Source organism: Henckelia pumila, chromosome 3 (assembly GCF_033568475.1).
Source record: "Henckelia pumila isolate YLH828 chromosome 3, ASM3356847v2, whole genome shotgun sequence".
Taxonomy (NCBI): Eukaryota; Viridiplantae; Streptophyta; class Magnoliopsida; order Lamiales; family Gesneriaceae; genus Henckelia; species Henckelia pumila.
Window position 1 is genome coordinate 157542439 of NC_133122.1, and position 72089 is coordinate 157614527.

General features: G+C 37.9%; 3 protein-coding genes and 1 long non-coding RNA gene across 6 annotated transcripts; 2 read left to right on the top strand and 2 right to left on the bottom strand.

Moving 5' to 3' along the window:
• Nucleotides 1-2557: 2557 nt before the first annotated feature.
• Nucleotides 2558-4181, bottom strand: LOC140892055 (3-ketoacyl-CoA synthase 12-like). The gene has a single exon (XM_073300804.1). It carries the CDS (start codon nt 4139-4141, stop codon nt 2735-2737), a length of 1407 nt encoding a protein of 468 aa, XP_073156905.1. The 5' UTR covers nt 4142-4181; the 3' UTR covers nt 2558-2734.
• Nucleotides 4182-5504: 1323 nt separating this feature from the next.
• Nucleotides 5505-16324, top strand: LOC140891951 (uncharacterized). Of its 3 annotated transcripts, XR_012152664.1 has the most exons (4): nt 5505-5902; nt 14226-14341; nt 14455-14501; nt 15446-16324. It is a non-coding gene; the product is annotated as an uncharacterized lncRNA (long non-coding RNA). The 3 variants fall into 3 exon arrangements; XR_012152663.1 differs by lacking the exon at nt 14226-14341; XR_012152665.1 differs by lacking the exon at nt 15446-16324 and having other exon boundaries at nt 14455-14708.
• Nucleotides 16325-21560: 5236 nt separating this feature from the next.
• Nucleotides 21561-27561, bottom strand: LOC140889823 (uncharacterized). Its single transcript, XM_073297552.1, has 8 exons — nt 27522-27561; nt 25015-25066; nt 24275-24359; nt 23493-24199; nt 23023-23360; nt 22765-22890; nt 22364-22651; nt 21561-21862 (listed from the first exon to the last, which is right to left on the bottom strand). Exons 1-8 carry the CDS (start codon nt 27559-27561, stop codon nt 21561-21563), a joined length of 1938 nt encoding a protein of 645 aa, XP_073153653.1.
• A 28749-nt stretch (nt 27562-56310) lies between these two features.
• LOC140889824 (uncharacterized) lies at nt 56311-59851 on the top strand. Its single transcript, XM_073297553.1, has 6 exons — nt 56311-57259; nt 57649-57920; nt 58047-58261; nt 58337-58538; nt 58820-59395; nt 59513-59851. The coding sequence occupies exons 1-6, from the start codon at nt 56311-56313 to the stop codon at nt 59849-59851; spliced, it is 2553 nt and encodes an 850-aa protein (XP_073153654.1).
• The last annotated feature ends 12238 nt before the right edge of the window (nt 59852-72089 follow it).

The window sequence follows — 72089 nt, forward strand, 5'->3', positions numbered from 1 at the left end:
TGGCCTATATGATAGAGAAATTAATCACCGACTTCGAGCCGCTTTGTTTGAACATATATGGGTACACTACGTTAATAATTGATTATTTTTATATTTTATTTATGAATTGTTTATAATGATTTTTTAGTGTATTCTTTTTTTATTAAAGTTCTAAATAAAATTTTGATAATGTTTTTGTTTTAATATTTTTTAATTTATTAAAATTTATTAAATTATTAAAAAATTAATATATATGGTCAATTAATTATATTAATTAAAAAATTACAATAAATATATATCTAGTTAAATATGTGAAAATTATAAATAAAAGTAATAAATTAAAATGAAAGAATGCATGTATGATGAGACAGTGAGGCTCTCAAAAGTTGTATTTTTTAATTTATAATTGGGGCTGGGAAGTTTAAAGTCCCAGAGTTTTAAATTTTGTGCAAATTGCTCAAAAATTCCCAATGCAAACATGTTTTGCTCTGCACTTTCTAGTCACTTTTTTGTACCACATTTTTTATTAATTTGTATTACATCTTGTATGGTTTTGTACCACATCTTGTATTGTTTTGTACTGCATTTTATGACTAAAGACCCTAAAACAAAACATGTTTGCATTTTGGGATTTTTGAGCAAATTGACCTTAATTTTTGACATAGAAATAGACATGACAAAAATGAAACGATTTTATAGGCTCTCAAAAGTTGAAACGATTTATACATCGCGTGCCCCAACATTTCATTAATTGATGATGACTTTTTCTTTTCTGATGCTTCTGCTGAAATATGTTCAGACATTAAAGAGGTTGATCCGAGCCCATACCTTTAAATATTCTTGCCGTATATCAAATTTAGGAAGATTTAGATACGGGTCAATTTTTTTTTTTTTTTTTTTAAAAAAGAAAGAAATTTGACTCAGGCACTCAGCCATGTTAATGAAAGATAAGGGCCCTCGTCTTTAAGAGGATGTTTAAATTGATGAAGTAAGTAAATTCTTGATTATATATAGGTCAGGAGTTCGATTTCCCATGCCAACACCTTCTTGAACTAGTCTGTCACACATGACTTGCCTAGTGTGGTTTACCTGACTAACGTAGTTTGCAGTCTATTACGTTAGTCCCGGGGTTTACCCAAAGCACATCGAAAGGTAGCGGCTGCGGGTTCCCACGTCACAAAAAAAAGAAAGATAAGCCCCCTCAAATTTATCTTTTTTTCTAATTAACGATTCTCATTTAATACTTTACACGGTATTTTCAAAATTACAAAATCATTTCACGTACACTGATGTAAAGATATCTCAATTGGGATAGTTTTGTAACTCCAAAGTCAAAGATAACGTATAGCCGAATGAACAACTAAATGTATATATAATATTTTTTTGTTTCTACACACCGAATAATTATAAATAAATTGACCAGTATTGAAATATAACTTTCTCAATTTTGTTGGTTTGTTTGGTTTTTGTATTTCTTTTATGTTTAAAGATTATTTTGGAAAGTTTTTTTTTTTTCAAAAATTCCCTACAATATAGGGTAAAAAAGCCAAAATAATTTATTTAAACCCTTATAAGAATGAACATTTAAACGTATTCTAAAACACCAAAAAAAATCATTAGCTTATCAAATGATCCATCAAGCTACGAAAAAATGATAACAAAATACATGGCTACATGGACATAGTCAAGTTGACAAGGTTTGAGGTGACGTGAGAATAAATTCTCCAGCGTTGCAGGTTCGATTCTCGTGTGGAGCATATTTCCTGCTGAAAAATTATGGGGTATGCTTTGGGGATTGGCCATGTTGCTCCCTCCCTCAGGTCCCTGTCGCTCGTGCACATCCTTCGATTTAACTCTCGCATGAGCCAATGAACATCTGACTCATGTGGACGGGTTCCCCTTCGTGAACAACTCTTTTGAAATCATAACAAAGAGGGTGTTTGAGATATCTTATAAGATCTTTAAATTTGTTTGACAATTTTTTTGTCAAACAGCTCATAAACGGTCAAAATAAACTGTTTGAAAGGTTATAATCTATTTTTAAATAAGTATTGTCGCCCCAACTTTTTTTTTTTTTAAAAAAATCCTTTTTTGATATTTTAATTCTACATATTATCCCTATATATTTTATTAAATTCTCACTACGCCCTCTGTCCATTTTTTGTATATAATTCATCAATTTTTTTTAAATTTAAATTAAAAATAAATTTATTTTTTAATATATGTTTAACATTTATGATAAATTTAAAACTATTTTTGTATGGATATTAACATTCATAGTATTATACATTTAATTTTGACAATAAAAAATTTTTATAATACCAAACATACCAACATCTTTAAGTTGTTAAAATTAAGTTTATACAATTCCAAACACTTTAACATCTTAAAAAAAATTTATAATACCAAACACATCAACATCTTTAAGTTGTTAAAATTAAGTTTATACAATTCCAAACACTTTAACATCTTATTTTTAAAATAAAACTTGACAACTTATAACATTCTAAAACAACTTTTAAGCTCAATCAGCTTATAAACGGTTTTTAATGAGCTTCACCAAACACACTCAAAATACATAACACTCATCCACAGTCTATTTTAAGTCAAACAATACATAATTTTTCTTGTACTTTTCACCCAAACGACAGAACATTGATGATAGACAGCTGAAAAACACACTGATATGTAAGAAATCATTAATAATCTTGACTTTTACACACAAAAAAAAAAAAAAAACAAAACAAAAACAAAATCACTCTGGTATCTGATAATCCTTGAGCGAGACTGTATCAGCATCTGCATTTCGAAGCCATCCGAACTTCTCCAAGAAAGGATTGTTCAAGATCTTTGTGGGGTAATTGTGAATAAAATTTTCCCACACATTCTCCCCTTGCAAATCTCTCATGACTTCCCAGAGGCAGCTGTTGCATTTGAACCCTGCACCGAAACTCACCATGAAAACCCTGTCACCTTTCTTCAACCTCTTCTTAGCGTCCATGTAAGCTAGAACATACCACAAGCTACTCGCCGACGTGTTCCCGAACCGATGCAGCGTCATCCTTGCCGGCTCCACGTCAAACTCACTCAGATTCAGACTCTGTCCAATGGCGTCGATTACAGCTTTCCCTCCCGTGTGTAAGCAGAAATGCTCCACCCCCGTCTTGAAGTTGATCTGCGGCCTCGCGGTCGACGCGGATTTGCTCCATTTTTGTTGGATTTTGGCGGCATATTGCAGCAAAGTGAAGCGAATGAGCTCCCGGAGGGGCAAGATTTTGGGAGCTATGTATTGTAAGTTGTCTACGAATGCCCGAGTGGCGGCGGAAGGGAGATTCTTGCCCAAGTAGAAGCCTTTGAACCCTTTATCATCTTCTTTTTGGACACAGCAGTTGTAGGATTCGTCGTTTCCTCCATGATGGGTTCTCACTAAAGATTTGAGCTTGAACATGGCCTTGTGCTTCAATGACGCCTTGTTCGTCAAAATCATGGCACACCCCCCTGTTCTAAACAGACAATTTGTTAGAATCATGGACCTCTCATTTCCGCTGTACCAATTCGAGCTCAAAGACTCGGAGGCTAAAACCAGGGCAACGGTATCTTTCCGGGTTTTGAAAATGTTTTCGACGACATTCACGGACACCAAGCTGGCACTGCATCCCATCCCAGAAAGATTATAAACCTTGATGTCTTCTCTCATGTTGTAATGATTTATAACCCTGGAAGATAAAGATGGGACAGTGGCGAACATGGATATGTTTAATACGAGGACGTCGATTTCTGAAGGAGAGACGTTCGTTCTCTTTATGAGCTTGTCGATACTGTCGTGGAAAAACTCATCCGCTTCCACAATCCCGTCGCGTACAGTGGGACACGTCTCCCGGCCTTCGAAAACCATCCTCGGAGCATAAGTCTCCTCACCGATGCCAGAGTTTACGATGGCTTTCAGGAGGAACTTGTACTCGTCGAGGCCGAGGTGTTCGTTTCTCATGATCACCTCCCCGGAGAATTTCGTGCTCAGCTTCCTCTCATCTGTGGGCATGTAACACTCGTAGTCCAAAATGTAGCAGTTTTGGTGATGAAGTTTTTTGTCGAGATTTTTGTATAGCATGTAAAAGAGAGGCAGCAGAGGGAGAGAGCAGAACAAAATGTGAACAAGATCCATATTAACTGCGACAAGTTAATTAGTTGATTGGAGAGAAATATGAGAATGGGCAATGTGTGTATATATATATATGCTTTTGGAGCGGTAATGCTACATGTAACAAAGGATTACGCCATGGATTACACAATGTATTTGAAATTACATTATTATCCTACATGCATTTTTTAAAGATTTTTTCCAAATAAAATAAAGAGATAATCATGTAATTTCAAGTTCACTGTGTAACCAAATGTGTAATCCTGTTTACATGTAGCATTAACCCTTGCAGCAAATGAAAGCAATTATGCATAATGCAGCATAAACTTAATATTACGTATGCTTGGCCAATTTGTGCTGTCTGTGGGAAGTTGCTTCGTTAATGTCTACATTCAATAAATATTTCCAACCCATATCCTGATTTCTCATTGATTGCGGTTAGTGTTTTGTCAGAAAGCGAATTAGTAGGTCGAAATCAAGATTCATGTCGTGCACCAATCTCTACAATGATAAGATATCCTTTACTTTGGACATAAATTAAATATTATTTATGATTTTGTTTTTGAATTTCATCAAAAAATTATCGTATCAATTGAAATATCCTTCCATGTTATGGGAAAATTCGACCCTACAATTGTGGTATTGCCCCAACTGTAGGGTGAAAGGTCCAGATTTGATTTATTTTCATGTGAGTTTCACATTTTTTGTGAACCCCACATAAAAATAATTATGTGTGCAAATCTGAACCCTTTCCCTACAGTTGGGGCAATACCATAACTGCAGGGTCGAAGATCCCCATGTTATGATGTTTATTTAGATCTTCTAATATGAATATTTGGTTGCATTCTCAACAACTCATTTATATGCTTACTTTGATGATGATTCATGATATACAAGAACCATAATAATATATAATTCATATATTTTATTTTTCGAAAGATTACATTTTTGGTCCAACATATTTACATATTTGAGGTTATGATTATTTATCTAGTCGAATTTTAGTTTTAGTCATATACGTTTGAATTTTTTATAATTTTAGTTTTTTTTTATTTGAAAATATCGACTTAACACTACACACATCAAAATCATTTGATGTTTTATCAATGTCATGTCCTAGAAACAACTACAATTGCACCAAAAAAAATACTGCGGATTAAGATTGAAATTTGGAAAAGGTCACAAAAGATAAATATAAAAGACCCAAAATATTGCAATTTTCAAAGGCCCGAGTTTCGAAAATTTTATAAGGTACCTTCTGAGGGATGAGTCGGCTTCAGGGTACTACCTTGAGCCAGTTATCGATCGACACGTGGCAATAAACTTTTTAAATTGTTTATTTGTAAAAAGTCTGCTGATTCTTTGGTTTGACTCTTCGTATCTCCGATCATGGTTAACCATGGTTTCGAAACCATTCATTTTAGATCTGAGAATCTTCATCCTCTCATTCTTTTATCATTTTCCTGAAAAAAATTACAACGAAGAACAAAACGATTTCAGCGGTTTTTATTTTTTTCACCAATCCACTCTAGTTTAAAAAGAAGTCGGTAGAAAAAGCTTATCGAAAGAGGGCTCCATCGTTAGTTGGGTGTCTCACGTGCAAATCGAAGAGGTGCAGATTTATTTCAAGGGATCCATCATTAGTCGATATTATTCTAATCCTATTGTTCACTCTGTGAAAAAAAGATTTGCCTCTTGATAGTATAAGTTTCAAAGACGAAAGAGGTGAAGATTTTCTGCAGATCGCGAGGTGCGGATCGGTTTCAAGGTCTTCATTGTTAGTCGGTATTTTTCTAACCTTATCGATGCATTTTTCTTTGGGGGTGGGGTGGTTAACTGATTTTTGAACTTGTTTCAATATTAACTTTGGGTTAATTTGTCGAATGAATTAGTGATTAATTTGATAATGGAGTTGACGCAAGTTTCAAATAAACAGCTGAATTTATGATGAGACAAAAAGTTAACCCATATTTTAGGTAAATGTGTTTTAAAAAACACGATGCTTTGTGAGTGTTCAAATCAGAAATCTGACGGAAGATTAATCTTACAAAACAAGGAAAACCGTTCATAGAAAACAGTTCATAGATTTCCAAAAGACAATTTAATTCTAAATGAAGAAATAATTCTGTTTTCTTGCTTAAAATCCGAACTAATATTTTCTAAACATTGATAAAATTAATTTAAAGAGTTTAAGGTCCTTAGCAGCAACAAATTCAATCAATTACTAAGAAATTCAGTAATTCATGCCCCAAACTCAAGCTATTAGTACAAATGACCCAAATATGCAGATGATTTGAGCCTTTGCGGTATTAATTGCGTGTGAAACTTCAAAAATAAAATAAAATTATTGAAATTTATTAATTTTCACTCCAATAACCAAAATTTCCCTCGAACAACTTTTGTTGTACTAAAAGAAGATAAATACCTAAATACTTGCATTAATAGATGAAATGATAAAATTAACTCTACCATTTTAAAAAAATGCAAGGTTTAAAAGTCGAACACAAAGTCCAATGCTTAAAAATGATAAGTCAGATATTATGATTTCATCAACTACCAAAGAAGACATGTTGTGACAAGAATTTGAACCACCACCAGCGATAAACCAACAATAACTGCAGAAAATCAATCATGTGACAAAAAATTGAACAACTAGATGTAAACCAATAATAAACTGCAGAAAATAAAACAAAATGCGACTAACGAACAAAAAATAAAACAAATTGAAGAATCTTATTATTTTTCCAAAGTGACTCGTTGCTTGCTTCAGTCTTTTCGTCGGTGGGTTTGGTCAGTCGATGGATTTCGGTGGTTGAGACCGTAGGCTTTCTGGCGCTTGAATGGGCGTATTCTGCATGTGGGGGTTGAGAAAATTCTAAGAAGTCAATGAAATATATATATATATATATATATATATATATATATATATATATATATAAAGAGGTAAATATATAAATTTGTCTTTGTAGGGAGTCAAAAAACAAGTGTTGGAAAAGTTAGTGAATGAATAATCGGAGGGAAATAAGTTTGTCCAAATTTTTGGAGAAATTGTTGAATTAATTGGAGGAAAAAGTCTTGTCCCACGTTGAAAGAATTCCAATGTGTTTGTATACTTAAATAATTCAACTTTGGATTATGGGATTGATCCCTTAGGGCACCGATGTTTTGTAAAGGGGCAAGACGCTAATTGATGCAACTAACACACGCGCACGGCCGGCGCGGTGAGGTGAGGTCTTATGATCCTATTATTTTTTTTTGGATAAAATTGAGTTAAAATGCGCAGCCCTCACCTACTGCATAAAAGTGGCCGCCCGAGCGGTCAAATATTACCGCTCGAGCGCAACACTATATTCTGCGGACAAAAGGTTGGCCAAGAGTGTCCGCCCGAGTGGTAGAATTTTACCGCTCGGGCGCAGCAACAAAAGTGCGAGACAGAAGGGTTGGCGGCCCGAGCGGTAAAAAGTTACCACTCGAGCGTGTCGTCTGTGCTCCGAAAAGTTGCATTTTTTTGGGCTTTTTCTGTCATTGATTGCATCCTTAGGCCATAAGATGTGTATTTAGACATCATGGTATATATATAACTGATCATATATGCAGAAATAAGTATGTTAACAATCTGATAACTATTTCTGCAAAATCTCTCCTCCTTCTCACAAAAAAAAAAGTTGACACATATTTTCTTTCGACGAAGAACGAGATATTTGTTGTATCTTATAGACGATTGCCGCCAACGCCAACGTTGAGCACTGTTAACGGGCAATTTCGTTTTACGGATAGAAAGATTTTCTCGCCTCGACTTGTTTGTTGGTGGTGTTGCTGTTATTGGTGTTGTGGTTCAGAATTCGGGTCCTTAATTTATGATATTTTTGGTTTCCAGGTAGAGTGGTGTTGTGAGTTTAATATCGGATAGATCGAGCCAAACAATGGACGTCAAATTGTTGGCTTTGGATTTCCTTGCTCTTACGCCCTGCCCCACAGGCCTATCCCGAAGAGGTATGCCTGTTTTACATGTCGAGTCTCTGGGAATCGTGGTGACCCGGGAGCACAAACCAGGGAAGTTCCTGAAATTCACCATCGATGATGGCACTGGTTGTATCCCCTGTGTCCTCTGGCTCAATCAACTCGTCTCTCCTTACTTCTCCAGGCGCGATCCATCAGTTGTTCGATTTAATGCCGATATGGCAGCCAAACTTACCTCGCAGATTCACCTGGGTGCTGTCGCAAGGGTCCGCGGGAAAGTGAAGGCCTACAGGGGCACGCTCCAAATAACTGTTTCCCATGTTGTTTTGGAAGCAGACCCGAATGCACAAGTGCTGCACTGGTTGGATTGTGTGAGGTTGGGGAGAAATTGTTACGACAAGTTTCCCAACAACAGAGACAAGGGTAAAAAATCATGTTGATCAATTTGAAACTTTACACTGATCTTTCTGGGTACGTACAAAAACAAATTCAGGGTTGATCTCTGATGATTATTGTGTATGATGATCTGGTGAATATATGTAGTTGTTTTGGGTTCATCCTTTATCTACTCCATCGTTTTTTCTTGAGTGGGAAGGGGTTTGTCCGAGACTTCGATCTCATAATCAACTATAATTCATCGACTCTAGTCTATGACCATATATCATTTTCATCTTTAATTTCTGCAGTTTTTTTTGGTTATATCAATCTGTTCGAAGATATGCCCTGTCCTACCATATTTTATTTATATTTACCGAGGGATTCATGAATTAGATTTGGTGTGCACATGAAATTTATGTAATAAATTATATATTATTACAAAAAATATAATATACATAATTTTAAAAATTCATTACACTGTACTATTGAAAAAATATGAGACAATTGTTTTTTTTGGGTTATTTATTTTTTCAGATTTTGATTTTTGTCCGCTAACTTTGTCTTTTTTTTTTTTGCAATTATAGTGTTTTTTTTCGATTTGACGTTACCATGAAAACAATGTAGTGTTGATGTGTCGTTGATTTGTATAATGTCATATCAACAATTTCAATGAAAAAAAACTAGAATTGACAAAAATAAAAAATTGTACGACTAAAACTGAAATTTGATAAAAATAGATGATCAGCATCGTAAAATGACAATTTACACGACCAAAAATGCAGTTTTCCAAAAAAAAAAAAATTGAACTTTAGTGGATCAAGTTATAAACTTACATAATAAAAAAAATATTTGGAGGGAGCTACAACCTTACATTGACCTAAACTAGATCTGTTATTGTTTATTTACATAGAGTGCTTGATTTCATTTTATTTTATCATCTTGTAGTTATATATTATTCATCGTCTATTATTCGAATCAAATGTGTCCAAAAATAATAGTTTCTTGCACATGATGATACAATTTCATGATTCATCTTTGTGTTCAAAGAGGTAGAAGAATGTAATGGCTCATCCGCCAAACCTTACAACTCCACGAAAATTTATAATTTAACCCCACCACATCCGCATATATCTTTCAACTAACTATTCCATCTAAATAACTTCTCTTCTTTTCCCTATATGTGATTTCGCCATAGTCATCTAAAAAAGTAAAAATCTTAACTCGATTTAAAAATAAATTAAGAAACCAAGATCTCATGATAACATTAATCTGTGGAGACGGGAGAGTATATATATTTTGAGATTTGGGGTTATTATTAGGTTTATCAAATAAAAGTTTGTCTTTGGAGTATCACGAAATATTGGAAGATCGAAGCCATATAATTTGGAGAAGAAATTGCATATTATTATTATTATTATTATTATTATTATTATTATTCCAAGCAACTAAACCATGTAATCCTTTCATTAGTCAGTCAATATGACCTGGTCACGTTGAAGAGTTACGTAACCAAGTGTAGCAGTAATAACAGTGGGGACTACTTTAACAAAGCCATGGAGTTGTAAGGTTTGGCGGATGTGATGGGGTTAAGTTATAATTTTCGTGGAGTTGTAAGGTTTGGCGGATGAGCCATTACATTCTTCTACCTCTTTGAACATAAAGATGAATCATGAAATTGTATCATCATGTGCAAGAAACTACTATTTTTGGACACCATTTGATTCGAATAATAAACGATGAATAATATATAACTACGAGATGATAAAATAAAATGAAATCAAGCAATCTATGTAAATAAACAAGGACAGATCTAGTTTAGGTCAATGTAAGGTTGTAGCTCACTCCAAGATTTTTTTTTATTAGGTAAGTCTATAACTTGATCCACTAAAGTTCAATTTTATTTTTTTTTGGAAAACTGCATTTTTGGTCGTGTATATTGCCATTTTACGATTTTGAACATCTATTTTATCAAATTTCAGTTTTAGTCGTACAATTTTTTTATTTTTGTCAATTCTAGTCTTTTTCATTGAAATGATTGATATGACATTATACAAATCAACGACACATCAACACTACATTGTTTTCATAGTGACGTCAAATCGAAAAAAATACACTATAATTGCCAAAAAAAAAAAGGACAAAGTTAGCTGGCAAAAATCGAAATCTGACAAAATAAATAACCCAAAAAAAAAACAATTGTCTCATATTTTTTCAATAGTATAGTGTAATGAATTTTTAAAATTATATATATTATATTTTTTGTAATAATATATAATTTATTACATAAATTTCATGTGCACACCAAATCTAATTCATGAATCCCTCGGTAAATATAAATAAAATATGGTAGGACAGGGCATATCTTCGAACAGATTGATATAACCAAAAAAAACTGCAGAAATTAAAGATGAAAATGATATATGGTCATGGACTAGAGTCGATGAATTATAGTTGATTATGAGATCGAAGTCTCGGACAAACCCCTTCCCACTCAAGAAAAAACGATGGAGTAGACAAAGGATGAACCCAAAACAACTACATATATTCACCAGATCATCATACACAATAATCATCAGAGATCAACCCTGAATTTGTTTTTGTACGTACCCAGAAAGATCAGTGTAAAGTTTCAAATTGATCAACATGATTTTTTACCCTTGTCTCTGTTGTTGGGAAACTTGTCGTAACAATTCCTCCCCAACCTCACACAATCCAACCAGTGCAGCACTTGTGCATTCGGGTCTGCTTCCAAAACAACATGGGAAACCGTTATTTGGAGCGTGCCCCTGTAGGCCTTCACTTTCCCGCGGACCCTTGCGACAGCACCCAGGTGAATCTGCGAGGTAAGTTTGGCTGCCATATCGGCATTAAATCGAACAGCTGATGGATCGCGCCTGGAGAAGTAAGGAGAGACGAGTTGATTGAGCCAGAGGACACAGGGGATGCAACCAGTGCCATCATCGATGGTGAATTTCAGGAACTTCCCTGGTTTGTTCTCTCGGGTCACCACGATTCCCAGAGACTCGACATGTAAAACAGGCATACCTCTTCGGGATAGGCCTGTGGGGCAGGGCGTAAGAGCAAGGAAATCCAAAGCCAACAATTTGACGTCCATTGTTTGGCTCGATCTATCCGATATTAAACTCACAACACCACTCTACCTGGAAACCAAAAATATCATAAATTAAGGACCCGAATTCTGAACCACAACACCAATAACAGCAACACCACCAACAAACAAGTCGAGGCGAGAAAATCTTTCTATCCGTAAAATGAAATTGCCCGTTAACAGTGCTCAACGTTGGCGTTGGGGGCAATCGTCTATAAGATACAACAAATATCTCGTTCTTCGTCGAAAGAAAATATGTGTCAACTTTTTTTTTTGTGAGAAGGAGGAGAGATTTTGCAGAAATAGTTATCAGATTGTTAACATACTTATTTCTGCATATATGATCAGTTATATATATACCATGATGTCTAAATACACATCTTATGGCCTAAGGATGCAATCAATGACAGAAAAAGCCCAAAAAAACGCAACTTTTCGGAGCACAGACGACACGCTCGAGCGGTAACTTTTTACCGCTCGGGCCGCCAACCCTTCTGTCTCGCACTTTTGTTGCTGCGCCCGAGCGGTAAAATTCTACCGCTCGGGCGGACACTCTTGGCCAACCTTTTGTCCGCAGAATATAGTGTTGCGCTTGAGCGGTAATATTTGACCGCTCGGGCGGCCACTTTTATGCAGTAGGTGAGGGCTGCGCATTTTAACTCAATTTTATCCAAAAAAAAATAATAGGATCATAAGACCTCACCTCACCGCGCCGGCCGTGCGCGTGTGTTAGTTGCATCAATTAGCGTCTTGCCCCTTTACAAAACATCGGTGCCCTAAGGGACCAATCCCATAATCCAAAGTTGAATTCCCGAAAGGGCTGCCGTCCGATGGGTACACGAAAGAAGGCACATCCATTGTCGGGAAAAGGCTTGGAGCTGCCGCTTTGAAATTTAGCTCTTCCGCTTCGTGTCGTGGATCTCTTCAAAAGCAGTTTCCCACCATACCATGAAGGCATTAGGAAAGCTCATCTGAGACCCCTAAAGGGACTATTTAAGTATACAAACACATTGGAGTTCTTTCAACGTGGGACAAGACTTTTTCCTCCAATTAATTCAACAATTTCTCCAAAAATTTGGACAAACTTATTTCCCTCCGATTATTCATTCACTAACTTTTCCAACACTTGTTTTTTGACTCCCTACAAAGACCAATTTATATATTTACCTCTTTATATATATATATATATATATATATATATATATATATATTTCATTGACTTCTTAGAATTTTCCACATGCAGAATACGCCCATTCAAGCGCCAAAAAGCCTACGGTCTCAACCACCGAAATCCATCAACCGACCAAACCCACCGACGAAAAGACTGAAGCAAGCAACGAGTCACTTTGGAAAAATAATAAGATTCTTCAATTTGTTTTATTTTTTGTTCGTTAGTCGCATTTTGTTTTATTTTCTGCAGTTTATTATTGGTTTACATCTAGCTGTTCAATTTTTTGTCACATGATTGATTTTCTGCAGTTATTGTTGGTTTATCGCTGGTGGTGGTTCAAATTCTTGTCACAACATGTCTTCTTTGGTAGTTGATGAAACCATAATATCTGACTTATCATTTTTAAGCATTGGACTTTGTGTTCGACTTTTAAACCTTGCATTTTTTTAAAAATGGTAGAGTTAATTTTATCATTTCATCTATTATTGCAAGTATTTAGAGATTTCTCTTATTTTAGTACAACACAAGTTGTTCGAGGGAAATTTTGCTTATTGGAGTGAAAATTAATAAATTTCAATAATTTTCTTTTATTTTTGAAGTTCCACACGCAATTAATACCGCAAAGGCTCAAATCATCTGCATATTTGGGTCATTTGTACTACTAGCTTGAGTTTGGGGCATGAATTACTGAATTTCTTAGTAATTGATTGAATTTGTTGCTGCTAAGGACCTTAAACTCTTTAAATTAATTTTATCAATGTTTAGAAAATATTAGTTCGGATTTTAAGCAAGAAAACAAAATTATTTCTTCATTTAGAATTAAATTGTCTTTTAAAATCTATGAACGGTTTTCCTTGTTCTGTAAGATTTCAATTCTTTGAGTATAGCTAAGTGGTGAGTAAAATAGCTTTATATGCATGTTATCTTCTCAGGAAATACAGAAAAATAACTTGAATATGAAATTGTTATTTTGTATCCTTTTTAAAATTCCAAGATCGAAAATTTGGTAGTGCTTCGTGCTAGTTGATTATCTATATTTTGTGTATTGTTATCTTGAAATTGTGCTGGGAATTATGGAATCTTTTTGTAGATAAATGAAATATCTAACTGTTGTGAACTATAAATTCTTCAACCAAACTATATATGTATTAGGAGGGATTAGTCCAGATAATGTGAGAAATCGGGTTCATTAGTACAATCGTCGAGAGGTGGCGCTATTAATGATCTTCGATTGAAAATTATTCATGTTTAATGATGATATTCAATTTTTCTGTAAATGAATTGCACTAAAATCCCTAAACCAAAACAACACTTATCTGTCAGTCCATCTGTCTGTATTTTTTTTACTTCACTTCCTTACATAATTGATTTCTTAGTTCAAGCTCCCAATTTGCACAAATAGACTATATTGCCCTCTTCATTTACCATTTTTTTCCTGCCCAATTTCTCACCATTCGTTTGATTCTCTTTTCGGATTCAATGGACGAAAGCCGTCGTAAGTGATCTTCACCTTCGTTGGCTCCAAAAGCTCTTCTTTTTCTGCCTCCACCCGTTTCATCTTCATATTTCCACGTTCTTCGCTCTTGCATATTCATCGAAGCTGTGTGTAAGTGCTCGTCTTTTGTATTTGTTTGTTGACCATCGCTGCCTCCAAGTTGTTTGTTAATGTTGAGATTTTTCTGTCGATTTGATCTCCTTTTATATGTTTTTTTTTTTCAGATTTGTCTAGATTTGAGCTATTCAGACTCATTTCAAGTGGAATTGAGGTACTTGATTTTGATTAGGGTTTAAAACCAAAAACATAATGTCATTAATATCAATTATGAATGAGAAGTCTTCATTTTGTTTATTTATTATTTTTTTTACTTGAAATATTGGATTTTTAGTTGATATAAAGAAACGTTTAATTGTCATTGTGGTTTGGGGATTTATCAGGACATGATAACTTGGTGATTCAAAGTTTTTTTAATTGGTTGTAGCCCGCAAGAATTTGTTATTCAATGATTGTTCAAATTGATTGTATGAGATACAATCGAAATTCACAAATTTAATAAATAGATTCATGTTTTTAGTTGTTATATATAAAGTTGGGTCTTGTTTTTATATTTTATGTTTCGGTTTTGAAACGAAATTATGTTATAGCCAATATTGCACTTCTTCTAGTTGAAGTAAGCGAAGATTTTAATTTTTTAACATTGATGATACTAGTGCATGAATATTGAAGTGCAATGATTTTTTTTTTTTGGGATTTAAAAAATAATAATTGTAAACTCAATCCTTTTTACGCATCTATCTGCCAACGAATTTTCTTTATCTGAAAAAGATGAAATTGTTGTGCGATCCACTCATCAATTATTTTTGGCTTCTAATATTTTGTAATGTTATCTTCATTTTTGTATTTTTTAAATGCACGAATCCATGGTTCTCTTGTATATGATTTTCATAAAACTCTGAATCCAATGTTGCATGAAAACTTCTAGGTATAAAATAATAACATTTGGTTTAGATTGACACTTTTCTAAATAACTTTGAGGTTATATTTATGATTTATTATATTGTTCTTTGTTTGAAATGCTTGTATGTGAAATTCTGTTTGATTTGTGCCGTTGAAGGATGAAATATTTCTTATTTCATCTTTAAATGAATTATAGTTCTACAAATATCATATGCGAGAACTTTTATTGATTGAAAACAACCTTTATTTTTGTAGAATGGAATCTGGAGTAGTGTTGGGAAATTTAGTTTTGGTGTTTACAAATACAAAGATTAAAAGAAGGCCAAACTAATCAAGCAACTAAGAAGCGCTAAACTGATATATGGAGCTAAACTACTTCACGCTCAACTACCGTGCTCAACTGGTCGAAGATCCTAAACTGACTTCATCAGTTTACACTCGCTAAATTAAACTTCATCAGTTTAACATTACCAGTCTACTAGCTTGCCACTTCCGGATAAGTTCATCCGTACTCTGACACACTCTGCAGAAGATAGTGCCGCGATGCAAAGGGCAATATCGGCTCCATAATTTGTTGTTGATAGTGACAAATCCAACGGGAATAATTCAAACCCTATCTGAAGATTCAATTCGAATTTATGACCGTTATCAATCCAAGTGTATAAATAAAGATCTTGATCGATCAAAGGAGCTAACTATCACGCTCTGCAATTTTACGAGAATACTCAAAGTTTTACACGCTCAAGAATTGATCAAGGAACTCGAAGCACAAACGCCGAAGTGTTATTCTGATCATCGAAGGATCAATTTTGTGCTAAATATTTCGAGTTATATTCATTTTGTTCTATCAATCAGTTTAGGACTGAAACTGAGTTGTTGTACTAGGCGTTCTTGTTTAGGCGGTGTCTAAGTCCTAAACTGGATCGGGGTTTTGCAAATTGCTTGTAAAATTCAAAGTATTCTAGTGATATCCTTCCGAGGTGGAAGAAGGGGTGATGTAGGAGTGTTTGAAATCTTCGAACATCCATAAATATTTGATTGTGTTATTTTAGTTTACCCACTATCATCACCTAACCTAAACTGATACCCACTCAACATTCAAATCTGTAATTTGGCATATTTTCGCACATACTCTTGTTTGTCAAATTACATTAGAATTAAGATAAGTCTAGAACTCAGTCATTAAACCTATCGAGTTCAATTATTGTTTCACTAAACTGTTTACAAGTGCATTCACCCCCAACCCCCCCCCCCCCCTCTAAACTTGTAATCGATCCTATCAATTGGCATAAGAGAAAGGTTCTTATCTTACTCTTGAACACTGTATCAAAATGACTTCATTCAGCAAGATTCATATGTTCTCCAAAGAAGATTTTGATGATTGAAAGATTCGCATGCAAACACATCTATCAGCATTGGATGATGACATGTGGTTTGTCGTCACTGATGGACCTCTTACAATCACCAAGATTAATACTGCTATTGCTCTTTCTGGCGGTGGTCCTCAATATATTGAGAAGCCAAGAATCGAATGGACTGCAGAAGATAAAAAGAAGGCAAATCTTGACAATGTGGCTAAAGATATCTTGTATAAAACTCTTGACAAGAACACTTTCAGCAAGATCAAGACGTGCAAAACAGGGAAAGAAATCTGGGAGAAATTGATTCAAATCTGTGAAGGAAATGAATAGACTAACGAGAATAAACTGTCTGTTGCTACTCAAAAATTTGATAACATCAGAATGAAACCTGGTGAATCAATGACAGAATTTTATGAGTGAGTTAGTAGCATTGTTATTGAGCTTAATGGATTGGGAAAGACATATCCCAACAGGGAAGTCATTCTCAAAGTCATTCGAGGCCTTTTCAAAGAATGGGATGTGAAGACAATGACTACGAGAGAATCAAAAGACCTGAACAAATTGGAGCTACATGATTTGTTTGCAGACTTGAAGGCCTATGAGTTTGAACTACAAACTCGAGAGGAAGATCAGTCTACCTCTCAACTGACCAAGGCTTTGACTGCAGTCAAGATAGAATCACCAGCTCAACCAGAAAAGACAGCTGAACAACTGAGCAGTGATGCTATGTCTCTATTTGTAAAGAAGTTTGACAAGTTCATTAGAAGAAATCAGGAAGGGCCTTATAGAAGAAATTTTCAAAAGAAGGATGCAGTCGAAGAACCAAGAAGTTGCTTCAACTGTGGAAAAACAGGACACTTCATAGCTGACTGTCCCAAACCAAAGAACTTTGACAAAAGGAAAAGCTCAAGGGATTCCAGAAACACTTCAAGACAGAAACATGAAGCACTGGTTGCAAAGGATAGCAAAGCCAAATGGAGAGAAACAGATAGTGATTCAGAAGAATCAAACTACTCCTCAAGCTCCAGTGATGATGAAGAAGAAGTCAAGTGCCTAATAACAAATGATCAAGGACAAGAATCCACCAGTGAACAGGTATTCGATTTTAGTTCTGGAGAGTTCAGTAGAGAGGAACTAATCACAGCACTTCACGACATGGAAAATGAGTATCATAAACTGTCCCTTGCATTTGATGAAGTCAAAGCAAAGCAAGAGGACCTGCAAGATATCTCAACTGAATCCCACTGGGAACAATCAGTTGAGAAGAATTGTCTTGAGATAGAGATTTCTAAGCTTAAGACTGAGAATGAGCAACTCAAGATCAATATCATGAATCTTACGATAGAAAACAAAGGATGGATGATCTAGTAAGTTCATGGAATAGATCCTCGAGCACGCTGACAGAAATGCATGATTTACAAAGACCTCTACATGACAAAACTGGTCTAGGGTATGGTAAAAAAGTTGAAACTGGTGAATCAAGCACTCTACCCAAACTGAATATGTGCAAAGAAAAGTATATAAACTTTGTACGAGAAGTTAGAAAAAATGAACATGATAAACCTATCCTAATGACTTGGCAGTCAATAGAGCAGATGAACATGAAAAGATTTGGTATTGGCTTCAATCCTCAAGAAACTAAAGTTGAAACTGCTAAAATTCCTGAACGGACTAATTCATATCAATCGAATCCTATGAGAGGAAATCGAGGTCAATATCACAATTAACGTCCAGTTCAAAAGCGATATAGGCATCTCAAGGATATTGGAAAGGGAAAACAACATATGGTCTCCCCAGCACATCACACTCCACAATCTAGGGCACATAATGAAAGGGCACGTGTCCTGATTTTATATTTAATGATCAAACAATAAAAATTAATTAATAAAAACAGCGAAAACGAGTTAAAAATTTTCGTTTGGGCCTACAGAAATTTCGGCATGACCTATTCATAAATAGGACATCCCAAAAACATATATAACACAACTAACATAATATACTCGAAAATAGAGTCATATCATCAATTTAAAAACCTATAGCCGCACTGACCAGGACTAAGCACAAGCAGAGCTGGCAAGGCTCAATCACACAAACAACAATCCAAAACAAAGTCAAAACTATTCATACAAATACACATGGCATGTCCTCGGAAAATTTAAAATTCGCTAATATGATATATACATATATCTGGGAACTCGAATCCACACTCGACTCACTGGGTACCACTAGATGACGCTCCACCAGACGCGTCAAATCCCCCTGGATAACCTGCTATAGAATCACAAACATCCACAACATAAAAAGAAAACAGGGGTCGGACCCCAGTACGATGAACTAGAAAAATTACGACAAATATAACTAACATGAATAAAATCAAGTACAATGCAATGCGTGACATGTATCAATGAAATAAGGAATACCAAATGAAGTCCAAATAATTGTATCACAATAATATCAGTGGCCACCCGTGCAAGGTACGCAACAAACCTCGAATCATCACAGCTCCTCAACGCACGTATCATGAGGGCCTCAGGAGTGTACTAAGTAATGTCACTCGCTCCAACGATGACTCAACATATCTCAAGAGATCAATATCAATAACAATCAAAGGTATCAAGGCTCAACGTGCCATGAAAAACTGCTAATGTGCTTATTTGACGAATATCCTTAAATATTTTCCAATAAAAAGATATTTAAAATTTATTTTATTTTATTAAAAGAAAATAGAGATTATTCTCAATTCAGTACATTAACAATCAATGTAAATGAGTGAATACAATCATATAATCCACATAAGCACATAAAACACGTTATCACTCATTACAAAATACTTAATATCATTACATGCCATTATAGGCGTCGTAATATAAACAGCTCATACGTACCTCAACCAACACTTATATTATCACATAAAATATCTCACATATTTCTCGAATATTCCAATCATATGGAAAACCATTTGTTTAATATTAAATCATCCTATCAATGTCCAAATATCGAATAACCAACTCTAAAAGCCGAAATACCCAATATTTCATAATCTGAAATTTTCTGACAATTACCAAAAATTCTTGAAATTCATATATAACAATTCTAATACATCTAAACATCCAAACAGCGATTTAAACATCTCTATAATTCGAAAATCTCAAATAGTATAATATGAAATTTCAAAATATTGCCCCAATAATTTCTGAAAAATAGACAATACCTTCAATCGACTCCGATATAATACCTACAACCAATAATAAATCAAATATCAATTATCAGATGTCAATTGAATCAAAATTCCCAAAATTTGAAACCTTAGTCTCGAAATTTACCTCAAAGCTAAGAAATATAGCTCCAAATGAACTGAACAACTTTCCCCTAAACTCAGGCGACGCACGGCGGCGAAAAACGGCAGCGTGACAGGCAGCTGCCGGAATTCTGGTTTTGGGTAACACAAGAAAACCTTACAAAATGGGTATCAATAGCTAACTCTTGTCGAGAGTATTCCGAATCTATATCTATTTTCAAAAATCGATAACTGACGGAAAAGTTACATCAATTTGAAGCGACGGGAAAAGTTTGGAAACTAAAGAACAGAGAACGGAGATGACGATGAACGCGACTTGAGGAGAGATATAAACAATCTGACTATATATATCCATATCTATTTAATTAAATATGTATTTGTTTAATGTGTATCTTATTTTATTCATTCGAGGTTAAAAATGACCCGGTTTGAGTTTTTTCAACTCCTGTGTGCTCTATAAATAAAATATGCATTTTAATATCGTCTATAAATCGATATTTATCAGTACATATTTTTAACACACAAATTAATTAACATATTAAAATCGGGTCTTACATTTCTCCCCCTCTAAAAAGAAAATTTCGTTCTCAAAATTAACACACATCAAACTTATATACAAAGTAGTCAAACATCTACCACTGATAATACATAGGGAAATCAGAGTACATGGCATAAGTCATCACATTGTCAAACAAATGAGGCCATTCTTGACGCATTCTAGACTCCAATTCCCATGTAGCTTACTCTCTCCCATGTCTACTCCATTCTACCATAACCAAATGAATCGTCTTGTTCCTTAGTTGATTTTCTTTACGATCAAGGATCTGCACTGGATACTCAACATAGCTAAGGGAACTATCAAACTCCACATCATCAGCCCTCAAGATATGAGAAGGATCTGGTTCATACTTCCGCAACATATATACGTGAAATACATCATGTATCGCAGACAAACTCTGCGGCAAATTCAAACGATACGCCAAAATACCAATCTTTTCAACAATCTCGTAAGGACCGATATAACGAGGAGCTAATTTTCCTTTACGCCCAAATCTCATAGTACCACGAAATGGTGATACTTTCAAGAAAACAAAATCGCCAACCTGAAATTCTAAAGGACTACGCCTGTTATTAGCATAGCTGGCTTGACGATCCTGGGTTGTTTTCATCATTTTTCTGACCAGTTCAACTTTTTCTTTCATCTCTTGGATAAACTCTGGTCCCGACAACTGTCGTTCTCCTACTTCTTCCCAACATATCGGAGATCTACATTTCCTGCCATACAAGGCTTCAAATGGTGTCATCCCGATAGATACTTGATAACTATTATTGTAACAGAATTCCACCAAAGCTAATGATTCTTGCCAACCACCACTGAAATCCATTACAACAGCTCGTAATAAATCTTCAAGCGTCTGAATAGTTCTTTCAGATTGACCATCTGTCTGTGGATGATAGGCAGTACTCATGACCAATTTAGAACCCAAAGCTGATTGCAAACTAGCACAAAACTTAGAAGTAAATCTGGGATCACGGTCTGATACTATAGTAACTGGCACACCATGAAATCGCACTATCTGATCAATGTACATTTTTGCCATTTTCGTATATGTCCAAGTACGATCATATGGAATAAAATGGGCAGATTTACAAAATCTATCCACAATAACCCAAATGGCATCACAACTGGGATTAGAACGAGGTAGGTGTGTCACGAAATCCATAGTAATGCTAGTACTTGAGCCGTAGTCAATTTTCCTTTCAAAGTCTGAAAACTAGTTTCACATTCTTCAGTCCACACAAAACGTCGATCTTTTTGAGTCAATATCATCATAGGCCTAGCTATTTCAGAAAATCCCTTGATAAAACGCCTGTAATATCCATCCAAACCTAAAAAGCTACGAATCTCAGAGACATTGGTTGGTATAGACCAATTAAGAACAAATTCAACTTTACTAGGATCGACAGATACCCCTTGTGCTGATATCACATGTCCGAGAAATAATACTCTGTCTAACCAAAATTCGCACTTAGAAAACTTAGCATATAATTGTGATGTTCTGAGTTTTTTAAGTACTAATGTCAAATGTTCTTTATGCTCCTTCCTTGACTTAAAATAAATCAAAATGTCATCAATAAAAACGATAAAAAATCGATCTATGAATTCCCAAAACACACGATTCAATAAATCCATGAAAAATGCTGGAGCATTAGTCAACCCAAAAGGCACAACTAAGAATTCATAATGTCCATAACGCGTTCGAAATGCTTTCTTGGGAACATCTTCCTCTAGAACTCGAAGTTGATGATATCCAGAATGAAGATCGATTTTAGAATACACAGATGTACCGTGCAACTGATCAAACAAGTCATGAATTCGTGGCAAATGATACTTATTCTTCACAGTAGCCCGATTCAATTGCCGATAATCGATGCACATTCTCATCGTTCCATCTTTCTTCTTCACAAACAAAACTGGAGCACCCCAAGGCGACATACTTGGTTTAATATAACCTTTTTTTAGCAAATCTTGCAATTGCGTTTTAAGTTCTTTCAATTCTGCTGGAGCTAATCGATATGGGGCTCGAGAAATAGGACTTGTCCCTGGCATCAACTCAATGCTAAGATCTATTTCCCTCCGAGGCAGAAAACCCGGAATCTCATCAGGAAATACATCAGGAAAATTCTTGACGACGGGAATATCTGAAACTTTCAATTTCTCCACCTTCGTCGCATCAAGATCATATACCATAAATCCTTCATTTCTTATCGACAATAATCTAAACATTTCCATTGCCGATACTAATGAAATGCGAGATTGTGAATCATTACCGTAAAAATTCCATATGGTCTAAATCTCACAATTCCATGGAAACAATCAACAGTCGCTCTATAATTAATCAGTGTATCCATACCCAAGATACAGTCAAAATTAGACATAACTAGTTTTATTAGATTGGTTATCATGATCTTATCCTCAAATCTAATCACGCAATCTAAAACTATCTCATTAGACATCAAGAAAACACCAGCAGGAGTAGCTACAAACACAATATCCAATAACGGAGTAAAGGCAATCTCATGCTCATCAGCAAATGTAACAGATAAAAATGAATGAGATGCTCCTGTGTCTATCAAGATACGTGCATGATAATAAAAAATATAACAAATACCTGCAATAACTTCCCCAGGTGCATCTTGTGCCTGATCCTGAGTCATGGCATGCACTTGAGCCTGCTGTGGCCCTGGAAAACGCTGTTGACTCTGAGGAGATGGATACCTAGGCTGCTGAGTTGGCTGTACCGGAACATAAGACTGTGTAGGAACGTACGTCTGTACAAGAGTATATGGCCTAAAAGGTGGTCTTTGAGGAAACTGGCCAAACTGTTGTGGTTGCACTTGCTGTCTTCCAGCATTTGGACATACTCTAGCCGAATGTCCAACCTGACCACAAGTATAACATGTTCCTGAAAATCCTGTACATTGTGTACTCAAATGCTTACCACCACATCTGTCACAATACACCCTACTGGACGATCCAACTGAACTTCCACCACGACTACCACTGGAACTGGATGAACTAGGATGTGGCTTCTTTTTAAATGACTTCCCTCTGGTTTTAAACCAAGGCCTCTTCGCTTACTGAGAAGATTGAGTAGGCTGATATGGAGGTAAACCCATTGGTGTCTGCGAACTGCTTCCAGCTCCTTGAGGAACATATGCTGGGATTGGTTGTGGTTCACCCCTGAGTAAACTCGCTTCAATCTTCTTTGCCTTTTCTACTGCTTTCATATAAGTCGATGGAGTTCCAGTAGTCACCAAAGTGTGGATCGTTTGTTTAAGCCCCTTCAGAAAGTGCGAAAGCTTTGAACGATCATTCTTTGCAATGTGTGGGACATAAGACAGAAGAGCAGAGAATTGAGAAGCATATTCAACAACAGATTTATTGCCTTGAACAAACAAATTAAATTCATCTTCTTTAGCAAAATAATAGGATGCTGGTGCATATTTCTGTGCGAATTGAGTACGAAAAACTTCCCATGTGATCTTTTTACCAGAATCATAAAGTTTTTCTGGTGTCGTTTTCCACCAAAGTTGCGCACGGTCTTTAAGCTGAAATGGAACTAACTTCAATCGAATTTCGTCTGGATACTCTAGCCCATTAAACATAGTGTTGAGACTTTTCAACCAGTTTGCAGCTTTTTCACTTCCTTCATTGCCAAAGAACTTTTGAGGTTGCAACTCTTGAAATTGAGATATAACGAGACGTATTCCTCCCATCTTCTCAATCAATTTAGCCATTTCTGGATCAGTCTCAGCATGGACAGCTTTTCCCTTGTCAGGATTTACCTGTGGGTGTTGTTCCACCTCTAATTCCACATCCTTTGGACGTTGGACAACTGGTAGACCACGTCATCCCCTGACAATATCATCAAGATTTTTAACATTTTCCGCTGCAGACTCTTCTACAACTTCCTTTCCTTTTCTACCTCTTCCTCCCGGTTCCATTCTATAAGACACAAGGATTTACATACTGGCAGAAATATCTTAACTAACATATAACTATGATAGGAACTCAAAGTTCTAAGAAACAATAATAAACTAAGTTCCAAATCCAATAACTACTGGTTCTATCAGATAAGTTCAAATCAAACACAACAAGTAATTCACGTAAGAACAAGTAGTCACACACAGACGCAAACATTTTGTTAGTGTCTAAACTCGAGTGTCCTAGACTCTAATTCGAGCATATCCCAGTTTATGCTCTGATACCAAATGAAAGGGCCCGTGTCCTAATTTTATATTTAATTATCAAACAATCAGGATTAATTAATGTAAACAACGAAAACGAGTTAAAAATTTTTGTTTGGGCCTACAAAAATTTCGGCATGACCTATTCGTAAATAGGACATCCCAAAAACTTATATAACACAAATAACATAATATACTCGAAAATAGAGTCATATCACCAATTTACATACCTATAGCTGCACTGGCTAGGACTAAGCACATGCAGAGCCGGCAAGGCTCAATCATACAAACAACAATCCAAAACAAAGTCAAAACTATTCATACAGATACACAGGACATGTCCTCGAAAAATATAAAACTCGCTAATATGATATATACATATATCTGGGAACTCAACTCCACGCTTGACTCACTGGGTACCACTAGATGACGCTTCACCAGACGCGTCAAATCCCTCTGGATAACCTGCTATAGAATCACAAACATCAACAACATAAAAAGAAAACAGGGGTCGGACCCCAGTACGATGAACTAGAAAAATTACGACAAATATAACTGACATGAATAAAATCAAGTACAATGCAATGAAATGTAATGCAATGCGTGACAGGTATCAATGGAATAAAGAATACCAAATGGAGTCCAAATAATCGTATCACAATAATATCAGCGGCCACCCGTGCAAGGTACGCAGCATACCTCGAATCATCACTGCTCCTCAACGCACGCAGCATGAGGGTGCGGGAGCGACCCACTCGGCCTCATGCAATCATCATGAGTATCGTAGCATCGAGGGTGCAGGTGCGACCCACTCGGCCTCGTGCTACCTCAGGAGTGCACTAAATAATGCCACTCGCTCCAACGATGACTCAACATATCTCAAGAGATCAATATCAATAGCAATCAAATGTATCAAGGCTCAACGTGCCATGAAAAACTGCTAATGTGCTTATCTGACGAATATCCCTTAATATTTTCCAATAAAAAGATATTTGAAATTTATTTTATTTTATTAAAAGAAAATAGAGATTATTCTCAATTCAGCACATTAACAATCAATGTAAATGAGTGAATACAATCATATAATCCACATAAACACATAAAGCACGTTATCACTCATTACAAAATATTTAATATCATTACATGTCATTATAGGCGTCGTAATATAAACAGCTCATACGTACCTCAACCAACATTTTTTTTACCACAAAAAATATCTCACTTATTTCTCGAATAGTCCAATCCTGTGGAAAACCATTTGTTTAATATTAAATCATCCTATCAATGTCCAAATATCGAATAACCAACTCTAAAAGCCGAAATACCCAATATTTCATAATCTGAAATTTTCTGACAATTACCAAAAATTCGTGAAATTCATATATAACAATTATAACACATCTAAACATCCAAACAATGATTTAAACTTCTCTATAATTCAAAAATCTCAAATAGCATAATCTGAAATTTTGAAATATTTCCCCAATAATTTCTGAAAAATAGCCAATACCTTCAATCGACTCCGATATAATACCTACAACCAATAATAAATCAAATATCAATTATCGGATGTCAATTGAATCGAAATTCCCAAAATTTGAAACCTTAGTCTTGAAATCTACCTCAAAGCTAAGAAATATAGCTCCAAATGATCTGAACAAATTTCCCCCATACACGGCGGCAAAAAACGGCGGCGTAACAGGCGGCTGCCGGAATTTTGGTTTCGGGTAACACAAGAAAACCTTACGAAATGGGTGTCAATAGGTAACTCTCGTCGAGAGGATTTCGAATCTATATTTATTTTTGAAAATCGATAACTGACGGAAAAGTTACAGCGATTTGAAGCGACGGGAAAAGTTTGGAAACTAAAGAACAGAGAACGGAGATGACGATGAACGTGACTTGAGTAGAGAGAGAAATGATCTGACTATATATATCCATATCTATTTAATTAAACATGTATTTGTTTAATATGTATCTTATTTTATTCATTTGAGGTTAAAATTTGACCCGGTTTGAGTTATTTCAACTCCTGTGTGCTCTATAAATAAAATATGCATTTTAATATCGTCTATAAACCGATATTTATTAATACATATTTTAACACACAAATTAATTAACATATTAAAATCGGGTCCTTACACATAATTTAGTACGCACCTATAGGAACACCGAAACTGGTAAACTGGTCAAAGTCTTCCTGGTTTGGGTTTCTAAAGGATTAATCCCTCGTAGACCCAAATAGATGTGGGTATCAAAATTTATTCAACTTTGTGAATGCAGGTAACAATTACTAAAGAAAGAGTGGATGAATCATGGTATTTAGACAGTGGATGTTCGAGACACATGACTTGAAATGATAAACTACTGTCTGAACTCACTAAATGCCATGGTCCAACTATCACGTTTGGTGACAACTCACAAGGTAGGACCGTGGGTAAGGGTAAGATTATCCACGGTAACATAATCATTCAAGATGTTCTACTAGTTGAGACTTTGAAATACAACTTAAACATCATTAGTCAAATGTGTGACTATGGGTACTCTGTTGAATTTCAAAAGTTAACTTGTCTTGTTAAATATGCCTCTAGTAATACTATTTTGACAGAAAACAGATGTAGAAACACATATAAAGTATGCTGGAAAATTCAGTCTAGCAAACCAGTTTGCCTCGTAGCTTTTAACTCTAAGCGCAACTGAATTTGGCACAAGAGACTGAATCACCTTAATTTCAAGTCAATTGCCAGTTTGAGTAAGCTTGAGCTAGTAACATGACTGCCTAAAATTGATTTTTCCAAAGATAAATTTTGCTCAGCTTGTCAATTTGAGAAACAAGTTAGGCCATCTTTTAAAAATAAGGGTTATAACTCATCTTCTCGATGCTTGGAACTATTGCACATGGATCTATTTAGTCCAATACCAGTAACAAGTTTAGGGGGAATGAGGTATACTCTTGTCATTATTGACGACTACTCACGTTTCACCTGGGTCATTTTCTTAAAATCAAAAGACCAAACTGCTTCTCAACTGATCGAGATTTTTAAAAGACTCTTTAACGAAAAATCCAGTAAGATTAACAAAATCAGGAGTGACAGGGGAACTGAATTTGTCAATCAAACTCTATCTTCATTTTAGAGCATTATGGAATCAAATATGAATTCTCAGCAGCTAGAACGCCACAACAAAATTGTGTTGCAGAAAGGAGAAACCGTACTCTTAAAGAAGCTGCGAGAACCATGTTAGCTGATTCCAAAGTTTCTCAAAGGTTTTGGGCAGAAGCGGTGAACACTGCTTGCTATACTCAGAACAGATCGATGATATGTAAGAAATTTTTTAAAACCCTATATGAGATCTGGAATGACAGACAACCAAATGTATCCTACTTCAAGATTTTTGGGAGTAAATGCTACATTCACAACAATGATAAAAGTCATCTGACTGCATTTGATGCAAAGTCAGATGAGGGTATATTCCTTGAATATTCTTCAATCAGCAAAGCTTATAGAGTATTTAACAAAATAACTTTAAATGTTGAAAAATCAGTTCATGTCATATTTGATGAAGATTTATCTACTGACATCCCAAATAATGCTCATCAAATCTCAGATCTATATCAGGAAATTCAGCTGGAAAATTACAGTGAAAATGACAGTGAAAATGACAGTGAAGATGACTGTTTACCACTCATTCGAACACTTCAAACTCCTGAACCTGAACTAGTGGAACCAGCAGTTGAGGGTCATGAGATCAACCAGTTGACACCCAACAAACTCACCCAGTTGAGGATGGTGAAGACCAGCATCATGAGGTTCAAGAAAGTGACTTACACAATGAGGGCACAGAGTTTGGGCAAGACAACTCGTATGATCAAACGCAATAAGTAAATGTGAACAATGAGAATCACCCTGAACCTCGACTGAAATGGTCCAAGAAACATCCATTAAATTTGGTGATAGGTAATCCTATAGCACCACTAAAGACACGAGGACAAATGATCAAATAATTTCTTCATGCATCCTTTATATCTCAAGAAGAGCCAAAGAAAATTGAAGATGCACTGGCTGACAGCTGTTGGATAGAGGCTATGCAAGAAGAGTTAAATCAGTTCACTCAAAATTTAGTCTGGGATCTTGTTCCAAGACCATCTCATCAAACTGTTATAGGCACTCGATGGGTCTTCAAAAACAAACTCAATGAAGAAGGCACTGTAGTCAGGAACAAAGCACGATTAGTAGCTCAAGGGTATAGGCAAGAGGAAGGAATTGACTATGATGAAACTTATGCTCCAGTAGCTAGACTGGAAGCTATAAGAATGTTCCTTGCTTATGCATCCTTCAAAAACTTCAAGGTTTATCAAATGGACGCCAAAATTGCTTTCTTAAATGACAAACTTCAAGGGGAAGTATTTGTTGAACAACAACCTGGATTCACAAATCATCAGTTTCCAGACCATGTTTACCATCTAAACAAAGCTCTATATGGACTGAGACAGGCTCCTAGAGCTTGGTATGACACATTAACCAAATTTATTTTTGAACACGAATTTACAATAGGCACAGTTGATAAGACCCTATTTAAATTCACAAAAGGTGATCACACACTACTAGTACAAATATATGTTTATTATATTATCTTTGGGTCAACTAACCCCAAACTGTGCACAAGATTTTCTAAATTAATGCAGGAAAAATTCGAGATGAGCATGATGTGTGAATTGAATTTCTTTCTTGGATTGCAAGTTCGATAAATGGAGAATGAGATATTTATAATCCAAACTAAGTATACCAAGGAATTAATCAAAAAGTTTGGTATGGAAAACTGCACGGTTGCAACTACTCCCATGGGTGCATCAATTAAGCTTGACAAAGACGAAGGGGGAATACCAGTTGATGCAACAATATATCGAGGTTTCATAGGCTCATTACTCTATTTAACATCAAGTAGACCTGACATTGTCTTTGCAGTTTGTCTATGTGCTAGGTTCCAATCCAATCCAAAGCAATCACATTTCATAGCAGCCAAAAGGATACTAAAGTATCTTAAAGGAATTCAAAGTGTTGGTCTGTGGTATACTAAGAATAATTCCTTCAATCTAGTTCGATACTCAGACGCTGACTATGCTGGATGTAAACTGGACAAAAAAAGTACAAGTGGATCATGTCAATTCCTTGGGGATAGACTGATCTCCTGGTTTAGCAAGAAGCAAACATCCATAGCCACTTTCACAACTAAAGCTGAGTACCTAGCTGCAGGTAGTTGCTGTGCTCAACTGCTTTGGATACAACAACAGTTGAGAGATTATGGAATTGAAGCTCAAGAATCTCCTATATTTTGTGACAACACCAGTACCATTGCAATCACTTACAACCCCATTCTTCATTCAAGAACAAAGCATATCGAAGTTAGACATCATTTTATCCGCGATCATGCACTCAAGAAGGATATTCGACTGGAGCATATACCAACAGAGCAACAAACTGCTGACATCTTCACCAAACCACTTCCAGAGACTAAGTTTTCTTACTTTCGAAATACTTTAGGGCTTATTGAACTAACTTAAACTTGTATCGATAAGTTTATACTTTTAAAATCTTCCAACAGTTTAGCACAGTTTAGCATGACCGAAACTGGACAGTTTTCAAACCCTAAACTGCCCGAAATTTATTCAGTTTTGTTTCTAAGTCTTGTTTTATACTCTTAAGAGATATTTCAAAACTCATTATTTCCTTAGTCTATTGCTCCTTACATGTTAATTGTAAATGTTTTAGGCATATTTTAAGGGGGAACATTGTTGTTTTAGCAGGTTATTTTTTTTTCATTTTACTAGAAAGAAGTATCTCATCTCAACAGATATCAAAGAGAGCACAATGCAAAAACAAAAAAAAGGAGCATATTTTATTTATTTAAAAATGGCCCATTACAATATCTATTTCAAACTCCACGGCCATTTTCCAGAGGAACAGGTGCTCCTCCAGCGGTCCATCCTCCAGCTCCTCTAAGCCGTGCAATAGAGTCAGCACCCTCAACTCCTTCTTCAGGAGCAAAAGCTTTATGACCTCACGGCTAAGGACATAAGTTGGGTCGTTGATTTCCAGCACTTGCTTGTACTTTCCGAGGAGTCGCACCTCGTCAGGACTGAGGGCTTCTAACCCTTTGAATTGCATCTGAATGAGTTTTGCCCGCATTCGAGCAATATTTTCTTCCACAAAGTTCTCATGTGCTATTCTCCAATTATCCATTTTTTTACTCTGCTTGTTTGATAACTGAATGCTCTAACTTGTTTCCTTTTTATAGTCTAAAAGTTTGTATATCGAAGAGTCATTCACATTTATTATTATTTTTGAATATGGAGAGTCTCTTGCGTATGTTTCACGAAAAAAGATATTGATTATGACAAAAAATCTCTGAAACTTGATTGCATGTAATAATTATCTGATGACATCGTTATTCGTGCATATTCTTACGTAGTGCAGTTTACTTGTACTATTCTTTGAAGCTAAACTGAACCAGTTTAGGTAAATAGTTAATAAGCATTCTCAGTTTAGCAAAACTCGTTTTATTAATCACTGGAAATTTAAGAACTACAATTACACATGCTTAATTTCCATCATCATAAGAAAAATCTCAAAGCTCCAGTTCATCACCCATGCTCGAAGAGGGGCAACTGAAGGATCCATTAGCTCATCCGATGCAAGATAGACCAATGTTTTATACTCTTTGCTGAGCATCATGTAGAGAACATTTTTATCCTTAAAAATGTCTCTGGGATCAACTGCATCATGTGTTATCATATAGAACATTTTCCTTTGAGCTATTTCTTTAGCCTCTTCAAATTTCTTAGGAGGAAACTGAGCATGATGATACATATGGAGCTTTTCGATCTTCAACCAAACCTTCATAACTTTCTCATAAACTCTTTCCTCGATCTTCTTCTTCTCAGCCTCAAAGTAACTTTCCTTGCATGCTTCACATGCCACATATGGATCATGACCAAAATCGAACAAGGGAATTTTTTTACTCATTTTTCTGCAAAACTGAAATGCTAAAATTTCTAAGTGTTTCTCTCATTATTTATAATAATAACTAGTAGCAATTTTAGAGGGAAATATGTGTACTATCTCCCGCGTTACTGTACTATTTATTTTGAATTTTGAAATTTCATGTGTGCCACATCACTCATTTGTCGTATTGACCAAGTCACACACTCTACACCATTTTAGTTTATCGTAAACCCTAATCTATACTAACTTCATTTTGAAACTCTCTATTGATTCACAAGAACTATCTCAATGGCTACCACATCTGCAATATACGCTCTCAATGCTCTCGCCTTAGATTTTGAATCTCTATATGGGATGGATAAAACAGGCATAACCGAGATTTGCACAGCTCTTGAACAATCTGGGCTTCGATCTTTTCTGGATATCAAGACTCTGGACATCTATCAAAATAATTTGGTATCTTTATACCATAACTGTGAAATCAAGGACAATGGCATATTCTTACTTTCACTTGGAGGACATAATGTTCAAATCAGTGATGACTTCTTTGCCCACACCTTCAGTTTACCTACTTCAGGTACTACTGTCTTCAATGCTATATCAACTACTGATATCACTGAGATGCAAAGTACATCTTCTGGCTCAACTCAACCAATATCTCTATCTGGATTCAAACGAGACTTGAAGCTTGAATATCAACTGCTAGCTGATATTTTTGCTAAGAGAATTTTGGCAAAAGGAGGGTCTTTTGCCAAATTAACTATCGAAAAATTCAAAGTGATGACATCAATCATGAAAGGTGTAAAGATCAACTGGGGTAACATTCTCTTCAACATTTTTGTGCAAATGATGACTCCTACAAAGCAATCCTCGGGATATATACTGCAAGCCAATCGACTCCTTAAAAGTTTAGGAGTTATTCTTCAAAAATCCTCTCAACTACACAAGATTTGACTCATGAATATTGATTATTTGACAAACTTTCACTCCAGGGAATCATCTGATTCAGTCATCTCAAAAGGGCACAAAACACCAGTCAAGAAACCAGCCAAAAAGAAAAGAAATCTTGTTATACATGACAGTGAGAACACTGATAGTAAAGAGATTGCGAAGCCCAAAACCAAGCGGACAAGAACTTTACAGACAAAGGCTATTAAATCTCCCACTAAACTGATCATTTCTAGGACTTCCAAACCGATGGATGTGGCCTCCACTGAAGACACACACTCTTTTGATGAAGCAGTTGATGAGCTAGTACAACTAGCCAAAACTGATCTCAAGGGAAAAACAACCTATGATGGTTGAACCTATTTAGAGTTTGCAACCCTCTCAAGAAATTCCACCAAATGAGGACCCCGAAAATTTGTCAAAACTCGAAAAGCTCCATTGCAATCTATCTCACAGCTGGTAGTCTTACCTCTAGCCATGCCAATAGGTGGTTTATCTTCAAAATAACTTGTTGAGTACACTCACTCAGGCTTGGACTTGACAACAGGGAGTTCTCAAATTTCCTCTTCCTCAGATCCTGACAGGCCGACTAATGCCACTCAACTTCAAATAGATTTGACCATGGATGAAGTACTTGAATATGCTGAAAAACGCACTGATGAAATTTTTGATACTTGGCATAGATACAAGACCTCTACACTGGCCAGACATCTCACCAAGAAGAATGAGTTGTCTAAATTTGTCAAACTTGAAGAAATTGTGCTGAAGGTAGTCAAGACTGCCGATATTCAAGAAGCCTTGGCAAGAATAAAATACTTCTATGATCTTTTGCGGATCAAGAAACTTAGTGAAATTGTTGATGACTTTCAAAGAAATTATGATCCACGTGCCAGAACTTCTTATGAAGATCGATCAATTTTTTATCAACTTCAAACTGATCTCATCAATGTTCAAATGGGAGTACATCTTTGGGAGAATGATAAATCATTGGAGATTCCAGAACCTTTTGTTTGGAAGAAACACAAATCTATTTCCAAGTCTCGATCCACACAAGAAAAGAAAAAAGGATCATAATACCACTGAATCTTCCAACCATTCAGTTGACCAAGCGTTTGAAGAGCTTCAAAGAGAAGCTTCAGTTGCTCAAAATACAGCAGATACATCCATTGAGCAGCAACTTCATACTTCAAGAGCTGAAACTACGCTGCCTGAACTTCAATTAATAAACGTTGATGAAGTGATCACTCACCTTGAAGATGAAGATCAACAACCTCCTCTCTTTACAGACACCTACATGGAAGAAGTTGTCTGTTCAATCATTCATCAAGAGGAAATTGAAGAACCTCAACCTATCCTTGTGGTAGCACCGCCTCCTCCAACTCTTAAAAATGAAGATGAGACATTAATCTTGTCTCATATAGAAACTGAAGAACAACAAACTACTCCAATTGAAGATTCACCTCCTCCAATTTCTACTGAACAAGCACTGACAGAACCAAAGGAAGGCTCAGTGCCTCTGGAGATTCTATCTCAAATTGATGACATTCCTGCTTCATCAAGTTCACCTAGAGAAGAAGTACCTTAGCCAACCAGTACAACTACTGACCCACCAGTCACACCATCTCTTATCACTGATGACCAATTCCAAGAACCAACAAACGAATCACCAACACATTCAAAAATCAACAGAGATTTATCTTTTGATGATAAAGCTAGTGAGGTTGAGACTCTGTCTCAAAATCTAGCAATGGTTGTTCATTCGGCCCCTGGATCATCATCTCATCAAAACAAAGGAAAGAGAAAATTGAGATACTCTCAACTGCACCTACATCTCCTCCTAAAGGACAAAAGACATACTTTATCCATGATTTACAAACAAATCTTTCCTCCAATGGTAAAGACATTCCATCCTCCACATCAGATCATGATGATGATTTGTATGAGTTGATTTCTCAGATCGAAGCATCAGTCTATGCTATCTCCAAGACTGTTACTAATCTCAAGGAAAATCAACAAGAAATCAGCAGCAATGTTTCTTTTCTGAGACAGTCAATGAGTGCAGAGCTTATCAAATTCAAGAAAAACTTGCACTTTTGGACAAAGTCTCATTGGATTCAAGTCAACTAACCAGTTCATTGTCTCAACTGCAACACTCTCACCAGTCTCTAGACAAAAGTTGATAACTTGAATGGATTTGTTCAATCCTTCCATACATCAGTTCAATCAAATTTTCAAGGAATTTCCAGGAAACTCATTAATTTGACAGGTCTTTCTCAGAATATATTGCGCACTCAGCATGAATCTCAAGCATCAACCGTCATGCTTCAGCAGCTCATCTGCCATCTCGCAGCTCTTCATTGCACAGATCATCATCTGATCGAAGATGATCCATCTTGTGATATTACAAGCTTATTATGTTATCTACATTTATATCTTCACCTCAAGCTCTTTATTGTTTGTTTATCAAAAAGGGGGAAGATTTAGAAGAACTTGTAACTGGATATCGTTGACAAATATCAGTTTATAGTGAATATCAGTTTATCACGTAATGTCTCAAAGTTTTGATAAACACCAAAAAAGGGAAAATTGTTGGGAAATTTAGTTTTGGTGTTTACAAATACAAATATTAAAAGAAGGTCAAACTAATCAAGCAACTAAGAAGCACTAAACTGATATATGGAGCTAAACTACTTCACGCTCAACTACCGCGCTCAACTGGCCGAAGATGTTAAACTGACTTTATCAGTTTACACTCGCTAAACTAAACTTCATCAGTTTAACATTACCAGTCTACCTGTTGGAAAACGGTGTTCAGATCAATTGGAATTGATATCCGGTGCAGCGGAAGTTTAAAAATTTTATATGGAACGATTCCATAATGGGTATCAAAACTTTACGATTAAATTGTGCGTGTAAAAATTAAATAAAAATTAAATTTTTACCTCCAATCTCGAAACGAGATTATGGACACCAACAGATTACTCTGCTCTTATTGTATATCCCAGGAACTAATGGACGAACAATTCTTCAATCAGGTCCACGAACGAAAATTTAATCCCTCTGATAGATTGCACTAGAAAATCTATCAGAAGTTTCTACGAAGAGAATTAAAGAATTTGATCCGTTAAATCAGACTGCAAATTCAAAATTCACAGGCTGGAATTTTCGAGCAGAGAGGGAAGAAAGGGGGCGGCCACCTTTTAAAAACACAGCTAGGGTTTTTCGAAAATTGTGAGCCTCTGTTGTGTAATTTCTGTACTGCAATAACTTATTTATAATGTGGGCTGCTAACAGCTTAGGGCCCATTAGTCATAAGTTCAAGCCTGACAAGCAAAGCCCGCATGTTCAAAAATTAATATAAAATTCATCGTGACTCAGATTGATAAACCAATTTCACCAATGTGCACAGAAACCATTTCTGCATCTTTTAAAGTCAAGATAAATTTTCTGAATCCGAATTCAGTGATTTCCAAAAATGCCCATCCCTATGTCATTTTAGGAAATCTTACTCCCTCTACTCTTAAATAAGAAGTCCCACTTCTTTGTTCATTAAATTTAACTCTTTAAATTTAACTATCTCAACGGGGATTAAAAATCCATTACTTGTGTGACCCTCAATGGTTCAGGGATACAGCTAGCCGTGGGCTCACAACTCCTTGTGACTCGGAACAACAATTTCCGACTTGCCCATCGAATCATGGTAAGAGCGCCTAGCAACATCGCCCCATGATTCCCTAGGTATCACTGATAGTGCCTGCAAGAACCAATAGATTTTGGTTAGCGTACAGTACGGTCCCTTCATCCATATATCCCGATCGAATCAACAACCATTGGTAAATCGAGAGTCGTTCGAGATTCGATAACTATGCAATGCATCTTGAAGATCAAATAGTGACATCGCATGTGCTACTAAGAAACCATTTCTTAAAACACATCATGTACTCTGGCCAGAGATTCGTCATACTAATATCTCCTCAGATTGCATAGGATATCCACACTATCAAGTATGTGGTGAATCCTTGACAACAAAGTATCGACTCCTATATGTGTCGTAACTGCAACCAATCCCGACACCTGATGACCCCAATAGAGTCGGTAAATGAGTTAAAACACAGTACTAGCATATAGAGTCTCAATGATGTTTCAAGTAGTAAGGACTAATGGTGTACAACCAAAACCGCGGACTTTATCCACTCGATAAGTGATAACCACTTGGAAAGTCCGGATAGGGTAGTTCGATCATTCATCGTATGAATATCCATTTGCATGCTTTGAACATCTCTATGTTCCATACCAATGAAACGTGGTACTCGGCATCGCAAATGCTAGTCTCAATCTCGAGCGATCCTTATCCTTATTAACGGACGGCTCAATCGACTAGGAACTGTTTAGAATATACAGTGACTATAAGATGTGTTTCATGATAGTCATCCCCATGTACTACCACATCTTACATAGACTATAGTATATTCAAGGTCTTTATCAAAACAACAATAGTATATCACAATATAACAATATGAAGAAAGATAAAGTCATTGCCATTAATAAAAGTGTAAATTATATTAAACAAAAGATTGTTTATACAAAGAGTCATCAAAGCCCTTAGCCACAAGTTGGCTCACCGGGCACCCACTCTTTCAATCTCCCACTTGCCCTAAAGCCAACTAGTCATACTACGTAGACCCATTGCTTCGCGATGTTTGTCAAATAATAGTCCTGGCAAGGGCTTAGTAAGTGGATCAGCGATATTGTCTGCAGAGGCCACTCTTTCGACAGTGATGTCTCCTCTTTCCACGATCTCCCGGATGATGTGGTATTTCCTCAGTACGTGTTTGGATCTTTGATGAGACCTTGGTTTCTTTGCCTGAGCAACGGCACCCGTGTTGTCACAGTACACCGGGACTGGACCAACAACTTCAGGAATGACGCCCAACTCTTGGACGAAATTCCTCATCCAAACGGCCTCTTTAGCAGCAGCTGATGCCGCAATGTATTCTGCCTCAGTGGTGGAATCCGCTGTGGTGTCCTGCTTGGAACTCTTCCAAGAGACAGCACCGCCATTGAGCATGAACACAAATCCAGAGGTTGACTTCGAGTCATCCACGTCACTTTGGAAGCTAGAGTCGGTATAGCCTTCCAATTTCAGTTCTCTTCCTCCATATACCATGAACATATTCCTAGTCCTTCGCAAGTACTTAAGAATGTCCTTCACGGCTTTCCAATGCATTTGACCGGGATTAGCTTGATATCTGCTCGTGACACTCAGAGCAAATGCTACATCCGGTCTGGTAGATATCATCCCATACATGATACTACCTATGGCTGACGCATATGGTACATGTGTCATTTTCTCTATCTCTTCATCAGTCTTGGGACACATGGACTTGGATAGAGAAACTCCATGACACATAGGTAGATGTCCTCTCTTGGACCCATCCATTGAAAACCTTTTCAATATGGTTTCGATGTAAGTAGCTTGAGTAAGTCCTATCATTCTCTTAGATCTATCTCTATAGATCTGTATCCCTAGAATATAGGATGCCTCACCCAAATCCTTCATCGAGAATCTACCTGATAACCATATCTTCGTTGACTGCAACATCCCTACGTCATTCCCAATGAGTAGGATGTCATTAACATAAAGTACTAAGAATGTCACAGCATACTTAACTACTTTCTTGTACACGCACGGTTCCTTCGGGTTTTTGATGAAACCAAAATCCTTTATTGTTTCATCAAATTTCTGGTTCCAACTTCTTGATGCTTGTTTGAGACCATAAATTGATCTCTGAAGCTTGCATACCTTATGCTCGCTTCCCATGGATGTGTATCCCTCAGGCTGCATCATATAGATCTCTTCCTTAATGTTTCCATTAAGAAATGCAGTCTTCACATCCATTTGTCATATCTCATAGTCATACCAAGCAGCTATGGCAATAAGGATTCTTATGGACTTGAACATTGCAACTGGTGAAAAGGTTTCATCATAGTCAACTCCTTGTCTTTGAGTATAACCTTTTGCCACCAATCGTGCCTTGTAGGTCAATACCTTACCATCAGGCCCAAGCTTTCTCTTGTAGATCCATTTACACCCTATTGGAACAATTCCATCGGGAGGATCTACTAAAGACCAAACTTGGTTTGTATGCATCGAATCTATTTCCGACTGCATAGCTTCAAGCCATAAATTTGAATCCGCATCAGAAATTGCTTCCTTGAAGTTTCTTGGATCACATCCAACGTCGGGTTCATCTTGATCCCCTTCAAGAATAAGACCATATCGAATAGGAGGTCTAGAAGTCCTCTCGGATCTTCTAAGTATAGGCGTGTCCTCTGAAGATTCTTGAGGTATGGGATCATTATTTTTTATTTTGGGTTCTTCTCGAATTTCTTCGAGTTCCATCATCTCGCCTTTCTTATCCAATAAGAACTCCTTCTCCAAGAAGGTGGCATTCCTTGAAACAAACACTTTTGTTTCAGTAGGATGATAGAAATAATATCCGATTGAATTCTTCGGATACCCTACAAAATAACATAAGATGGATCGACTATCCAACTTATCTCACACTGTCTGCTTCACGTAAGCAGGACATCCCCAAATCCTCAAGTACGAATACTTAGGAGCTTTGCCATTCCATAACTCGTATGGTGTTTTGTCCACTGCTTTTGTAACGACCCATTGTATCAAGACGGGTCTTTTCAGCGTGCTTTTGTCCTCACTCACACGCACCCTGAGAAACTTCCCAGGGGGTCACCCATCCTATAATTGCCCCAAGTCAAGCACGCTTAACTTTGGAGTTCTTATGTGATGAGCTTCCGAAAAGAAGATGCACCTTCTTGATATGAGTTGTACATATCAAATCTTTTGTACCTCTCATTCCGGTGTGGGATCAGTTCATTCATGTCACCCGTCGCCCATTCTTTGGTGGGGTTTCCATCTTTCAGGTATTAACCACCCATATTGCGGACCATGTACCGCCCTAGGACTTTTTGGCTCCGGGTGTCACATGCCCACCAGCTTCCGCTTGGTTCGTCCCCGAACCACACCGTACTGGGAGAGGCCAGGCTTTGATACCATTTGTAACGACCCATTGTATCAAGACGGGTCTTTTCAGCGTGCTTTTGTCCTCACTCACACGCACCCTGAGAAACTTCCCAGGGGGTCACCCATCCTATAATTGCCCCAAGTCAAGCACGCTTAACTTTGGAGTTCTTATGTGATGAGCTTCCGAAAAGAAGATGCACCTTCTTGATATGAGTTGTACATATCAAATCTTTTGTACCTCTCATTCCGGTGTGGGATCAGTTCATTCATGTCACCCGTCGCCCATTCTTTGGTGGGGTTTCCATCTTTCAGGTATTAACCACTCATATTGCGGACCATGTACCGCCCTAGGACTTTTTGGCTCCGGGTGTCACAGCTTTGGTGTGGACGTTGTTCAACAACAACACCGCAGTTTCAAGCACGTAGCCCCAAAACAAAGGTGGAAGCTCAGTGAAGCTCATCATGGATCGAACCATGTCCAACAAAGTTCGATTACGACGCTCCGATACACCATTCAGCTGAGGTGTCATAGGAGGAGTCCACTGAGAGAGAATCCCATTCTCTTTCAGATAGTCCAAAAACTCGGTACTTAAGTATTCTCCACCTCGATCCGATCGAAGTGCTTTATTACTTTTACCTAGCTTGTTTTCTACTTCAGCCTTGAATTCTTTGAACTTTTCAAATGCTTCAGAATTATATTTCATTAAATATAAATACCCATACCTAGAATAATCATCAGTAAAGGTAATGAAGTAGGTGTGGCCAAATTGAGTACCAATTCTAAATGGACCACAAACATCTGTATGGATCAAATCCAACAGATTTTGACTACGCTCAGGTTTTCCCTTAAAAGGAGATTTAGTCATTTTTCCTTTCAGGCAGGACTCACAAGTAGGTAGAGAGTTAATATCAGACATATCAAACATGCCCTCTCCCACTAGCTTGTTCATCCTCCTTGAGGAAATATGACCTAGCCTAGCATGCCAAAGGTTTGCCGGGTTTTGACTATCGATTTTTCTTTTGTTTGTTGTTACCGGTTTATCAACATAATTTATTGGAACGTCTTTTAATTTTAAGTTATATAGATTGTTTTCAAGTTGTCCATTTCCAATCAAACATTCATTCTTGTAAATATTGCAAATTCCATTCACAAAATTGCAAGAAAAATCATCTCTATCAAGCATAGAAACAGAAATAATGTTTTTAATCAAATCTGGAACAAATAAAACATCTCTCAAAAGTAACTTAAAATCGTTCTGCAAAATTAAATAAACATCTCCCACAGCTTTAGCTTCAACTCTAGAACCATTTCCGAGCCTCAGCTGGGTCTCACCCATTCTAAGCTTGCGACTTCTTGTCATCACCTGCAAATCATTGCAAATGTGAGATCCACATCCGGTATCCAATACCCAAGAAGTAGTATTAAGTGAAACATTTATTTCAATATAGAACATACCCTTCGCAGTTCGCAACTGCTCTAGATATTCCTTGCAGTTACGTTTCCAATGACCGGGTTTCTTGCAGTGATGGCAAACATCCTTGGACTTTTCCATGTTTGAAGCCTTTGTCTTGTTCTTCTTCTCGGGTCCGGTTTTCTTGGGTGGGGCAGAACGTTTCTTACCCTTTGTACTTGGCCCCTTCTTAGCAGAGGAAGAGGAGCCCACCAAGAGAACCGGTTTATCCTTCTTTAAAGTGGCTTCATATGTTACAAGCATATTGACCATCTCTTCAAGGGAGGCCTCTATCTTGTTCATATTAAAATTCACCACAAATCCGTCAAACGAAGAAGGAAGAGAGAGAAGTAATAAGTCCACGTTGAGTTCATGCTCCAACACCAAATCAAGCGTTACCAACTTCTGTATGAGCCAAATCACTCGTACCCCATGATCACGGACCGAAGTTCCTTCACGCATGCGACACGTCATTAGCTCTTTTACAGTAGCGAACCTTTCAGCTCTCGATTGAGCCCCAAAAAGTTCCTTGAGTTGTACGTGAATGTCAGCAGCATTCACGGTATCCTCAAATCGCCTCTGGAGTTCATCAGACATCGAAGCTTGCATATAGCATTTGGCCTTGATATCATGGTCCCACCATTTATCAAGTTTGGCCAACTCTTCCGGACTTATGTCAGCTGGTGCTTCCTTCGGAGGAGATTTTTCTAACACGTAGAGCATCTTCTCCGAGATCAAGACAATCTTCAACTTACGGAACCATTTCGTATAGTTTGCGCCAGTCAGTTTATTTTGTTCGAGAATAGAGAATAGTGGATTGCGCGAATTCATCTTTATGAAATACTGAAAAGAAATAGACAATTATCAGTGATTGTTTAATTAATTTACTAAGACATAAAATAGGCAAAATTTATTTTATGAATCTCACTCCCACTATTTTAACGATTTCACTACCCTCTAGTGAAAACGGAAAACTGTTTTCCTTAGTGGGAACATGGAGTCCAATTGACAAACTATGGTCCCGAATAATATCAGCCAACCATAATTTTCAAAAGGTAGAGCCCAATTGCTTCCAAAGCAACCTCCACGTTTTTACCTCATGTCCAATAAGGGCCCAATAATATGACGCCGTTTATTGTGACATGTCAAGATGACCCATCAATATTAAGTTGTGATGGACGGTCGCCATGTGGATCCCCCAATAATATGAGCCGATCCCATGGGAGTTCCACCCAACTTACAACATTTGTCGATCCAATGTACAGCTTTCCGACGAACGGGCCCCCCCAATAAGATGAGCCGGACCGTATCCGCGGGTAGCATCTCATACATTGATCGTTGATGGAAGGTAGGAACATTTAAACAATTTTAAATTTCTTTTATTTATCTTGATATCAATTTTAAATCATATTTAAAATGAGGGATTTTAATTTTGAAAATTTGTCTCATCATTTATAATTTGTATGCTTGCGGAATTCATACAATTTAGTCTAAAACATGCATACAACGATAATATCATATATATTATATAGGATGATCGATTCCATTTCTAATCGACCCGTGGTTGCCAATCACGAGTCTAAGTCCAATCCTAGGTAATATGCAGGTATGCAATGCAATCCTATTACATTGAGCTTCCAATTTACATTTTTTCTGCCTTTATTGTCTGCTGGGCCCACCTCCATCTTCAAATCTTCATCTCCCACTAAGTCTAATGTATTTACAATAAATAACTATGACAAGTAGGGGATACATTTTAAGGGGTGGGAACGGGCCATAAACCAGGCCCACTTTTATTACATATGACAATTCATATTGGGCCATAAACCAGGCCCATTAATAAATCCAACAACAATAAAAACAAATGTAAATTCCTAACATACACCTACAAAATTGGTCATGACAATCGATCATCCTTATCCAATAATATTTAATTCAAAATTAATTTATTGGATAACATGAAATGACAATTAAATTAAAAGGATAAAATCATATTCCATATATAAAATCTTATTTTACATAAAAAATCATATTTTATCTTTTTATCAAATAAAATCATATTTTACATATAAAATCCAATTTTATACATAAAATCATATTTTACTCAATATTTCCATAATATCATATCTTATCATCAATTGTACCAAAAATAATTAATTTCATAAAATCTGATTTAACGGATAAAATCTATAAATTTTCCAAAAATTCAAATTTATCCAAAAATCAATTTTAAAATTTTCGGACTCAAACAATTCGATCCGATGCCTCGTGGACCAATCAAAACAATTTTCGATCGGACCAAAAATAGAATTTTAACATATTAAAATTTTAATTTAAAAATAAAAATTAATTTTCCCGGGCCGCCCGGGACGCTCCCGGGCTGCCCGCGCCCCAAAGGGGCTCGGGCCGGGCAGCGATCCAATCGCTGCCCGTGTTTTGCCCGAAAAAAAAATATTTTATTTTTAAAAAAAATTTATTTTGTTTCAAAAACCGAGGCTTAAAAATTTTTGTACAATCGATTAATTTAATCGCTTGATCTGAGCAACCTGGCTCTGATACCACTGTTGGAAAACGGTGTTCAGATCAATTGGAATTGATACCCGGTGCAGCGGAAGTTTAAAATTTTTATATGGAACGATTCCATAATGGGTATCAAAACTTTACGATTAAATTGTGCGTGTAAAAATTAAATAACAATTAAATTTTTACCTTCAATCTCAAAACGAGATTATGGACACCAACAGATTACTCTGCTCTTGTTGTATATCCCAGGAACTGATGGACGAACAATTCTTCAATCAGGTCCACGAACGGAAATTTAATCCCTCTGATAGATTGCACTAGAAAATCTATCAGAAGTTTCTACGAAGAGAATTAACGAATTTGATCCGTTAAACCAAACTGCAAATTCAAAATTCACAGGCTGAAATTTTCGAGCAGAGAGGGAAGAAAGGGGGGCGGCCACCTTTTAAAAACACAGCTAGGGTTTTTCGAAAATTGTGAGCCTCTGTTGTGTAATTTTTGTACTGCAATAAATTATTTATAATGTGGGCTGCTAACAGCTTAGGGCCCATTAGTCATAAGTTCAAGCCTGACAAGCAAAGCCCGCATGTTCAGAAATTAATATAAAATTCATCGTGACTCAGATTGATAAACCAATTTCACCAATGTGCACAGAAACCATTTCTGCATCTTTTAAAGTCAAGATAAATTTTCTGAATCCGAATTCAGTGATTTCCAAAAATGCCCATCCCTATGTCATTTTAGGAAATCTTACTCCCTCTACTCTTAAATAAGAAGTCCCACTTCTTTGTTCATTAAATTTAACTCTTTAAATTTAACTATCTCAACGGGGATTAAAAATCCATTACTTGTGTGACCCTCAATGGTTCAGAGATACAGCTAGCCGTGGGCTCACAACTCCTTGTGACTCGGAACAACAATTTTTGACTTGCCCATCGAATCATGGTAAGAGCGCCTAGCAACATCGCCCCATGATTCCCTAGGTATCACTGATAGTGCCTGCAAGAACCAATAGATTTTGTTTAGCGTACAGTACGGTCCCTTCATCCATATATCCCGATCGAATCAACAACCATTGGTAAATCGAGAGTCGTTCGAGATTCGATAACTATGCAATGCATCTTGAAGATCAAATAATGACATCGCATGTGCTACTAAGAAACCATTTCTTAAAACACATCATGTACTCTGGCCAGAGATTCGTCACACTAATATCTCCTCAGATTGCATAGGATATCCACACTATCAAGTATGTGGTGAATCCTTGACAACAAAGCATCGACTCCTATATGTGTCGTAACTGCACCCAATCCCGACACCTGATGACCCCAATAGAGTCGGTAAACGAGTCAAAGCACAGTACTAGCATATAGAGTCTCAATGATGTTTCAAGTAGTAAGGACTAATGGTGTACAACCAAAACCGCGGACTTTATCCACTCGATAAGTGATAACCACTTGGAAAGTCCGGATAGGGTAGTTCGATCATTCATCGTATGAATATCCATTTGCATGCTTTGAACATCTCTATGTTCCATACCAATGAAACGTGGTACTCGGCATCGCAAATGCTAGTCTCAATCTCGAGCGATCCTTATCCTTATTAACGGACGGGTCAATCGACTAGAAACTGTTTAGAATATACAGTGACTATAAGATGTGTTTCATGATAGTCATCCCCATGTACTACCACATCTTACATAGACTATAGTATATTCAAGGTCTTTATCAAAACAACAATAGTATATCACAATATAACAATATGGAGAAAGATAAAGTCATTGCCATTAATAAAAGTGTAAATTATATTAAACAAAAGATTGTTTATACAAAGAGTCATCAAAGCCCTTAGCCACAAGTTGGCTCACCGGGCACCCACTCTTTCACTACTACCTTGCCACTTCCGGATAAGTTCATCCATACTCTGACACTCTCTGCAGAAGGTAGTGCCGCGATGCAAAGAGCAATGTCAGCTCCAGAATTTGTTGTTGATAGTGACAAATCCAACGGAAATAATTCAAACCCTATCTGAAGATTCAATTCGAATTTATGACTTTTATCAATTCAAGGGTATAAATAGAGATCTTGATCGATCAAAGGAGCCAACTCTTACGCTCTGCAATTTCTGCTATTTTACGAGAATACTCAAAGTTTTACACGCTTGATAAGTGCATTATATGAACTTAATTTATATATAATATGACTTGACTTTTGTGATGTGTCGAGTGGATTTTATGCGCATTTTTTGTTGTTTTTGTGATGTGCAAGGATTGGAGGAAAAGTAGCAAGAAGAAGCGGAAAGATGAAATATGGAGCAGCAACTTCAAAAAATTACTGGAAATGTTTGAGATATCCAAATTCCATCTCCCTTGTTCATAATAACGTTTAATATGATTTGAAGTTGCTGTCAAAATTTCAACTCAATATGACAAGTATATTGTGAGATATTATTTTTTGAAAATTGTCGCATGATGCAGATTTTCATACCCGAGAGGCATGCGCGGGCACGCCATCGCGAAAGTCAGTTTTTTTGGTTTTTCGGGAAGAAAACCTTGGGACTTTCGTGGGCTTTTATTTATTGGATTTGAAGCACATATAAAAGGGATTCTTTTGCACATAGTTAAAAAAGAAGCCGCCGCATAGAGAGAAACACATCAAGGATCGATCGAGAGAAGATTTTGGAGACTTTGAAAGAGAAAATTCTGCACAAGTTGGAAGAACATCAAAGAACAAAGACGAAGATAGATCGTCCGGACACGGAAGATCGAATATTTGGATTTGTTTTCTTTCTCTTGAATTTATATTATTGATTTGATGTCTAGTTTCATAAACATGAATTGTTTTTGCAATATTTTGATTATGAACTAAATTTTTAGAGTTTAGAGGTTGGATGGAACCTGGTGTAGACACTTTCATGAATTTTTGATTTTATTGAATTGAGTTTCTCTAAATTAATTGTGTTTCTAGATTTGAAAGTCTTTTCAATTATTTGATCATTAATTGAATTGTAATATTTATTTGGAATCCGGCACTCGGGAGAGGGGAATTCGAATAGGATCGATAAAAAATACACTGTTAATTATTTATATAGCTCGAGAGAGTATATAATTTTAACAGAGCCTTTAAAAATAACATTGTTTTGTATAGATCACTGCAACTAGATTCTTAATAGAGATATTGGAATTGAATTGTAGTTGATAAACATTATTTGTTGCTCGGGAGAGGGAAATAATAAACTTAAGTGTTCTTGGCTATTAATTGAATGAAATTCATGAAGATAAATTAATTAGGATTGATTGTTGTTGAAACCAGGTGAAATCTAAACCTCTAGACTATTTTTCCTCTGAATAGTATTTATTTGAAAGTTGTGTGCGTGCTATCAAAAACTCATTTGATTATTTTTTTTTCAGCAAAATTCTTGATTATTAATTTTCTAAATAAAATTAGGACTGTTTTAATTACAAGTACCGAATATTTTCAATTTACTCCTTGTGGGAACGATACTTGATTCATCATTTTATTAAAACTTGACACTCGTACGCTTGCGAGCATTTTTCACAACAAGTTTTTGGCGCCGTTGCCGGGGAGTAAATTTTGATTATTTTTTAGTCTTGTTACCAATTAGTCTAGATTTTAATTTAGATTTTTTTATTTTATTTTAAGTAACTAATTGATTTCTTCTTATTTTTAATTGCAGTCTATGCGACGATCTCAAAGTGCAAATTTTTTACTGTTTGATCCAGAGATCGAGCGAATTGCATGTGCTTTGAGAAGAGCGAGAAGAGAAGAAATCAATAACATGGATGAAGAAAATGCACAAGAAGCTCCCTTGGTTCCAATTAAAGATCACTTCCGGCCGACGATCCAGGCTCACTCTTCTGGAATCGCTCGAGGGACCATTAATTCCAACAATTTTGAATTGAAGCCGTTGTTGATCAACATGGTTCAACAGAACCAATTTAATTGGAGCACCACTGCCGATCCTCATCTACACCTGCGCACTTTCTTTGAAATATCTGATACGGTAAAAATTAATGGTGTTTCTGAGGATATTATACGCTTACGCTTGTTTCCGTTTTCTCTCATGAATCAGGCTAGAGGTTGGTTACAATCACTGCCGCTGGGTAGTATTACTACATGGAAGGATATGGCGGTCAAATTTCTTTCGAAGTATTTTCCACCAGCCAAATCCACTCAAGTGAAAATTGAAATCAGCACTTTCAGGCAGATGGACACTGAACAGCTCTACGATGCATGTGAAAGGTACAAATATTTACTTAGACATTGTCCTAACCACAATTTTCATGATTGGGAACAGATCGAGTGGTTTTACAACAGACTGAATGCGCCCACGAGAATGTCTGTGGATTCTGCGGCTGGAGGTAATATATTCGCAAAGGATCCCGCTCAGGATTACGATATGCTGGAACAAATGACAATCAATAGTTTTCAATGGCCATCTGAGCGTGTGGGAGTGAAGAATCCAGTTGGAGTGTATGCAGTGGATCCTCTCATTTCAATAACTTCACAATTATCTGCACTGACTACACAGGTAGCTGCGTTGAATAAAGTGAGAATTGCAACCAGCAGGTGTGTCGGGTGCTATGGACGAATCTCACTATCCTGAACAAGTGCAGTACATAAATCAGAGAGGTTATGGAGCTTATAGAGTAATCCTGTACCAAATACTTATCACCCTAGTATGCGTAATCATGAAAATTTTTCTTATGCTAACAATAATAATGTGTTGAATCCTCCGGGGTTTATTACAAATAAGGGTGAGGGTAAGCCATCTTTGGAGGATGTTGTTAGTACATTTGTGCAGGAATCTGGTAAAAGGATGGCGAGGACTGAGACTCGTCTAGACATCTTGGAGATGCATGTGGCCAACATGGGCGCTGTGCTTCAATCCATGGAGACTAGCATTGGGCAGCTGGCGAATTCTTTGAAAGATAACAACTGCGGCCAGTTCCCAAGAAATACTGAGGTAAATCCCATAGAACACTGTAAGGCTATAGAGTTGAGGAGTGAGAAAGAAGTTGGAGTCCAAGAACTTGTTGTTGAAGAGGAGAAATTCGAGAAGGAAGTCGAAGAGAAGGAGCCTGAACCTGAGCAGAAACCGATGTACAAGCCTCAACTCCCATACCAACAGAGATTCAAGAAGAAAGCATTGGATGAACAGTTCTCCAAATTCTTGGAGATTTTCAAGAAGATTCATATCAACATCCCCTTTGCTGATGCTTTGGAACAAATGCCAAATTATGCGAAGTTCATCAAAGAGGTGATGTCCAAGAAAAGGAGGCTGTTAGAGAACGAGGTGGTCAATCTAACGGAAGAGTGCAGTGCGGTGCTACAAAAGAAGATGCCACAAAAGCTTAAGGATCCAGGGTGTTTTACTATTCCTTGCAAGATTGGTTCTTTTTATTTTAATAATGCACTTTGCGATTTAGGAGCTAGCATTAATCTAATGCATTTGTCTGTTTTTAGGAACTTGGAGTTAGGAGAGATGAAATCGACTATGATCTCATTGCAGTTGGCGGATAGTAGCATCATATATCCATTGGGTATTGTTGAAGATGTGCTAGTCAAGGTGGATAAATTTATCTTTCCCGCGGATTTTGTGATCTTGAACATAGAAGCGGATCATGGTGCTCTACTGATTTTTGGGAGACCATTCTTGAACACTGCGGATGCAAAAATTGAAGTGAAGAAGGGTGAACTGTTGATGAGTGTGGAATGCAAACGAGTAATTTTCAATCTATTTACGAAAGCACTTAATCCACCCATCGAATAATTGTGCTTAATTGAGCCGGTTGTGAAGTTGGAACCGCCAAATTTACCAACGAAGAAGGCCATGAAAAAGAGAGTGAAATTTAAAAGGCGGTTCGTGGAATTTATTTGGCGAGTGAAAGAGAAGGGAAAGACTTCCAACAAAGTGGAACCGGGCTAGAATGAGCATATAGTCAGGCTATGGACTATAAATTAAGCGCTTCTTGGGAGGCAACCCAAGCTTTTTTTTTTTTGCTTTATTTATATATTTTTTTCTCTTTAGTTGTTTTCGTTTTTATTTTATCCTTTGTGCTTGTTGAAACTAGACATCAATAATAATTTTGAGTTGTGTAGGTAGAAAGGTGAAGCAATGAGAGTTTAATAGACACCCCAGCATGAAAATCTTTGAGTGATTAAGATGGTATCGAGTACTGACGCTCAGTGCCCAAGGTACATATCCTTGATTGAATTTAATCTTGTACATTGAGGACAATGCACAGTTTAAGTTTGAGGGGGTGTTTAAAAAATTCTGAAAATTTTGAAAATTTTTCATAAGTTAGTTTGAGTTGAATAAATGATGTGTACTTGTGTTGGCCTATGATGAAAATAATTTTTTGTGCTGAAAAGTTCATGTTAGCGATATTTAATCTTGAGTTCTCACTTACATGCACGAATGCCATGATTTTTGATACTCCTAGCAATTAGAGAAAAATTATGTGGATTTGTGATGGGGATTAGAGGATTTGATTCTTAATTCTTGTGATTTTTACTTGAAACTGAGGTAGATTTTTAAGAGCACATAAGTGATATAGGAATTTTTGAATTCGTTGAGCCTTTTTAGCCATTATTCATTTGTTAGTCATATAAATCATGAAAAATCCAAAACAAATTGAGTCCTAAAAAGTTCAAAGAATGGTAATGGCGGAGAAAGTAAGGTGAGGGGAGGCCTTGAAAAGAAAAAAAAATGGATTAAAATTTTAGTCCAAATACAAGGCATAAAGATGGAGATGTATGGAGTAGATGAAAGCCAAGACTAATGTCTGGCAATGCAAATAAAATTTTTTAGCTACTCATCATCCTGCACAAATTGAAAATATTCAATTCCCTTCGCTTTGAATCCTGAGTCCTTGTTTACATTGATATACATATGGATGCTTATCTCCTGCTGATTATACTTGAGCCTAATGTTAACCGAAAAAGTCCTGTTGATCTGTGCAATTATAAGTTGAACTTGGTAGAGAGTGTCTTGAACTTGATGGTGGGATTAATGAATATGTGAAGCTTACGGATTGCATGATTTTATCGAAAGTTGGGTGGGTAGATGAGATTGGCGAAATCTCACACACACGAGAACTCTTGAGAAAATTAGCCTACATGTGAATTGAGTTTTGGGAATATAAAATTCGGAGGCTGCCGACTATATTGCTCATTATTGTTTTGCTCGGGACTAGAAAAATTCTAAGTTTGGGGAGTTTGATAAGTGCATTATATGCACTTAATTTATATATAATATGACTTAACTTTTGTGATGTGTCGAGTGGATTTTATGCGCATTTTTTGTTGTTTTTGTGATTTGCAAGGATTAGAGAAAAAGTAGCAAGAAGAAGCGGAAAGATGAAATATGGAGCAGCAACTTCAAAAAATTACTGGAAATGTTTGAGATATCAAAATCCAATCTCTGCCGTTCATAATAAGTTTAAGATGTTTTGAAGCTGCTCAATCCGACGGTTAGATTGTGAGATATGATTTTTTGAAAATTGTCGCACGATGCAGATTTTCATACGCGAGAGGCATGCGCGATCGCGCCTATCTTCATGCACGGGCGCGCCATCGCAAAAGTCAGTTTTTTTGGTTTTCCAGGAAGGAAACCTTGGGACTTTTGTGGGCTTTTATTTATTGGATTTGAAGCACATATAAAAGGGATTCTTTTGCACATAATTAAAGAAGAAGCCGCCGCATAGAGAGAAACACATCAAGGATCGATCGAGAGAAGATTTTGGAGACTTTGGAAGAGAATTCTGCACAAGTTGGAAGAACATCAAAGAACAAAGACGAAGATAGATCGTCCGAACACGGAAGATCGAATATTTGGATTTGTTTTCTTTCTCTTGAATTTATATTATTGATTTGATGTCTAGTTTCATAAACATGAATTTTTTTTGCAATATTTTGATTATGAACTAAATTTTTAGAGTCTAGAGGTCGAATGGAACCTGGTGTAGACACTTTCATGAAGTAGGGTGTTCTTTCAACCTTGCATTATTGGGTTGTTGCAAATGTAATGAGAAATTATTTGTGATTTCGATTATGAGCGGATCTAGTTTGGATGATTTATTTCATAGTTTGGAAAGCAAATATGAACAAATTAATCCTCAATATATGTCACTACAATACATAGCTCCACAGTACAAGATGTACGTTACCTTGAACAATGATGATGATGTTCGGAATATGATACATCTTCACATGTGTATGAGGCTGAATGATTGAATTGAGGGCTGAAAAAAAAGATCAGACTATAGAAAGCTTGAATACGGAGAGGTATAATTCACTCGTTTCCTTTTTTTGTTTGGAACTGTCTTTACTGTTTACTTTGGTAAATTATTTGTTATCTTTATGTATAGATAGAGTCTGAAAGTGTGATTTTGTTTGTGTACTTAGTTATAGTTTTTTGGTGATTTTTAATGTTGATTCATCTTGAAAGTAATTCTGAAGTTATGGTTGTGAAATTCATAAGGGACGAAGAAGACGACATACAATCCAGAAGTGATAACGAGCTTGAAGAGGCCCCTCTACAAAATTCCCTTGATTCTTGGTTCCATTGAATCCGTGGGGTGGGGCAAACATTCAAAGATGCCGCAGAATTTAGAACTTATATGAAAAAATATTCGGTTGCTATAAAACGCTCATTTTTGTATGCCAAAATGATAAAGATAAGATTATTGTTGTTTGTACTGAACATAATTGCAAGTGGTGAGTTTATGCATCTAGACATAAAGCAGAAAATCTATTTGGGATCAAAAAATGCAATTTACAACACACTTGTGGAGAGGAAAATTTATTTGGTAGAGGACATCCAAGAGTTGATTTAGCTTGGATCGCAGATTTGATGAAGGATAAATTGAGGGGAGAGCCATCTTACCGTCCCTATGCAATGGTGAAAGATATACACAAAGATTATGGAGTAGATTTAGAGTATCACAAGGCTTGGAAGGGCAAGGAATTAGCTATGCATGATCTCCATGGCACATATAAGGGGCGTTTATGATAAATTGAGATGATATTGTTGTACAGTTAGAGAAACAAATCCTGGTAGTATGGTGGATTGTGAGATTGATGTAGTAACTAATAAATTCAAACGGTTATTCATTTGTTTTATTGCATGAGCAGTTGGTTTTGCTAGTGGTTGTAGACCAATGATTTTTTTCTATGGAACTCATATTAAGAACAAATATAAAGGTAGTATCCTACTTGCAGTGGCAAAGGATGCCAATGATGATTTTTTTACATTGACATACTCTGTAGTGGATGCTGAGAATGATTCGAATTGAGAATGAATTTTTTTTTCATTTGAGAAGTGTCCTTATTTTGCAACATATCATGGTGTTTGAAAAATTCACTTTTTTCTCGGATAGACACCCCGATATTATCAAGGCTATTAAGCTATTATTTTCGGAAAGTCACCATGCTTATTTGTGACGCCTAAAATCCATAAATTAAATTACATGCCTAAATTAGTTTTAATATTCAAAATTCCAAAATTCATGGTAATTTAAATGATTTAAATACCCTTAGAATTTATTTGTATGATATTAAAATGTTAATTGCTTAAATTGCTTATTTTGGTGACTTTCGGCTTCGGTGAGCGGCAAAGGCGAGCACGGCGGAAAAATCCTTCATTTTAAATATAGGTGATCTAAATTTCATGAGAGGTGAATAAAATAAAATGAAATCTTTATTTTAGATTTTTTTTTTCATTTAAGAAAAATCGCGTAAGCGCATTTTTGCGCGTAATTCTTTAAATTTCCCAAATTAGCCTTTTTGGACCCAGACAAGTGAAATTTTATTTTTGACATTTAAATTTAAAGATTCTAGACTTATAAATTTAAAATAGGGGCAATTCTACAAGCTAAAATTGTAAAATCTAAACTAGCACTTTTATTAGTCAAAGAGCACTTTTTGACTTGCCCTACTCTCACACACTCACACCTATACATACATATACTTATTATAGCACACCACAACTAAAACCCTAGCTCTCCAAATCTCACTTAGCCGCCTCACCCTCTTATTTTTTCCTCACTCCATGCCTTCTCTCCCTTTCTCCCCAAGAAAACCATCGGCCACCCTTTCTTCTTCATCCCTCCGCCGACCGCCCCTCCCTACCGTCCAACCGCTGTCCAGCCGTCGTGAGAAGCTATTCTAGCTGTCAGCCGTGTGTGTGTGTGTGAGCCTAGCCATCTCTCCCTCTCGTTTCTTCTTCAAGACTTAAGGCAAGACCCTTTGTTCCTTGTTTTGAAACCCAAGCATAGGATATAGTGTTCTTGATATTTCTTTTTTCTTCTTGAATTCCACGTTTCAGCAAGCTTTTGTATGTGTTTTTATGTATGTATGCATCGGCCCCTAGCTATTCATGGGCATAGGCGATTTGTTTTGTACAAATGCACTATATAGCTTACACATTGGAATATTGGAACAATTTCTTGCATTTAAATGTAAAAAAATTGGCATGACTTGAATGAAAAAGTTGTAGTGGCTGTTGTGTTCGACCTTGGCACATATGTATTTATTTGAATTTAAGTTTTATATGGTGCTAGCCAAGCTATTTGGCACTTGTGCATTTCAATTATGTAAATTGTTTGGAGTTGGTGGCGTTTGAATTGAAAATTTTTGTATGATTGGATGATGGAGTTGAGAGGCTGCCTCGGGGTGACCATGAGGTCGAATGTGTGCATTTGGAGTTGCTTGAGGAGGGTTATAGGGCTGTTCATGGAGTAATTAAATTGTGTGGTTGGTTAGTAATGTTTTGAAGTCATTGGAGCTAGTAGTTTGGACTAAAGGGAGAAGAATGGTAGTGTCGGCCAGATTCTTGTTCAAGGAACCTAACTGGAGACATTGGCTTGTCTAATAGTCATTTACATGGGTTTTTGAGGTGCAATAGGTTGAGGGATGAGCTTGGGTGGCATAGTTGTAAGTTGGCCAAAAACAAAATTTTTATCATCGCGTCAAGACTTGGGAAACAGGTCTGATGAGGTCGTTTTTGTAGGTTTGGAAAGGGGCTACCCATGATTTTTTTAATTTATAGGATGTTAGGATTGTGTCGGTGTAAATTGGTCTTATTTTGGATAAAAATCGACTAGGTTATGTGCGTTTTAAATTAGGGTGAAGTGATCAGATTTTTCTATTGTCTAAGGGATGTCTAGGAGTCTAAGTTGTTAAGTTGGTTTGGGCCATTATAAAAATGTGAATATTGGTCATAGGAGTATTTTAAGGTGTGCTTGAGGTGCGGGTTTGAACGGAAAGTCTTTTGATTTTTTATAGGACGAGTTATGGATTTTATGGGTTAATCGCTCGAGTTAGGCCCATGTGAGTGTAAACTCAAGTGGAAGGAGAAAGCCTTTAAAGTGAGAGTGCTCCTCTACACTCCAATGATCCATAAACTTTTATGTCTTGCTATCTTTTGAGTTCATGTCGTTTTAGTTATTCAACGCCCATTTATTCGCGTGTGTGACTTCAAATTTATTTATATTTTAGTCTCGAAGTCTTATTTAAAGAATGCTTGTAAAGATAAATGTTGAAATGAGAAATTGTTAATTGAAAGGAAAGTTAAAGAATAAAGTGAGTTGGTTGTGACTTGGACGTGCAATGATGGGTCAGGGGATGCCCTGGTTCCCTTGCCAAATGACGTGTAGTACGAGGTCGAGAGACATCTCGGTTTCCCTACCAATTAGACGTGTAGTACGAGGTCGGGAGAAATCTCAATTTCCCTACCAAATAGACGTGAAGTACGAGGTCGGGAGCAATCTCGATTTCCCTACAAATTAAAGGGCAATATGGGGTCCGGAGAAATCTTGGCTTCCTTGTTAGCATTGTATACTATAGCCATTGATTGATCAAAATCATAGTCACAATCGAGGATCCAAAATTCAAAAGTAAAAGTAAAGGATGAATGAATCATGGATGTGTTTTCATCGCATATTTCTATTGTTCTTACTTCGGGCATGTTATGACTTTTTCCCTTTCGTGTGAGATTCATAAGTGTACTGAGTACTATTTTGAGTATGATGCATTATTTTGAACTCTTGCTGTATTATTTAAATCTTGTTGGGCTTTTAGGCTCACTATTATGCTTGGTGCAGGTGAGTATGCAGACGAGGCTGCGAGGCAGGATTTCCAGGATCCGTAGGTGTTTGTTGGCACGCCCTTACCGTTGCCGCTCTTTTCTTTCCGCATTATGTCATTGTAATAAATATACACTGTCGTATGTCGTTTCCTTTCCAGTAGCAGGATGTGTTATTCCGTGCAATTATGTTGGAATGCAAACATCAAATATTTTTCTTTCGTCTGACGTCAAACTAGTTACTGTTCATGTATGCCTTGTGTGTTGTTTGCCTCGGGTTGAGGATTATCTTAAACTGCTGTTTGAGACAGGTGGTTTGTTATTCAAACAAATAAGTCATGCCAAAATTTTTAAAATTTTCCGTATTTTTCTTTATTTATTTAAATATTAGAAGTTAGGGTCGTTTCAGTTGGTATCAGAGCACGGTCATTGGGCTTGAGATGTGCCTACCTCCGAACGCTGGGACTCGGGAGATCTCGCCTCAAAGTCTGTAAGATTTAAAATTTTGTTATCATTGACTGTTTAAATGTTGAGAATAATAGTTTTTAAAGTCCCTTGAGTATGGAAAAATTTAAATAAACCTTTTTCCTTTAGGCATGAAATTTAAGTGTTGGAATTTGAACTTGCGTACAGATGGCCCCTCGTCGCTTCCGTGATATTGAGCCACCTCCTCCACCGCCGCCTCCGCCTCCACCGCCGCCACCTCCACCAGCTGCGGATGTTGGGACTCAGGTGCTAGCTGGATTAGCCCGTATCCTAGAGCGACATGTGGACTCTTCTAGGGCTGGACTTGGGACTTTTTATGAGCAGTTTAGGAAGATGAATCCAATGGACTTTGCTGGCACTACTGATCCGCTGGTAGCGAAAGGATGGATTCGTTCGCTGGAGGTGATCTTTCGCTATATGCAGTTGGGAGATCCGGACCGAGTACGTTGTGCTGTCTTCCTTCTCCAGGATGATGGTGCCCTCTGGTGGGAGGGATTTAAGAAAACTGTGGATCCGGCTACCCTACCTTGGACGGATTTCAAGAGAATTTTCTTTGAGAAGTATTTTACCGCGGATGTGAGGGCCCGTTTAAAGATGGATTTTATGAGCCTGCGACAGGGAGATCTATCAGTGGCTCAGTTTGTAGTGAAGTTTGAGAGGGGCAGCCACTTTGTGCCTTTGATTGGAGACGAGGAGGAGGAGAAGCTCCAGCACTTCATTGTGGGGCTACGACCCACTATCCGTTGGGATGTACTTATGGCGGAGCCAACCGACTATGCTTCTGCACTTAGGCGAGCTTTGAGGTCTGAGCAGACACTGAGGGATATCAGTGCTGAGGTGCAGAGTAAGAGGTCATTCCCAGCTCATGGCCAGCAGCAGCAGCACTACAAGAGGCCATACCATGGACCACCGCGTCAGCAGGTGCATCAAGCCCACAGACCCCAGGGGCATCAGGCCCACAGTCCCCAGGGGCGTCAGGCCCACAGACCCGCTCCTCCCATGACGGGGGAGAAGCCGATTTGCAAGAATTGCCAAAAGGCCCACTTTGGCAGGTTTCTGATGGGATCTGGAGTATGCTACAAGTGCAAGAGGCCAGGTCACATGATAGCTTATTGCCCAGATGCTAGGAGGCGCGCGACTGGGCGAGTCTTCGTGATGCAAGCCGAGGAGGCCGACCCTGATACCACCCTGATACCACCCTGATCACAGGTAATACTTTAAGCTTTCAAGTTAAATCGGTATCTTAAATTTATTTGTGGATTTATGTTGGCAAACTGTTTTAAGTGAGAAATTTTGTTATACTAAGTGCTAGAGATTCTTGAGTTTATTGGGGAACTTGCGTAAGATTTGTGTGTTATTGCATGATTTTGGATGGTTATTTAGCTGCATGCTTAGAATTATGGGAACTGATTGTATTAGGATGAGCATAGATTTAGCTTGTGGTTAGGAAACCCAAATGCTACGTTGTAACTGTGATTTTTGCAGGAAGAATTTTAGTAGCTGGTGTAGCCACCAATGCATTGTTAGACTCGGGGGCTACACATTCTTTTATTTCTGAGGCGTTTGTGCTCAAGTGGGGTATTCAGCGAGAGGAGTTGTCGGTGGGATTCTCAGTTATTATCCCGTCAGGGGAAGAGCTGACCACCAAGAGCTTAGTCAGAAGTCTTGAACTTCTCTTGCATGGTCAGATGGTGGTTGCAGACCTGATAGTGTTGCCCATGCCCGAGTTTGATCTGATTCTTGGGATGGACTGGATGGTGAGGAATTTAGTGGTTATTGATTTTCAATAGAGATCAGTGTTGGTTAGACCGGAAGGTGTTGAGCCTTTTTGATTTGAGGCAGCTAAGAGTCGGAGGAAGACCAAGGTCATATCTTTTCTACAGGCGAGACATCTTATGTTGGAGGGCTGTGAGACATTCTTGGAAAGTTCGACCTTGACAGAAATGCCAGTTAGACCCATGGTCACAGATGTGGATGTAGTCCGAGATTTTGGAGATGTGTTTCCGAAAGACGTTGCTGGTCTTCCACCCGATAGGGAGATTGAGTTATCTATAGATTTGGTCCCGGGTACCGCGCCAATTTCTAAGGCACCATATAGGTTGGCGCCTACGGAAATGAAGGAGTTGAGAGAGCAGATTCAAGAGTTTCTATATTAGGGTTTTATACGCCCTAGTTTCTCACCACGGGGCGCACCGGTTCTCTTTGTGAAGAAGAAGGATGAGAGCTTAAGGTTGTGTATTGATTACCAGGAGTTGAATGGAGTGACTGTGAAGAACAAGTACCCACTGCCTAGGATTGAGGACCTCTTCGATCAGTTACAAGGAGCCTCTGTATTTTCGAAGATTGATCTTTGTGCTGGTTATCATCAGTTGAAGGTGAATGAGTCAGATGTATTCAAGACAGCGTTTAGGACTCGTTACGGCCACTAGTTCCTTGTGATGCCGTTTGGATTGACGAACGCGCCCGCGATCTTCATGGATCTCATGAACCACGTCTTGAAGCCATATTTAGACCGGTTTGTTATTGTTTTCATTGATGACATCCTCATCTACTCCAAGGACCGAGCGGAGCACGCCCAACATTTGAGGACAGTTCTTGAGGTGCTTCGAGATCGGAGATTGTTTGCTAATTTGACAAGTGTGATTTTTGGTTGGAGAGAGTAGCATTCTTGGGTCATGTAATCTCCAAGAGTGTTGTAGAAGTTGATCCCTCTAAGGTTCAAGCAGTGAAGGAGTGGGCTATACCTAGTAATGCATCGGAGATTCGCAGCTTCCTTGGTTTGGCAGGCTATTATAGAAAGTTCATCAAGGGCTTTTCGTCCATTGCAGTGCCCTTGACCGCATTGACCAAGAAGAATGATAAGTTTGATTGGAGTTCGGAGTGTCAAAAGAGCTTTGACGTATTGAAAACAGCTCTCACGATAGCGCCGGTTTTAGCCATGCCATCTGGGCAAGGTGACTTTGTCGTTTACACGGATGCTTCTAAGCTGGGATTAGGAGCAGTTCTTATGCAGCGGGAGAAAGTGATTGCCTATGCTTCCAGGCAGTTGAAGGGACATAAGAAAAACTATCCTACTCATTATTTGGAGTTGGCCGCCGTAGTCTTCGCACTCAATATTTGGAGGCACTATCTCTATGGGGAAAAGTGCAAGATCTTTACGGACCATAAGAGCCTCAAGTACTTCTTCACCCAGAAGGATTTGAACATGAGGTTGCGGAGATGGCTAGAGTTGGTGAAGGACTACGACTGCGACATTACTTACCATCCGGGTAAGGCTAATGTCGTTGCGGATGCATTGAGTAGGAAAGCAGCAGTGATTTCCTCTTTTTCAGTGTCTAGGCCTTTGCAGTATGAGATTCAAAGGTTTGATTTGGAGTTTTATGCCAGGGGTAGAGCGCACGGATTATCTTCATTGACAGTGGGGACTACACTGTTTGACCGTATCCATGCTGAACAAGCTATTGATGAGCAGTTGGGTAAGTGGAGACAGAGAGATGAGGAGAGGAGTAGTGGTTTGTACTCAGTGGTTGATGGGATTGTGAAATTCAAAGGACGGTTTTGGGTGCCTGCAGGTGATTATTTGCGTACTATGATCATGTCAGAGGCTCATGCATCGTCGTACTCCATCCACCCAGGGAGTACGAAGATGTACCGTGATCTTCAACAGTTGTATTGGTGGCGGGCATGAAACAAGACATTGCCCGATTTGTGGCTGAGTGTTTGACTTGCCAGCAGGTTAAGGCGGAACATCAGAGACCCGCTGGTTTACTCAAGCCGCTCCCTATCCCTGAGTGGAAATGGGAGAATGTTACGATGGATTTTGTAGTAGGGTTGCCAAGGACGGTGAAGAATTTGAATGCCATATGGGTTGTTGTAGACCGCCTCACTAAGTCGGCGCACTTCCTACCAGTGAGGACGACCTACTCCATGGCTCAGTATGCGGAGTTGTACATCCGTGAGATAGTCAGACTTCATGGTATCCCTGTCTCCATAGTGTCTGCCCGAGATCCACGGTTCACTTCGTCGTTTTGGAAGAGCCTTCATTCAGCATTGGGGACGAAACTTTTGTTCAGTACAACATTTCACCCTCATACAGATGGGCAATCCGAGAGGGTAATACAGATATTGGAAGATCTTTTCAGGGCTTGTGCCATTGACTTTCAGGGCAGCTGGGAGTCGAGATTACCCTTAGTGGAGTTTTCATATAATAACAGTTATCAGGCCACTATTGGTATGGAACCGTATGAGGCATTGTACAGCAGACCGTGTAGATCACCGGTGTTGTGGACCGAGGCCGATGAGAGATCAGAGTTAGGAACAGAGATTGTACAGCAGAAAACTGAGGTTGTAGCCAAGATCCGAGATAGGATGAGGACTGCTCAGACCAGGCAGAAGAGTTACGCTGATCATAGGAGGAGAGACTTGGAATTTTTGGTGGGAGATCATGTGTTTGTCCGAGTAGATCCTATGAAAGGCGTGATGAGGTTTGGAAAGAAAGGGAAGTTAGCACCGAGGTTCATTGGACCTTTCGAGATATTGGACAGGATAGGGGCATTGGCGTATAAAGTAGCCTTGCCACCTAGCCTTGATGGATTCCATAATGTCTTCCACGTGTCGATGTTGAGAAAGTACATCTCGAATTTGTCTCATGTGCTCAGTTGTGAACCTCTTCAGTTATCTCCTCACATGACCTATTGTAGTGACCCTGCATGGAATCACCTACTAACTGGCAACTAATAGCATGCATTAATCTTAATACAGCAAAATACTTAACAGAGTAAAACGTGCGGAAACATAATCCATAAATTACATATCAGCTTAGTAAAATATATCCAGGCTTAATACTGTAGTGATACAACCATATCGAAAAACTTAAAAGTAAATATTATACAGCTATATCGAATCCTGCTGTATAATTAACTCCTCAAGGCTCCTGCTCCCTAGTCCTGCCTTGAACTACCAGCTCCGTCCATCCTGCGACCTGCCCCTTGGAATAGGGTGTCCAAGATAACAATTAGGACGTGAGCGCTAACGCCCAGTACATAAACATGAGTACACGTATATATATGATGCATGCAACATGATTACTGGTAAAGGGTAATCTGAAAAGTCATGCTCAGTACCGGCGCCACATGAGTGCTTCCACTGCGCGGATCAACCTCTGGGTGCAACCACACTCGTCTTGTACACCAGAGTAGTCAGACATACATGTCCCCGCCGTCGCGGTACTCTCACTGACAGACTATCGAGTATAGAGCTGAGCGGCTCTATAATCAGGTATATCAAGGTATAGACTCAATGTGTATATGCACATGAAATATGAATATAGAAAACGGTAAATCATATATCATGCCATATAATAATGCCAAATAAATGCAACATATAAACATGTATACTCGCTTGCAATATCAGTCAATGTGTACGTACCCCTAGGCTAGTTCAAGTAAAGTAGGATCCTAGGTTCCAAGCCTATATTAAAAAGTTCACCGTATTACTACACAAGTTCTATAAGCCTTAACTAAGCTAATAAGTACTCCCAAAACTTAAATAGATTCTCGGACCATACCTTCATCCGTAGTAAGCCCTTTGATGTCGCTGACTCTGGATGACTATAACAACTTATTTGTTATTCCAGAATCTCACAATTACCGATAGGGCCCTCAAGTGTAAAACTCGCACTATAAAACTGAAGAAGGAAACTCGGGAATTCGTAATCAGAAATGAATCTGAAGGCCCCTATTTATAGGAAATTTTCCGGTCAAGTTCGGACCCTCCGAACTCGGGTTCGGATCGTCCGATCCAACTCACTGCCTGCATGCGAGACACGTCAAGTTTGGACCGTCCGATCTTCCCTTCGGACCGTCCGAAGTGTCCAATGCTTGACACTTGTCAAAAATCTCGGCTAAATAATCCTGCCTACTTGGAATAGGTGAAGTTCGGGCCATCCGATCCTAGTTCAGATCGTCCGAACTTGCCTTAACTCCGAAGTCAACAAGCCATCTTCGGAGCCCCCGAGTTGCTGAGTTCCGATCGTCCGAAGTCCTCTTCGAACCGTCCGAACTGGCTCAAATATTGACAATCCAATTCTTGATTCTGAAGTCCGATTGAACCCTGGAATTGGTTAATTACTAACCCTTAATCATGTTTAACATATTATTATCTTAAAATGAAATCTGGGTTACTACATTCTCCCCACCTTTAGACATTTCTTCCGCGAAATAAAATCTAAAGACAAATCAAGATAACAATATGAAACATCAAACCATGTTTTATTACAACAACAGTAATTACATCTTTACATGGTAGTCAAAAGTAAAAAAGCAAACAACTCAGGATATTCCGCTCGCATACGACTCTCGGTTTCCCAAGTTGCTTCTTCAACGCCTCGACGTTGCCACTGTACCATCACAAGTGGTATAGCCTTGTTCCGAAGAACTTTCTCCTTCCTGTCTAGGATACGGAGTGGTCATTTAACAAAAGACAGATCTGGCTCTAGCTGAACATCAGTAGACTGAAATACATGAGATTCATCAGCTATATACTGTCGAAGTAACGACACATGAAAAACATCATGTATATTGGAAAGATATGGCGGTAACGCCAAACGATATGCGACATCTCCGATCTTCTCCAGTATCTGGAAAGGCCCAATGTAACGAGGTGACAACTTGCCTTTCACACCAAATCTCATCACCTTCCTGAAAGGTGATACTCGTAGGAACACATATTCACCAGGCTCGAACTGAAGTGGCCTGCAGTGAATATTAGCGTAACTGGCTTGCCGATCTTGAGAAGCTTTGATCCTCCGCTTGATCAAATCTACCTTGTCTACAATCTGCTGCACCAACTCAGGACCCTCGACTTGTCGTTCCCCGACTTTATCCCAGAATAACGGAGTACGACATAGTCGACCATATAATGCCTCGAAAGGTGCCATATTAATACTACGATGATAACTGTTATTGTAGGCAAATTCGATTAAAGGTAACTGATCCTACCAAGATAAGCCAAAATCCATGACAGAAGAACGTAGCATATCCTCCAACGTACAAATCGTCCGCTCTGACTGCCCGTCAATATCCGGATGATATGCAGTGCTCAAACTCAGAGTGGTACCCAACGCCTGCTGAAAATTACCCCAAAAACGTGAGGTAAATCGCGGGTCTCTATCACTAACTATGCTCACTGGAACCCCATGTAATCGCACTATCTCCTGAACATATAAGCGTGTCATGCGATCATAAGAATACTCCCGATTGTAAGGAATGAAATATGCTGATTTCGTCAAACGGTCAACGACAACCCAGATAGAATCACACTGACGTGAAGTCATAGGCAAGTGGGTGATAAAATCCATAGTCACGTGCTCCCACTTCCATTCGGGAATCTCAAGATTTTGCAGTAATCCACCCGGTCGTCGGTGTTCAGCCTTGACCTGTTGACAAAACAAACATCTTGAAACAAATTGATATACACTTTGCTTCATCCCTTTCCACCAGAATCTGGTTCGCAAGTCCTTATACATTTTCATGCTTCCAGGATGAATAGACAATCGACTCCTGTGAGCTTGAGATAGAATATCATTCCTGAGCTCTGCAACATCAGGTACAACCACTCGATTCGATTAGCACAATAAACCATCTGCCTGATAATGGAATCCAGATGTATTAACCCCATTGGCTAGACGTGTCAAACGCTGATTCTTAACATCAGATATCTGAGCTTCCCTGATCCGGGAATACAATGCTGGCTCAGATAATATAGTATACAAACGAATTTCATTTCTTCCTTTCTTGTGCTTGAGTGTAAAACTCAATGAACAGCACTCCTGAACCATATGAGATATTTCACTAGTCTGAAGTGCAGAAAGTCTCACTTGCCGACTCAAGGCATCATCAGTAAGATTAGCAGAACCTGGATGATATTTGATTTCACAATCATAATCCTTCAAGATATCCATCCAGCGTCTCTGTCGCATATTCAACTCCGCCTGAGTGAATAAATATTTCAGACTCTTGTGATCCGTGAATATCTCAAATTTCTTTCCATAAAGATATTGGCTCCAAATCTTGAGCGCAAATACAATGGCGGCTAACTCAAGATCATGCACTGGATAATTATTCTCATGTGTCTTCAACTGTCGAGAAGCATAGGCAATAACATGTCCATGCTGTGTTAGAACACATCCTAACCCCTGACCAAAGGTATCAGTATAGACAACATAACCTCCCGATCCAGAAGGTAGAGCTAGCACAAGTGCAGTAGTAAGACGTCTATGCAGCTCGTGAAATGACTCCTCACAATCCGAGGACCATATGAAGGTAGCATCTTTCCGAGTAAGCTGAGTCAAAGGCCTGGCCAACTGTGCAAAATTCTCGATGAACCGACGGTAATAACCAGCTAGACCCAAAAAACTTCGAATCTCAGCAACCGTCGTCGGACGAGACCAGTTCAGCACTGCCTCTATCTTACTAGGATCAACAGATATTCCTTCACTAGAAATCACATGACCAAGAAATACTACCCGATCAAGCCAAAATTCACACTTGCTCAATTTCGCATACAGCTGCTTCTCTCGTAACGCCTGCAACACAATTCTCAGATGCTGTGCATGCTCATTCTTGTCATGCGAATAGACAAGAATATTATCAATGAAGACGATAACAAATCTATCCAGATATTCTCGAAATACCTGATTCATCAGATTCATAAAGACTGCCGGTGCATTCGTTAAACTGAATGGCATCACCAGAAATTCATAATGCCCGTATCTGGTCCTAAAAGCAGTCGTAGAAATATCTGATTCTCGTACCCGCATCTGGTGGTATCCAGATCTAATATCTATCTTGGAGTAGACAGAAGTACCATGTAGTTGATCAAACAGATCATAAATTCATGGCAAAGGATACTTATTCTTGATGGTGACACGATTCAGCTGCCTGTAATCAATACATAATCGCATCGATCCATCCTTCTTCTTGACGAACAAAACCCCACGGAGAAACACTCGGACGAATATATCCCTTATCAAGCAGATCCTGCAACTGCTGTTTCAATTCCCTCATCTCTGATGGTGCCAGACAATAAGGTGCTCGGGATATAGGCATAGTTCCTGGTACTAGATCAATACCAAATTCAACCTCTCGAACCGGAGGAAAACCAGGAATCTCATCAGGGAATACATCAGGAAACTCGCTGACAACCGATAGCTGATCAATACCCGGACTACTCGTGTACATATCAACTGCATAAATGAGGTAGCCCTCCCCACCTGAATCCAAGACATGACATGCCTTCAGAGCTGATACAAGTGGCATTGGAGGTCGTGCACCCTCACCATAAAAGTACCAGCTATCACCCTCATCCGGATGAAACTGTACCAGACGCTGATAACAATCCACAGTAGAGTGATACAAAGTCAGCATATCTATTCCAAAAATACAATCAAAATCTGTCATCGCTAGAATCATCAGATTAGCAGACAACATGTGACCCTCAAACTCTAGAAGGAAACTCATCACTAGACGCTTAGTTACTATCTCCTGCTCCAGTGAAGTAGATACAACTAAATCTATATCTAATGATACATAAGGTAATCTATGTCTCTTAACACAATGACTAGAAATAAAGGAATGCGATGCTCCAGTATCAATTAAAACAAGTGCAGGAATACCACATAACAAAAAGGTACCTGCCAACATGCGATTGCTTCCCTCAGTAGCCTGCTCCTGAGACAGATCAAACACCTGCCCTTGAGTCTATGGATGATAACCAGAAGAACTCTGTGGTGCTGGCTGCTGACATGGAAAAGTAGAAGCCTGAGATCCAACCTGTGATCCTGATCCACTAGCAGAACCCATACGCTGAGGACAATCTCTCCGTAGATGTCCCTGCTCACCACAAATATAACAAGCACCAGTAGCCTTCCGACACGAAGCTGCAGGATGCTTCCCACCACAGTGACTGCTAAACTCCTCCTCCTTCTTCTTCTTCCCGAAACGGAATGTGCCTCGTGAACCACGAGAACCAGACAAAGTAGTAGTAGAAGAAGAAGACATAGGTCCAGATTTCACAACAGATTGAGCCCTAGGCCCAAGAGATCCACTAGGCTGTCCTGGCATCATCAACTGTTCCTGCCTATTGCTGTTCTCCACTTGACGGCAACGGTTCACCAAAGTCTCATACGATGTCGGATTATCACATACGACAACTTGTGAGTAGATATCTTGATTCAGGCCTTGCAGAAAGATATCATACTTGGACGCATCACCGTCATTGATATGAGGACTGAAAGGTAGCAGATCAAGAAATCGTTGCTGATATTGATCAATAGTCATTGATCCTTGCCTCAGAGTCAGCAACTCCATAGATCGTGTCTATCGGACAGCTGAAGGAAAATATAGTTTTTGAAACTGCTGACAGAAATCCCCCCAAGTCACCTGTCCTCTCTCCGTACGTGCCTGAGTAGCTTTGGCATTCCACCATAAGCGTGCTCGATCCTCTAGAATGAATTCTAGAACTTCCAGTTTCTGCTCCTCAGTGCAATCGAAAACTCGAAATGCACTTTCAAGTTTAGACATCCAACCTCTTGCCTGTTCAGGATTCTCGCCTCCCACCAAGGGTTTAGGTCCTACTTGCATGAACTTATTGATAGAGTAGCAACGTCTACCCTCATGAGGACGATATCGATCATCATGATGGCGATGATGACGATGATGACCACCTCCCTGGCCAACACTACCGTGACTCTTGTCAGCCATATCCTAAAAAGAATTGCACATTAAAATCCCAAATGCGCAAAAATTACTCAAGACTAAACTAAATCCCAAGTACTAATCCCAAAATCTATGCATGCTCTGATACCAAAAATGTAGTGACCCTGCATGGAATCACCTACTAACTGGCAACTAATAGCATGCATTAATCTTAATACAGCAAAATACTTAACAGAATAAAACGTGCGGAAACATAATCCATAAATTACATATCAGCTTAGTAAAATATATCCAAGCTTAATACTGTAGTGATACAACCATATCGAAAAACTTTAAAGTAAACATTATACAGCTATATCGAATCCTGCTGTATAATTAACTCCTCAAGGCTCCTGCTCCCTAGTCCTGCCTTAAACTACCAGCTTCGTCCATCCTGCGACCTGCCTCGTTAAATAGGGTATCCAAGATAACAACTAGGATGTGAGCGCTAATGCCCAGTACATAAACATGAGTACACATATATATATGATGCATGCAACATGATTACTGGTAAAGGGTCATCTGAAAAGTCATGCTCAGTACCGGCGCCACATGAGTGCTGCCACTGCACGGATCAACCTCTGGGTGCAACCACACTTGTCTAGTACACCAGAGTAGTCAGACATACATGTCCCCGCCATCGCGGTACTCTCAGTGACAGAATATCGAGTATAGAGCTGAGCGGCTCTATAATCAGGTATATCAAGGTATAGGCTCAACGTGTATATGCACATAACATATGAATATGGAAAACGGTAAATCATATATCATGCCATATAATAATGCCAAATAAATGCAACTCGCTGGCAATCTCAGTCAATGTGTACGTACCTCTAGGCTAGTTCAAGTAAAGTAGGATCCTAGGTTCCAAGCCTATATTAAAAAGTTCACCGTATCACTACACAAGTTCTAAAAGCCTTAACTAAGCTAATAAGTACTCCCAAAACTTAAATAGATTCCCAGACCATACATTCGTCCGTAGTAAGCCCTTTTATGTCGCTGACTCTGGATGACTATAACAACTTCTTTGTTATTCCAAAATCTCACAATTACCGATAGGGCCCTCAAGTGTAAAACTCGCACTATAAAACTGAAGAAGGAAACTCGGGAATTCGTAATCAGAAATGAATCTGAAGGCCCCTATTTATAGGAAATTTTCTGGTCAAGTTCGGTCCCACCGAACTCGGGTTCGGATCGTCCGATCCAACTCACTACCTGCATGCGAGACACGTCGAGTTCGAACCGTCCGATCTCCCCTTCGGGCCATCCAAAGTGTCCAATGCTTGACACTTGTCAAAAATCTCGGCTGAGTAATCCTGCCTACTTGGAATAGGTGAAGTTCGGGCCGTCCGATCCTAGTTTGGATCGTCCAAACTTGTCTTAACTCCGAAGTCAACAAGCCATCTTCGGAGCCCCCGAGTTGCTGAGTTCGGATCGTCCAAAGTCCTCTTCGGGCCGTCCGAACTGGCTCAAATATTGACAATCCAATTCTTAATTCTGAATTCCGATTGAACCCTGGAATTGGTTAATTACTAACCCTTAATCATGTTTAACATATTATTATCTTAAAATGAAATCTGGGTTACTACACCTATGAGGAGAGGCCCGATCGGATTCTTGGAAGGCAAGAGAGGAGACTTCGCATAAAAATCGATACCAATGGTCAAGGTTGGTTGGTTGCACCATACAGATGAGGAATCTACTTGGGATTCAGAAGCTTACATCAGGACTCGCTGCTCAGAGCTCTTCGGTAAGCTTTAATTTCGAGGACGAAATTTCTTTAGGGAGGGAGGAATTGTGACGCCTAAAATCCATAAATTAAATTTCATGCCTAAATTAGTTTTATTATTTAAAATTCCAAAATTCATGGTAATTTAAATGATTTAAATCCCCTTAGAATTTATTTGTATGATATTAAAATGTTAATTGCTTAAATTGCTTATTTTGGTGACTTCCGGCTTCGGCGAGCGGCAAAGGCGAGCACGGCGGAAAAATCCTTCATTTTAAATATAGGTTATCTAAATTTCATGAGAGGTGAAGAAAATAAAATGAAATCTTTATTTTAGATTTTTTTTTCATTTAAAAAAATTGCGTAAGCGCATTTTCGCGCGTAATTTTTAAATTTCCCAAATTAGCCTTTTTGGACCCAGACAAGTGAAATTTCATTCTTGGCATTTAAATGTAAAGATTCTAGACTTAAAAATTTAAAATATTGGCAATTCTACAAGCTAAAATTGTAAAATCTAAACTAGCACTTTTATTAGTCAAAGAGCACTTTTTGACTTGCCCTATTCTCACACACTCACACCTATACATACATATACTTATTATAGCACACCACAACTAAAACCCTAGCTCTCCAAATCTCACTCAGCCGCCTCACCCTACTATTTTTCCCTCACTCCACGCCTTCTCTCCCTTTCTCCCCAAGAAAACCATCGTCCACCCCTTCTCCTTCATCCCTACGGCCGGCCGCCCCTCCCTACCGTCCAGCCTCCATGAGAAGCTGTTCCAGCTGCCAGCCGTGTGTGTGTGTGTGTGTTAGCCTAGCCATCTCTCCCTCTGGTTTCTTCTTCAAGACTTAAGGCAATACCCTTTGTTCCTTGTTTTGAAACCCAAGCATAGGATATAATGTTCTTGATATTTCTTTTTTCTTCTTGAATTCCATGTTTCAGCAAGCTTTTGTATGTGTTTTTATGTATGTATGCATCGGCCCCTAGCTATTCATGGGCATAGGCGATTTGTTTTGTACAAATGCACTCTCTAGCTTACACATTGGAATATTGGAACAATTTATTGCATTTAAATGTAAAAAAATTGGCATGACTTGAATGAAAAAGTTTTAGTGGCTGTTGTGTTCGGCCTTGGCTCATATTTATTTATTTGAATTTAAGTTTTATATGGTGCTAGCCAAGCTATTTGGCACTTGTGCATTTCAATGATGTAAATTGTTTGGAGTTGGTGGCGTTTGAATTGAAAATTTTGGTATGATTGGATGATGGAGTTGAGAGGCTGCCTCGGGGTGATCACGAGGTCGAATGTGTGCATTTGGAGTTGTTTGAGGAGGGTTATAGGGCTGGCCGTGGAGTAATTAAGTTGTGTGGTTGGTTAGTAGCGTTTTGAAGTCGTTGGAGCTAGTAGTTTGGACTAAAGGGAGAAGAATAGTAGTGTCGGCTAGATTCTTGTTCAAGGAACCTAACTGGAGGCATAGACATGTCTAATAGTCATTTACATGGGTTTTTGAGGTGCAATAGGTTGAGGGATGAGCTTGGGTGACCATAGTTGTAAGTTGGCCAAAAACAGAATTTTTACCATCGCATCAAGACTTGGGAAACAGGTATGATGAGGTCGTTTTTGTAGGTCTGGACAGGAGCTACCCCTGATTTTCTTAATTTATAGGATGTTAGGATCGTGTCGGTGTAAATTGGGCCTATTTCGGATAAAAATCGACTAGGTTATGTGCATTTTAAATTGGGGTGACGTGAGCAGATTTTTCTATTGTCTACGGGCTGTCCGGGAGTCTAAGTTGTTGAGTTGGTTTGGGCCATTATAAAAATGTGAATATTGTTCATAGGAGTATTTTAAGGTGTGTTTGAGGTGCCGGTTTGAACGGAAAGTCTTTTGAATTTTTATAAGACGAGTTATGGATTTTATGGGTTAACCGCTCGAGTTAGGCCCTTGTGAGTGTAAACTCAAGTGGAAGGAGAAAAACCTTTAATGTGAGAGTGCTCCTCTACACTCCAATCATCCATAAACTTTTATGTCTTGCTATCTTTTGAGTTCATCTCATTTTAGTTATTCAACGCCCATTTATTCGCGTGTGTGACTTCAAATTTATTTATATTCTAGTCCCGAAGTCTTATTTAAAGAATGATTGTAAAGATAAATGTTGAAATGAGAAATTGTTAATTGAAAGGAAAATTAAAGAATGAAGTGAGTTGGTTGTGACTTGGACGTGCAATGATGGGTCGGGGGATGCCCTGGTTCCCTTGGCAAATGACGTGTAGTACGAGGTCGAGAGACATCTTGGTTTTCCTACAATTTAGACGTTTAGTACGAGGTCGGGAGAAATCTCAATTTCCCTACCAAATAGACGTGTAGTAAGAGGTCGGGAGCAATCTCGATTTCCCTACCAATTAAAGGGCAATGTGGGATCCGGAGAAATCTTGGCTTCCTTTCCGGCATTGTATACTATAGCCATTGATCGATCAAAATCATAGTCACAATCGAGGATCCAAAATTCAAAAGTAAAAGTAAAGGATGAATGAATCATGGATGTGTTTTCATCGCATATTGCTATTGTTCTTACTTTGGGCATGTTATGAATTTTCCCCTTTCGTGTGAGATTCATAAGTGTATTGAGTACTATTTTGAGTATGATGCATTATTTTGAACCATTGTTGTATTATTTAAATCTTGTTGGGCTTTTAGGCTCACTACTATGCTTGGTGCAGGTGAGTATGCAGACAAGGCTGCAAGGCAGGATTTTCAGGGTCTGTAGGTGTTCGGTGGCATGCCCTGACCATTGCCGTTCTTTTCTTTCCGCATTATGTCATTGTAATAAATATACACTGTCGTTTGTCGTTTCCTTTCCAGTAGCAGGATGTGTTATTACCTGTAATTATGTTGGAATGTAAACATCAAATATTTTTCTTTCGTCTGGCGTCAAACTAGTTACTGTTCATGTATGCCTTGTGTGTTGTTTTCCTCGGGTTGAGGATTATCTTAAACTGCTGTTTGAGACAGGTGGTTTGTTATTCAAACAAATAGGTCATGCCAAAATTTTTAAATTTTCCTTATTTTTCTTTATTTATTTAAATATTAGAAGTTAGGGTTGTTTCATTATTGTTTGAGGCACTTGGTGGATAATTTTGTGAAGCAGGTTAGTAAGTAATTTATTTTATTATTTGAAATCTTCAAATAATATTATTTATTGATGGTCATATAAATGTGTTAAGTTTCTTGTTATTTATGTTCTTGCAAAGTTATCCGCTTCACAACAAAAAACATTAGTCATCTGTGTTCAAAAAAGCTGTATATGCCCCTTCACAACAAGAGTTTACACGACACATTAATAATATTTTGGAATCCATGCCTCTTGCTAGTACTTTTATCACAAGTTCTGATCCTCAAAGTTGGGCCAATGCTTTGTTTCCTAGAAGACGATGGGGT

Excerpts from the sequence above, each read along its gene's own strand:
- LOC140892055 (XM_073300804.1), bottom strand. The coding sequence starts at position 4,141 with ATGGATCTTGTTCACATTTTGTTCTGCTCTCTCCCTCTGCTGCCTCTC.
- LOC140889824 (XM_073297553.1), top strand. The coding sequence starts at position 56,311 with ATGGCCCCTCGTCGCTTCCGTGATATTGAGCCACCTCCTCCACCGCCG. Across the intron at positions 58,262-58,336 it reads ATTTCTAAGGCACCATATAG|TTTCTCACCACGGGGCGCAC; the intron begins GTTGGCGCCTAC and ends TATACGCCCTAG. Across the intron at positions 59,396-59,512 it reads TGCGGAGATGGCTAGAGTTG|TATGAGATTCAAAGGTTTGA; the intron begins GTGAAGGACTAC and ends AGGCCTTTGCAG.
- LOC140889823 (XM_073297552.1), bottom strand. The coding sequence starts at position 27,561 with ATGACAAGAGTATACCTCATTCCCCCTAAACTTGTTACTG. Across the intron at positions 22,652-22,764 it reads TAATTTTGACTGTATCTTGG|TATCGGCAATGGAAATGTTT; the intron begins GTATGGATACAC and ends GCATTTCATTAG. Across the intron at positions 21,863-22,363 it reads GCAAGATTTGCTAAAAAAAG|ACAGAGTATTATTTCTCGGA; the intron begins GTTATATTAAAC and ends AATTTTGGTTAG.